The following is a 68,703-nucleotide window of genomic DNA, read 5'->3' on the forward strand; positions in this document are numbered from 1 at the left end:
ATTTCATATTTACCATGAAGATATTCTTCTTTAATACACCCCTAGAATCCATTCATGTAAGAAGGGAAATTAATCTTTGGTAGGGATCGGATCAGTTCCATAAGCCTTCAAAATGTTCTTGTTTGTTTCTATAAATTTGAGAACTGAATAGTACTGCTAATCTTATTTAATTTAGTTTTAGGGGAAGTTATGGTAACACATTTGAGGTTTGACAGTTAGGTTTTCTAATCAGAAATAATGATGTGCAAGAATAACTTCATGGTAAAAGGTCATAGTTATTGGATCATAAGCATTTGCATTAGCTATGGTAGACCATTTTATATTACAGGAATATTTTAAAATTATCCCAGGTAATGAGATTTAGAGGCTGGACGGTTTGAAGTAAAGTAGGTGTAAAGTATTTTAAATGTATGGGTTTTAAAAATATTGCTGTTTGATTGAATGAAAAAGGAATGAAATGTAAAATTCTAGTTTTTTTTTTCACTCTTTAGTTCATTTTTGATGAATTGTAAACTTGGTTTGTTTTGACCGAATTCTATTTTTATCGCAAGCAAGCCGCCTTGCTTCCGCTGACCACCGCCCGTCCCCGCCGGCGACCGATCACGTGAGCACCGCCAATCGCTGTAGCCCGCCACCGACCATTGCATTCAACGACTCACTGACCACGACCACCAACTACCACCAGCCATTGTCGGCCGCCTCCACCACCCTCCGCCGCTGGGCACCACTATCTACCACAACTATTTTTGAACTTTACATTGCATTCATTTTACTTCAAGCCAAATAAAAAAAAGTAATCACCTACATTTCTTTTACACTACTTTAAATAACTCTGAAGCATTCCTTCTGCACTGCGTTCCTTCTTCATTGCATTTATTTTTCAAACCACCAAACAAACTTTAGAAATGTTCAGTTGACATCTTTGATTTGTAGTCTTTAAGTTGCACACTCTAATTTTTGCAGTCCCACATCTCCATGTTTATTGTTGATGATGAAACAATATTTAGCTTCTGATCTATCCTGATTAAGATCTATGTTCTTGCTGCTTATTTTGTCAATGGTAGGAAGCCAAGCTTTCTGAATTTGTGTGCCTAGCATGATCCAACACATCATCTCTCTAAAAATTGAAATTGTTTTAATGGATTTTTTACTTTAGGGTAAATCTTTACCATTCCAAAAAAAACATTTTTTGGAAGTTTGTAGTTCATTACAGATACGTATGCATGCACATCTTTTTTTATATTTGTGAGGCCTCTTAAGCTATGCATTATTATTTTTGTTTTATTTTTTGGTGTGGGGATTTGAAAGTCTGGCCTATTCTTTAGAGTATTTAGAGTGTTAGGGTAAACATCATTCGTCTACATGACGGGTGATTAGCCATGCATTATTTGAATGTTCTTTCCCATCAGATATGTTGTTTTAGAGAAGAATCTTATTTCATCTGAAGTCTTACACTAATGGGCTGCTATTTGATCTTTTATTGGATTACGACAACTTTGAAACTTACATCTGTAAATCTTTTCACGGAGAGCTTCCTAGTGTCTGCCAAAGATTGTCTCTCAAGATCCCCCAAGAGATGAAAGCAAAGAGACTTGACAGGTGGTGTGTTATGAATGATGCAGCCAATTCTTCCGGTACAAACAAACATTAAGTAAAGATAAAGCTTTAATTTAAACTTCCCTGATGCTTTCTTTCTAGTCAACTGCTCTATCTCCTTAAAATAGAAAGGTTCTGCTCACTGATAAATAATCCAGTCCTTGGTAATTAATAGATACTTCACTAAGATTTTGTGTTTTGCTTTTCAAATGAAGGTTTTGGTCTTTCTGTCATCTAATTTGTATGGCATTGAAGTTACAACTCTCAAGTATAATATTGACAAGTTTTCCATCGTAATTTTCTTATGGAATTGTGACTACAAATGTTCTTCAATCATCCAAGAATTTTTACAGTATAGTTCTATATCTTAAATTGATCTAAATGTGTATTTTCTGATCTAACTATATCAGGGAAGGCTGAAGAACCAATTTTTGGAACTATGACATTTACTTTCGAAAGATAAGGTATGAGACAGGGCACCGATGGTATAGGATTTTTAGTAAGTTTAAGAAATGGAGATATTGCCTTTGGGTTCCTTAAGGGGCCACACACTTTCTTGGAATTATTTCATCAATTTAACTAATACAATTTTGATCCATTACCAACCATGCATTCATGATATCATTTTTTATTGTGTGATATATTTAGATTGTAATTGGAGATATTATCACTAGTAGGGACAATTATCGATCGACTTGGTCAACTTAAATTTGTATTAACCACCTAAGTTATCTTAGGGACCATATTATATGATGATTCGATCATAGAATGATGTAATCTTTATTTTCAATTTTGATAATGTGGAATGTGAAAATTGGTTTCTCCGAGAACTAAGAGAATATATGCATTCAAAGATTAAGATGAGAAGAGAAAAAGTATTATGTTGATGGTAGTCTATAAGGAGACAGATTGGAAATAGAATATAAGAATATGAGATTGTGATTTATAATGCTTCAGTCCATAAACAGATATCTACTTTCAAGGTAATTAAAAGGAAATATACACAATAAGATTGATTGAGGATAATGATATTGTTGAACCTTTGAGGAGATTTCTTGAGAGCACCTAGAAGAAATGGAAGTAGAGAGTAGGATAGGTTACATTCAATTGGAAAGTGTTGCTTAAAGTAATTATAACAGGTTTGAAGAAGAAAAAATAAAATAAAATATTGACGGCAGTCAAGTGTTTTGACAAATTTTCCCCTCGATGAGGGCTAGTAGCAAATAAAATAAGTGACTTTGAGTGACTAGGTGCGTAACTCGAGCATGCATCCCCCAATCGATCCCATTTGTGCGACATTTGTGCGATATTTCAAAGCCTCGGGCAAGTTGTGTTTGGTGATGATACAATTAGGGGTGTCAATTCGGGTCGACGGGTCGGGTTCGGGTCGAACCCGAGTTGACCCGGATCTAAACAGGTAAACCCGAACCCGACCTGTTTTTGCAAACGGGTCGGACATTTCAACCCGTTCCCAACCCGGCCGGGTTGACCCGACCCGACCCGCGCGGCAGAAAACGGAGCTCAGGTTCGCGACCGCCGGCCACGGGTATGGCCAGCCACGGTAAGCAGGCGAAGGCGAGAGGCGCAGAGCGGGGAGCTCGACGGGTTCAGCGAGCGATAGCTCGACGCACGCTCTGGGGGCATGGCGGCAGCGCGAGCGCTGCCCCAGCGGGCGACGGCGAGCACCGGAACGGTGAACCCGAATTTTTCGGTCAGTATCGGGTTGATTTCGATTCGGGTCAACCCGAACGGACCGTTTTTGAAACGCGTCAAAAATCTGACCCGAACCCGACCCGTTGACTAAACGGGTCAACCCGAACCCGGATTTTTCCGGTCGAGTTTCGGTCGGGTCAAAAAATTGACACCCCTAGAATACAATGGATCATATAGGTAATTGATAGCACAAACGTCTTGAAATAGAGCGGAGAACAAAATTTAATTAAGCTCTAGCTTCTTCACATGTATAGATACTTTAGGAGCAATAAGCGATTTGTAGATGGTGTGTGATCCACACTTGGGCAACTAATGTTGTGGTAGTAGTGCTAATAAACGCGAGTAATCACTATGCGGCATGGTGCGACAGATTTGAAAGGATCTTAAATAAGTGCTTAGTGGAACTTGAATATAGATTTAAAGATTCATGATTTAAAAAGCCTATTGCATGAAATAGAGTTGGTCAAGACTGCTGATAGGATTTCTCAAGAGGCATCCTGAGAAAATTCTCAAGAAGGAGGACTATTTGAGACTTTTTTTTTTTTTGGAAAAGATTCTTGTTGACCGCATGGTCTAGCCATTGACATTTGAGACGTTGGTTGATGTTAAACGCCCATTAAATCTCAAGCAATCTTTTGTATTTACACATTTACCTTTTATTAATTTTATATTAGAGTATTTAACATTTTTAATATTTCTTTGCTTGAAAATTAATTTTAAAAAATAAGTGAATTTTTATTTATAATTTTCCAGAATGATTATTATTTATGAACAAATTTGAAAGTTTTAGCAAATTTGAGTCTACATTTGCCATATTTATTATCTTCCAACATATAAGCTCACATTTCATGTATATTTTTGGTGATTAGATGATAAAATCTTTGATTATTCACGCCACCTAGCCTCATAATTTTTACAAATGCCTAATGTGTATCATACAAGCACTCTTCTCAGGTAGAGATTTTTCTTTAATCTTCAAACAAAGTTATGTTGCTAGGATAAAATCACACAAATGAAATGTTAGGGGGAAACGGCGAAAGGTCAGCTCAATTTGGTACAATTGATCATTTTAAAAAAAAAGCCCAATAATGCAAATCATCAGTGCTTAATTCTTGGGTGTAATTTGAAGGTGTTATAAGTTCAATTTAATATTAATTTTTAATTCATTCAATCAAATGATAAAATCTAAAACTTCAGAACATTTCAAAAAACTGACATTTTTCTAATTCCAGCAAATCAAAATTTTCCCCAAAACAAAATCCACAATGGTCCAAATCATAAGAATACCAACAAATATGAAATCCAGAAAAATTGCATGTATGCAAACCCACAAAATCATAGAATAATGTATAAGGAGAAGAAAAGTGTTTGGACTTAAAAGTAGTGTTTTTTATTTTTAAAGACTTTTAATCAAGAAGTAGAAGAAAAATTACTAGCAACCCAATACCCGTAGCGTTCCACAATGACTGATACTATCTTTCTCATCTTATTAAACAAAAGTGGCAAGCGGTATTAATATATGAAAGAAATATAGCTTGTGCAAAGAAAATAATGGCATTATTGAACAAAATCTACTAGAATTGCAGGCGATTTTAATTACACTGAATTATCTTCCTTTTGGTATAGAAGGATTCTTGTCTCAACCTTTTGGTTTCCTAGCACAACCAACCAATCTATAAATTCATAGTAAGCATTTAGACCATGGCTTTTTTTATAAAAGCTACTAGCAACAATTCCAATAGTCCTACAGCATATCCAGCCAAGACTTAGGTAAACACCACTCATCTACAAATCCTTTTGTTGTTACCCACCATTGTTATTGATGTATGTTGACATCAACATTATTTTCCTTGCACATCACGTAAGCTGGTAGACCACAAAGAAATTTATTGCTAGAAAATGCAGATGAACTGAAAGTTGTTAGCTGACCACCATTTGGTATCACTCCAGAAAAATTGTTGTTTGATAAGTGAGATTGCTTAGAAACATAAGGATGACATAGAAAATGTAGGCAACTTCACCAAAAAAGTGATTGTTTGAAAGATCAAAAGACTCAATTTCTTTCATGCAGTTAATATTTTGTGGGATCTTTCCTGTTAGATTATTATTAGAAAGGTCCAAAAAAATCAAGCCGGAGAGATCTGTCAAAGTTTCTGGGAATTCACCTGACAGTTTGTTTCCTGATAGATCAATACTGGCTATAAGTGAGAGAGTCTTGGTGTATATTTGTTGTCTGTTGTTTACAGCAATTGATATGTTTTCTTCATAGTAAGTTCCTATATAATGGCCATATCGAAGATAAGTGTTTACTTTTGATGGACTATTCAGGGCTTTAAAGGATCCAAAGCTATGAGGAATTGTCCCGAAAAGGTGATTGTTGGCAAGATCAAGCACTTGCAAGGATTTGAGATTAGAAAGTTGAAAGGGTATTTGACCTATGAACTTGTTTGATCTCAATCGAAGAATGCGAAGTGCTGGGAATCTCTCACCTAACCAAGTTGGAATTGAATCATTGAGATTGTTGTTTCCTAGGTCGAGTGTCTCCAGCTTGGTGCAATTCTGTAGGGATTGAGGGATCGGACCTGATAGGTCATTGTCGCTGAGGTGCAGAGTTTGCAGCTGTACAAGTTTCCCAAGAGAATGAGGAATTTGTCTTGAGAGATTGTTGTGTTGAAGAACAAGAGCTTTGAGGTAAGAACAATTCTGCAAACTTGAAGGGATTGGTCCTATTAGAAAATTGTTTGAAAGATTTATGATTTGGAGCTCCTGAAGATATCCAATGGAAGAAGGAATTGTTCCAGTTAAATTGTTATAGGCAAGGGAGAGGTGGATGATGTAAGGTTGCAATTGGCCAAAGTTGGAAGGAATGGTACCAGAAAATTGATTGCAGGAGAAGTCAAGTAGCTCAACTTGAGTTGAGGGCATTGGAATTGACCCACTGAAAAGGTTATTTCTCATATCCACATCAGCAAAGGGAGCAATTTTCATGGGATCTGGTATCCGGCCTTCAAACTTATTAAATGAAATGTTTAAAAGAGAGAGATTTGAAGAAAGATCCTCCCAAAACCAATTTGGTATCTTGCCAGAGATTGAACTATTGGAGATGTCAAAGAATTGAAGTTCCCTCTGGATTTTAATCCAGAAAGGAAACTGAGAACCTAACTGACATGAACTCATTGCTAGATTTCGAATCTGAAATGGAGGAACCCAACTTGAGCTAAACTTAACGGTTAAAGAGTTTGAAGAAATCAATAAGATTTTCAAACGGCTCAACTTCAAGAAGTGCTCGTCATTTACTGTTCCAGTTAATAGGTTTGAAGAAACACCAAAGAATTCAAGTTTGGAAAGATATCCTAGAGTTAATGGAAGAGTACCATTAAGTTGATTTCCATCGAGGCCAAGTTGAGTGAGATGTGACAAATTTCCAAGAGATGGTGGGATGAGACCTGTAATCATGTTATAAGAAAGATCCAGGACATTGAGATTTTGGAGCTCTCCCAGCCATTCTGGTAAAGTTCCTCCAATTCCATTGACACTCATGCTGAAATAATATAAATTTTGTAGAGGTTTATTTGATAAACATCCTTGGACTTCCAGAGTCCTAGGAAGTGCAAGAGACAGCTTATTACCCTCTAAAATCAAACTTTCCAAGTTGCAAATCTTGCCCATGTAGCTTGGGATCCCACCTTCAATGCTATTATCAAAGAGATTAAGCTCTATAAGTGAAGTGAGGTTCCCAATAGAATCAGGAATAAATCCTTGCACTCCATTTGATGCCAATCGAATGTTCTCTATTTGCCTCCAGTTTCCACCAAGAAGCTCAGAAATGTCAGCTGTGAGATTATTGTTCATTGATAGATCAATAAACTTTAAGCTAGAAATTCTGAATATCTCAGGGATTGGACCATAAAAAGCTGCATTGCTCAAATCTAAATGAACTAAGCTACTTAAGTTAGCAAACCATTTGGGGATCAGAGAATTGAAGCTGTTAAGAGAGAGATCCATGACTTGTAGAGAAGTGAAATTAATGAAAGTAATCTTCTGAACAAGTCCTGCCACTCCACAGCTTGACATATCCAATTCTTTCAAGGAAGATAGCTTGTTTAGTTGTTGAAATAATCCTGTGTCAGCCATTGAAAGATCAATAGAGTTCATTGAGAGGAACTTCAAAGAAGAAAGACCGGATACCCAATGAAAATCATGAACAACTAAGGGTGGGAAACTTGAAGAAAGATCAAGATACTGCAACCTTGACAAATTTCCTAACTGAGCGGGTACAGTGCCAGAGAATCCAGCTCTTGATAGGTTTAAGTATCTTAACTTCTTTAGAGAACCAAAGAAATGAGGGATTGGAATTCCTCCAAATGTATTGTAGCTCAAATCTAATTGTTCAAGCGACTTCAACTGGAGCAAAGAAGAATCTATTTTTCCACTCAAGTTCCAAAAATCATGAGATCTAAACTCCGCATAACTAAAAATATTTGGATATGGATTGTGAAGCTTTATGAAAGTAACTGAACCAGTATGGTTATCACATCTTATTCCTCTCCATGAACAGCATTCACTTCCTCGCCATGAAGAAAGCCGACCTTCTGGATCATTGAGACTCTTTCTGAACTGAAGAAGGGCCCTTCGTTCAGCAACTAAACAGCCAAAAACAAGCTCAGAGCATAAGAAATAAGCTGGAATCAAACAACAAAAGAAAGCAAAAAGTTTTGAGGACTTCATGGTAGCAGTTGCAAGTATGGAAGATGTGAAGATGTAAGTGCTTATATAAAAGTTAAAATCACAAAAACGTTCATTTTATATCATTTGTTAGTGAAGTGAGACTTTGCTTTTGGTTTAAAACAGCGTTGAATTTGTCAAAAATGGTGGCTTAAGATCTTAATATACAATCATATCTGCCCATTAGCTCAATGGCCTTCTGCCATCAAAAAGATATGATGTGAAGTAAAGGTAGAATAAATGCAAGAGTAGTTACATTTTAGTATTTCAGTTGACTTTAAGGAGATAGTGGAAGAGCAGTTAATGATGAGGTGGAATGACTTGGAAACATTTAAAAACTAGCAGTTTTAGCATTATTGCGCCTGTTAATTTGTTAATTTTAGTAATTTATTTGAAACATATAATAGATTTATAAATTATAAAGCACTATATTAAACATTATACTGCATCATTTGTTGGATTTAACAAGGTTATTTTCATAATTTTTTGGATTTGCAAATAATTTAATTGTTAACTATGAAAACATAAGAATTGAATAATCCCTAAAAGCATTTTCAAAGTCAACTGCTGCATGGCATAATATGTGTCATCCCACCAGAAATCACACAGTTTAAGACCGCATCTTCAACAATTCTTGCCTATTAATAATTGCCATTGATTAGCAATTATTAGGGTGTTATTGGATGCTCCCTATATTATAATAGTTTTTCTTTTTTTTTTTTCTTTTCAATTACTTCTTGTTCTTTAGCAGGTGGCAGTGCAAGGTTACTCTTAATGATCTAATGCCTCATACACTTTGACAAGATTTTGTATATATAATTTTTTTTCTTATCTCCTTTGATGAAGCAGATCCCTGCATTTGCATCAAGATGCAAACTTGTTTCTTATGAAATCATATTTTATAGCTTTCTGAGGAAAAAAATGGTGAAAGGAAACTGATATATCATCAAAAATTTATCTTGATTCGGCATGAATCTCGAGGCAAATTGAGTTAGAAATTTTTGAAATTAAATTTGGAACCATATGAACTCTGATTTCAGCAAATTTATAGTTGAATTGAACGTCTCGAAAAGATGAACCCAATGACATCAAATTCGGCTCAATCCGAGCCCAAAAAAGACCAATTCGAAGGCCTGAAGTGTATTTAAAAGGTTTGAACTATAAATTGGATGAGTAAATGATTTCCAAACATGACATGCTCATAGTCGAATCGAGTGGTTTGACGAGGCGAATCCAACGAGCCCAAAGATCATTGAATTCTGATATCATTAAGATATTCAAATGTCTAATAAACGGTCCACGATCAAGGAGATCGATATCGGCCGTTCATTCAAACAACTCCCAAAATACCCTTGATCTCCCTCCTACTTACTAGTCATGTCACTCTCATAAAACTATAAATAAATCCTACATTCCTCATGGAAGAGGACCTTAACAAGGAGGAGAAGGAGAAGGAAGAGAGACAAATTAGAGTTCTCTTACCACCAGACTCATCGATCACCGTTGGACCACCGACCGTCGTAAAACTATCGCCGGGCTTCTGCCTTGCCATTGACTGGCGCCGGGCTTTGTCCCGACTACCGATTGAGGAGAGACTTCTACTCGGCCACTGAATGATGCAAAAATTCTACCAGGCCATCAACTAACCCCGGACTTCTACTCGGCCACTGACTATGGTCTTTTCGACCCTCATCGCCCACTATTTATGGCCCTTCTAACCTTTGTCGCCAGCCAACGGTCTTTCTAATCACCGTCATCCCCAACTACAGTCCTTTCGATATCCATTGCCTGCCAACTACTGTCATTCGGAAATAAGTCACCAGACTATGGTCTTTCCGACTTCTGTCACCCGCTGACTATGAGCCTTCTAACCTCTGTCGCCAGATAACGATCTTTTTGACCTTCATCGAATGTCGATTTTGGTCCTTTCAACCTCCATCGTCTAACAACGGTCCTGTCGACCTCTGTTGCCTGCCGACTACGGGGTCCTTCCGACCACCGTCACCTGACTACATACTTTCCAACGTCCGTCGCACGCCGACTATGGTCCTACCGACTTAACAAACTTGTCAATACTGATTCTTCCAATTCCCACCATCTAATGCACTCTCTATGATGTATATTTGCTACATCAAACCAAGGCCTTTCCCCCAAGTAATTGCCTCATTTGTAATTGATTGCAAACACTAGTTGATTCATTTAAACTGGATCAAGCCTCATGATTTTCCCCCCTTTTTCAGGGGTTTCCACATAAAAACTCCAATGTCTCTTATGAATGCAAAATTCAGATTGTGTGTTGGATCTTCGTACAAAACTAAGACGTTAAACTTTACATTTCTCTATCGCCGCAAATATTCCAGGACATAACAGAAAATATTAACAGCAATCTAATATTGTTGTGAACAACGGGAGATGTGTTGAAGATCTTCTACCAGTCCATGGGGTGCTCAACAACATGAAATATCTTTCAATTATTGGAAGAATAGATAAGAACGACCAAGTTGTAGAAACTGCATATTGCATTAGTTGTCACAAAGAACCTGCAACGTTAAATACTATACAAATTTAGGTTTCATTTACAAAACTTTTTTATTGCTTCTTAAAACAGCTTTGTGACACATAATTTAAATTTTTTGCATGATAAAGCTGCTTTCAGAAGCAGTAAAAAACCGTTCCAAATGAAACACCGAAATTTCATCGAAAATAAATTGGCATGATGCTCTTGTCATTGCTTGTCACATCATGAGGAAGAGTAGATGGAATAATAATGAGCTTGGAGCTCACACAAAGGCAGGAGTTTATTGACTATGGCCACTACTTTGCTTATTGATTGCTTGTTGCTGCCCATCATAAGTGCTGCTATAGCAGTAGCAGTCTATTCTGATTTTGGCCTTAGCAGAGCATTGTATATGCTTTGATACCATTCTCAGTGGCCAGTGAGAAAGTTTCTTGATGGTTAATGATGGCTTGTAGTGGCTGCTTTCTTGACTGCTTACCTACTACTTATTCAGCAGATAAAGGAAAATTACTTTAAAGATGAAGACTGGCAGATAAGTGGTTAGTATATACCCCAATACGTGGAATTGCACGTCATGGAGATCAAATTGGTAGGGTTGTCAAAAGCGGGTTTCGGGTCGGGTTCGGGTCGAACCCAAATCTAACCCGACACTTTTTAACCCGACCCGTTTATGCACTTTTTTTAACTCAACCAGAACCTGACCCTTTTTTGCAAACGGGTCGGTTTCTCGGATCCGAACCAATCCGTTTCTTTTATGCTTTATTAAAATATTTTTATTTAAATTTTTTTCTTAAAATTTTCCTAACCCATTCGTCCAAGCACATGTGTTATATATATATATATATATATATATATCATGCCGCCCCAATCCCTTAACTTGGTCCAATGTTTTATTTATATATTGTCAAGAAATGTCTTCGGCTAATTGAATTAAGGTAAGATTACTTTCAATCAATTTAAAATAAATCAAGCTTTATTTAGTTTGGGCAATATGATTTATTATTTTTTAGAAATAACATTTACTTATTTCATAACAACTTTCTAGAATTCTCCAAAATCAATTAAAAATGATCAAACCGGGTTGATTTCAGATTTCCGAGTCAACTCGAACTTGACCCTGTTTTAAAAAATGGGTTGAAATCCCTAACTTGAACCCGAAATTTTCTGGTCAAGTTCGGTTCGGATTTTCGGATCGTGTCAAATATTGACACCTTTACAAACTGGCTTTTTGAGGAACTAAAATAGATCATGCCAACTCACCCTAGACAAACTTGATTGATTGCATTAGATCATACTCCAATTTTAGAGGCTCAAGTTCGACTTGATTGCTCAAGCTTGTTTGGAATACATAACTAATTTAAAAATAATTAAGTATTATATAATGCTAATTTAACTTATAATTTAAAATATATTGTCAGTTAATCAAGCAACTCAACGAATTTAAGAGCCGAGAAAATGATTTTGACTTAATCGAGTGGTTCATGGTTTGATAAATTTGACTCGTGAGTTCATTAACGAGTCGATGTTGAGCTGACTTAGCTCACTTACAACCCTAATATAATCAAAATCTAATAATTTCTTTTTTTTTTCATGCCTAGAAAAGTTGCTTTCAAAAAATGGCCACAATCAAACTTTCCACATGCCTTCACATGTTAGCTTCCTTTCATTTTTGTTTTTTCTTGAGACTTTTCACTGCAATGTGGCTAATGATTTGACTACAAAACAACATCAGTTTTTTTCTGCAAGTTCTCTCTTTTCCTTATCTTATTGATGTTCTTTTTTAATAGATCACAAGCACTTATATGTTGATTCAAGTTTCGTTTGGGACTTTTTTTTATTGTTTTTTAAAGCAGCTTTCTAATACAAAAATTTCGAGTTTAAGAAATTCTTGAACTAGAAAGCTGCTCTGAAAAGCATGAAGAAAATTATCCCAAACAAAACCCAAATAACTTTTATTTCTCATTTTAATTTTCTTTATTTCATCAACTTGTAGCTCATTAATGTGGCATTTAAACATACATATGATGGTAAATATGTTAGATTAGATGTTTTTGGGTAATAACCATACACAACTTCAAAAGGTGTTTGTTTTGTATTTTAAAAATTATGTTATTATAGACAAATATAGGTGTAAGAAAGTGTAGTTCTCAATTTCCAATATGCTTATCCAAGTCGAGATTTAGGCTTCGTTTGTGGCTTTTTTATTGCTTTCTAAAAGGGAGTTTTAGTACAATTTTTTTTATTTTTTACTAAAACTCCGTTTTAAAAAGCAATAAAAAAGCCGTCCCAAATGAAGCATAAGGTTTCGTTTGGGATGGCTTTTTTATTGCTTCTTAAAACAGCTTTCTAGTTTAAAAATTTTTATTTTTAAACTAGAAATCTGCTTTAAGAAGCAGTAAAAAAGCCGTCCCAAACGAACCTTAAGCAAGGTTTTATTTGGGACAGCTTTCTTATTGCTTTTTAAAATGATTTTTTTGTACAAAAAATTTTATATTAAAAAGTTACTTTAGAAAGTAATTAAAAAGCTGTCCCAAGTGAAGTTTGACATTTACCTCTTACCAATTATCTCTTCTATAGTGATCAAATTCCAAAAACCGTTTGGCATGGCTTATTAGTTTTTACATAGCAAAGCTAAATCTTTCAAAGCCATTTATCTTATACAAATCAAACTAATTCATTAATTTTTTTTATAACCAGCTAAGAATATCTTTGGCTCACTTACCACATCAAATGTTGGGACTTCTTATTTATTTTTTCAATGGGTCGCGGTTCATTCTCATTTACTTTTCTCCTAATCTGTTGGAAATTTTTTAGATTCATCTTCCAAAAAAAAAAATTTTGAAATTCTTTTGGATATGAAATTTGATTGATCTTTTATGTTATTTCAATGGCTTTGAATTGTTTAGTCGGCTCTAGTATGTGTCATGATTTGATTGAGATAATTAGGTTTAGGGTTAAATTCTCCCTTTAAATTATGGGGCATGACAAATTCTCTGACCATTGTCTCACTGTTCAAATACGATATCTCAATCACCATTAATTGATCACATCTCGATCACTATTGCCCAACTGTACTCTATCGACCGCCACATTCTGATAACCATCACACAATTATGATATCCTGGTCACTATCGTCTAACTACATCTAAGTTTTCACATGAAAAAAATCAAAAATTCAAAAAAAGAAAAAAAAAAAACATTGGACTAGCCTAGTTAAAATAATCCATTAAATACTTGAAGTATGGATGTTTGCTCTTCTCATAATTGGAGAAGACTTAATTACAAAATTAGGAGTACTTGTTTAGTCTCTTATAATTATAGTTGAAATTGTGAGAAAAATAGTGGAGGGATGGTGCCTACGATTATATTATGTTAGTCAAGCAATGATTATCGAACGATGGCGATCAGATGACAGTGATCAGGTGATGTTGTTCGGATGATGATAGTCAGAAAATGATAATCTAACAATAACAATCAAACGACAATTGTTGAACGATGTGAGATAAACTTTAACATCCGAGCAACAATGATTAGACAATGATGATTGTGACAAATTTTTTAGAGTGCATTTTTGCCAATGTAGCAAAATTTCACAAGGCTTCATCAAATGACCTAATATTGAATCATTTGACTATAAAAAAAATTTATTTAGCACTTAATTCCATAATGACATTGGAATTGAATGATTTTGAATCACATTATCTTTGGTGTCCTTGAGTTTGTCTTATCGAGATATTCAATTCAACTATAAATTTGTTGAAATCAAAGCAGAAAATTCGGCAATTATTTTTTTTTTTTTTTGAAAAAAAATGAAGAATTTTTTTTAAAAAAAAAAATCGGCAATTAATCTTGAAAATATTCAATACAAAATAATAAATCAAGATATAAGCCAATAAAGTGGATTTTTTTTTTTTTTTGAAATATATCAAATATCATATTAGCATTCCATTAAAAAAACAAATAATAGCATTATACTTTCATTAAAATATACTAAGAATAATTTTTTTTAAACAAATATAATTAAAAAAATTCTTTTCTTCGGATTGGGCGGGTCATGGGAATGTGCGATCCAAGCCCATAATTTAGCAAAAAAATTACTATAACCATTGACCGTGGTTTCCCAATGGCAATATCGTAAATTATGCAACCTGGGACATATTCAGACAAGACACTTTTTGGAATTTTCAGCGGCTCCTCTCTCTCAGCCCACGAATATTTTCTGCTCGACCATTCTCTCTCCTCCGTTCACGAAGGCGCTTCTCTCTCTAACCCTAAAAATATCTGACACAAAGGAGAAGGATGCTTAAAGAAGAAAGCTTGGGGGCCAAAGGTCACTCCTTTACATTTGATGTGGTAGACGCGGCGCAGGAAAGAAGGGATTTGCATTCGTGAAGGCTCCCGCCGGCGGGAAATTCTAGACGAATTTGGCGGGAAACTTCCAATGGAGCGGATCGAACCGGTGAGTGATTCATTTTCTATGTTTTGATCGAATTCTGGGTTTAGCTGGTTGGGATATTTGGGAGAGGTGGGTGATGAAGTGATTTCGAGTGGGTTTTGGCTCTATCTACCTTGTTATTTGGGTGGATGATTAATCGGGTAAGTGTTTGTGGCATGTGAGTTTTGATTTTGTTTATTTTAGTTTAAGGCTCTGGTTCTAAAGCTTGCGCATTGCTTCGTGGCCTCTTGACTGTCCCAAGCCTCAAGCTTTGATCGCGAAGCTCTCCGTTTCGGAAGTTGAGTACTGGTACTTCTGTTCCTGAAATGACTTCGGCTCATCAAGTCTTTTTCTTCTTCCTCCTCTCCAATTCCATCTCTCTCGTATTGTTGCAACTCAGAAAGTCTCTCTAGCTCTCTATTATGAGGCCATTTATCCCTTTCGCTCCAGGAATAATTGATAAATTTATCTTTTGTAAGAAAGCGCTATGGCTGTTGGCTACAGTTAAGTGGCCAGGATTGTGTGGTACTGGTTGTTCAACTGGAATTTTCTATCTCAGGGCTTTATAATTTTTTAAGTTCCTTAAGAGCACATGAACCAAGTAATTAGTTTTCTTTGATCCTCATTTGGTTTACTGGATTCAATTTTGGGGTGGTCTCGATAGCAGCGTTATCTAGATAAGAATATCATTCAAATAGCACTGATGTTTATCAAATACAATAAATTTGGTCAGTGCTATCTTACTCAAATAATACAATCCTATTGAAAATGATTAGTGATGACTATAATCTTTCTTTCTTTTTGTCATTTGATTTGCCATCAAATAACTTAGGCCTCGTTTGTTTCGGCATTTTTTTCCTTTTCCGTTTGGAAACAGCGAAATTATTTTTTGGTCGTTGTTTGGATGGGACACTTCTATAGAAATGCTTTTCAGGGAACTTTATTTTTCTACTGTTTTGAGAAGCTTTTTTATATTTGCTTCTCCATTAAAAAACCCCATTCCCTTGACCATTGTTTCTAAAACTATTTTTTACAAAATGAGAGGAAGAACCAAACGAAGTCTTAATGTTTAGATGTCAATATATTTGGCTAGCATCTAAATGTCATTAAAAATGGAGTTAATTGTCATTTGCAATCTTAGTTTAAGATATTAACCCAAACAAATTCATGTGTTACTAACATAATATTATATCATAGATATCAATGAATCAGACAACCTTGCATATTGCTGTTTTCTTTGCTGATTGATTTTTAGCTGAAAAACTTTTTACTAATACTGCAGGAGCTGGTGTGGAATAAGCACTCCCTCTTGGATGAGGAGGTTGGTTCTGCAGCTGAAGAGAACATAATGGATGGCATCTATTTTAATGAGGCAGATACTATTGGAAATGAATCAGCACATTATGAGAAGTTTCTCCTTGATGATTTTGACAATTATGTGGATGAGATTAACGATCGTCTTACAGTTTCAAGATTGGTGACTGACTCAGTCATTAAGGGGATTGTGAATGCTGTAGTTGAGGAAACTGCAGAGAAAGTTGCTTCAAAGGAAGCAGAGATAGCTATCTTGAAGGAGAAGTTGCAGACATCTACTCACATTGCTGCTGCTGTTGATCGTTTAGAGCCTTCAATGGTGGTATCAGACCCTTTGAAGTTGATTCTTGATAATTTACAGATCAAATCATTGCCAGGCATGGACTACCCAGAACATTTGGGTAGAATAAAGATTTCTGTTGACAATCAGATTCAGAGGCTTAAGGAGGACTTCGAGTGTGCAAGAAATTCGAATTCTCTTGGTTCAATTGATGGTTTCTCTACAAATAACATGGTGTGCAAACTTCTTCCTCAAGTAAGGACAGATGAGAAATTGCATTTGCTTGGTGAAAGAATTGATGATTTGAGATTAATGTTAGTTGGCATTTTTGATGAAATCAGTAATGTGTTCAGCTCTATGAAAGTTTCAACTATGGAACAGAATTGGGAGCATGAGTTGCATGAAGAAATTAGTACTATTCTTGTTCAGAATTTTGTCAGAGATATTCAGAAAGAGTGTGAAACTAAGATTTTGGAACAAAGAAAATTGATTAATGCTCTAAGTACAAATTATCAGCTGAAGGTCAGTGAACTTTCTTCGGTACGAGAAGATCTTGATTCTATTTCTAAGTCTTTATTGAACTCAGATCAAAGTCTTCTGCTCTCTCATAGCAGTAGTGAAAGCTTAGAAGAACTGAATAATATAAGGTGGAAAGATCAATTTCATCTTAAGGCTTTGGGAAATAATCATTCATCTTTTGTAGCACATACCGGGGAAAATGGCGCTAGTATCATGCCGGAACCTCCAGAATTTGGAGAACCCATGTTGGAAATTGCTGACTTTCCTCACCTAAAACACTTGTCAAAGGAGGATCTCGCCGCTTTTTATAAAATTGAAATGACTAAATTGCGGAGGCAACATGACAAAGCTATGGAAGAGAAAACAGATGAGTTGTTCAGGCTGAAGAGGGAATTCCTCAAGGAAAAGGACTCGTTTCTTTCTAAGAAAGATAAGGAGTTTGAGCATTTAAAGAAAAATGTCCGCAGAATTATCTTAAATTTGGATGATATACTAGTGGAGAAGGAGATGCCTTCTGTTGTTAAAGATGATTGTGATGAGGTCTGTAGTTTGAAGAATAAAATTAATTCCATGTTCTTTGAAAATCAAAGGCTACATGGTTTACTTATGGGAAGAAGGAAGGAGGTCGAGCATCTATCAGTACAGGTCACAGATGCTGCAAGCCAAATGTTGCTTAATACATCAGTAAACCAAAACTTATTGGAACAGATAATGAATCTGAAAGGGGGCCTTGAAGATTTGAATGCAGAAGTTACTGTAAAAGAAGAATTAGATGCTATCATTTTGAAGGAGGTAATCAGTAAGCATTGTCTTCAAATGGAGGTTGCTGAGATGGAGAGCAACCTTATCCATGATCTCTACTCAGTTTTTGTTAAAGAATCTACCAGAAATGAAATGTTTATGAGAAATACTATTGCACTCAAACAATCAGCAGAAAAGGCTTCCCTTGAACCAATCCTTTCAGAAAAGGAATTGGCATTACGCTCTGCAATTGAAGCAAACAACAATCTTAAGCAGGAAATAACCTCCTTATCCGCATTGATTAGTGAAAAGGAGAAAGTTGTGTTTGAAGCGGGGTCCACTATAAAGCAGCAAAAGGAGGAAGTTGACCTGGTTAACCGGGAACTCGATCTACTGAGAGAACAACTAAGCAAGCAAAACCTCATCATTTCTGGAAACAAAATTCATTCAGATTTCATGAGGAGTCAGTTTGATGATGCTCTAGAACAACTTCATGTCTATGAGATGGAGATAGATAATCTGAATCAAAAGTTAGCTATTGCTTCCAGTTCTTTGGAGGAATTAGAAAGGGAGAAGACCATCCTCAATGATATAATTAAAGAAAAGGAAAATAAATTACCATATTCAATTATAGATGGAAATAATCAAGAAGTAAAACAGGTGGAATTGATGGCGAGCTCATGGAGAACATTATCAGAAGTATCTTTAGACTTTGAAAGCAAGTTGGCTGAGACTGTTAAAAGAAATGAATCTAGGTTTGTTTATGACCTTCTTGGAGCACTTATATAACATAGGATTTTTATGCGTTATTTAATTGAATATATGAGTTGCTGTTATTGGAAGTTGGGACAGGTTTTCATCTCCATTTGCAGCTGTGAACATGTTTAATCATGCACTAATCTGATTAAAACTCAATGCAGTGACAGATGGCTTGTCATTTTAAGTTTGCAAGTAGTTATCTATGATAATCTATCAAATAATAGGTTTTTTAGAGATATTTGAATACATGCTGAACTTGGAAGACTCAATGCAAACTGCCTTCAGAGTTGTTGTTTAGGATTTCCATTTGCTTCAACCCAGTCGTCACATCGTTGTTGTCGGCCACGCATGTTAAAGCCATCTCGATTTGCGTGCACAATATTTTTAAGTTTTGTCGATCGACAACCCTAGCCAATATGGGTATCGATCTTAGTTGTTACCATTTCTTCGGATGTGCTGACATAGTACGTTTTGCAAATTGAGGACATTTCGGCGATTTAAGTTTTCAGTCGACACGCGTCGGGTGAGTTATGCGCGACGTCGTGCTCTTTCGCTTTTAAAATTCACCGTGCACAGTCGACCCTACCCCGACACTAGTGTTGAAGTCAACAACCAACTTAACATCTACTTTTGTCATCTCAAATGCTTACTCCGTTACATTTATGCCACAATTGTCTACGGTCTCCAAATTCATTGTGGAAATCTTCAACTAAGAGCTTATTCCGACTCAAAGTTGGCTAGAGTTGCTAGTTTTCGGAAGTCGACCTTTGGTTATTGTACATTTCGTGGTGACGCACTTGTAACCTAAGTTGTCAGGAAATAAACAATAACTGCTTGCTCCTCCACAAAAGCAGAATATTTCGCATTGGCTATCTCCAACATAGATATCATCTTGTTGCAATGATGACTACAAGAATTTGGGATCTCTACCTCAACGGGCTACAGGCTATTATAGAAGAATATCTCAGATCTTGCAACATCCTGGAACCCCATTTTTTTATGCTCTTACAAAGTATATCGAAGCTGACTAGCACTTCATTAGAAATCGCATTAAATTAAATGATGTCTAGTTCAGTACATTGCCGCCCCAGATCAAATTACACACACTGATGGTAGTTTAAGGTTCATTTTGTGTATATAGCTTGTGGAATGTGTCATCTTATTTGAATGGTTTCATTGTGTTCTTTTCTTTTCTTTTTTTAAGAAATTCCTATTGTTATATGTCCAGGTTAAGGGTCTTGAGCAACCACTGCAGTTCACTAAAGCAACAAGTAAATCTACTGCTGAAGAAGGGTTTTTGGTACAAAAGGATGTTTGAAATAAGAAATTCGAACCTGCAGACAGCTGAGGCTGAGGTAAATCTCAATTGCGTTTCTTTACTCCATTCACTCTACTATTGTAGGTTTCAGTACTTTCATTTTAATTTATAACTTTTATCATTGCCTATTTTCTTTGAATTTGCCACATAGTCAGGACCTGTAATATCTTGGAGCTAAATTATGGTTTTTCATTATAAATATAAATTTGTTGTGAGCAAAATGCCTTATTGTTGCATCATAGCTGGTTTTAGTGGGTTCTGGTCGAGGTTTGTTCATGCACGTACATCGCTGCCCACCCCCATCCAATAAAAGATCTTTGAATTATGGTTTTCCAGCCTTCACATTGTCCTTTATGACATGGGTTTAGGCTTCTATTTAATATTTTGATAGGAAGCACTTGTAGATCTCAAGTATTTCCTATCAATCTTAGGAAAACAGCGAGATTTCTCCACAAAAATCCACATAAAACCACAAAAACAGTAGATAATTTGTATTATTTGATGAAAAGAAAGCGGAAATTACCAAGATACAATTGATCATCTATTCGAGAGGAGGATCAATCTCTCCCAATCTCTAGACGCCGCTAGAGCCCAAAGGAAAACCAAAATCTAAGATATCTTAAATTTCAGCCAAATTCAAGATGCCCTAATCATAGGAAAACAAAGTACTTAATGCATACAAATCAAAAGGGAATCCCTAAACAATCCCTACATTCAAATTTCCCTCCCAAAACCCTCAAAAATCCTTCATAAAATACTCATTTGGCTCATGCGGACCGAACGCACACGGAAAGAGGCGGAGATCGTCCACCTCGGTTGCACTGGGTCGGTCCCGCGTGGATCAGCTAGACCGGTCCAATGGACCTGTCTAACATATTTCAATTCTAAATCCATTCAAATTTGTGAAATCATGTCATATTTTCTTTAAATGTTTATTACTTTTCTTTGTGTTCGTTTGACCTTTGAAGTCTTGTATGCTTCTTCATTGTGACTACTACTAGAGGAAGTATTTTTTCACAATTATTTTAAGCTAATAATGCAAGGAACTGACTTTCCTTTTAATTCTCCCAGAATATTTATGCTTGGCTTTTATTGATTTCAGGTCGATCTACTTGGTGATGAGGTAGATGCACTTTTGTCTGTTCTTGGAAAGGTATATGTAGCACTTGATCATTACTCACCAGTGTTGCAACACTATCCCGGGGTAAAGTTCGTTTCAGCTTTTCTTGTTGTTTTTGCTGTTTTCTTCTGTAGTATATTATTTTGCGGGAATTTCCATGTAGTTGCTAATCTTTTACTTTCTTTGCTACTATGTCATCAATTTTTTTCGCAAGGGTAGCAATTAGTTTGATATTTTCCAGTCTTATCTCTTAAATTGATAATTTAAGGATGAAAAGGCTCGTGCTTTACTGTCAAATATATGCTGCCTTCTTTTGCTATGTAAGATTCCAGATTCTGGCTGCTACACGACAGATTTTGGCCTAGTTTGGGATGGCTTTCTTATTGCTTCTAGAAAGTTGTTTTAAGAAGCAGCAAGAAAGCCGCCCCGAACGAAACCTTAGTCTCTATTTACAGGGTGTGAGATCACTTGTGTTGATTGAGGCCATTTCTGGATTCACTCGAGGATTCCAAATGTGTTGCATTGGATGGCTTTTTATTGACAAATTGATTATCAAGTAGATGAATTGAGTTTGTCATGATGAACTATGGCATCTAAATAAATATTGTCATACTCGTGGATCTCTGGACTTTTAAAGATCACATTTGCAATATATGAACAGGAAAGTCATTAAAATTTAGGTCCTGTTTTTTTCTCCATATAAAAAACTTAGGTTTTTATATGGTCTTTGCTTCTTGAATTTGTTAGAAAATGGATAGTCAGCTTGTGGCCATGAATTTATTAGATGAGTTCCTCGAGTATATTTGAATTAAACATTAGAGAAGTTTTATTAAATATTTCTTCGTTAAAAGTAGATTTTTTTTTTAAGCATTGACATCAAATAAAAATTTTCAGATAAAAATTGCAACACTATTAGATTCTTCTGCATTTATATCATTCTAGGTGAGTTCTACGAATTTAGCCAATGTTTTTGGTTGCTGCAATCTGAGATCATACTGTAAGATCCTTCTTGAAGACCTTGAGTAAGTGTAGCTTGGGTGACTACAAACTTTCTATCATTGACATTTATCATTTCACGTTGAAAATGAGTTACAAATCGCTTAAGGGATTCATTAGGTTCCTACCTAATATTCAATAGGGCTTGAGAGCTTTTCAAAGGTCATTGAGCACTTACAAATTGTGTAATACAAGTCACTTGAGTTCTACAAAATTTGCTATGCCTTTGTATGGAGCTTTCGAAAACCATCGTAATATGGTGCCTTCTTAAATGTTGTAAAGAGTAATCTGCACTTCACTTCATCCCTTGCAATGAGCAATGATATTGTTGACTCAAACCGAGCAATAATATTTGTGGGGTATGAATTCCCTTTGTAAGCTTCCAAAGTGGTATTTTGAATTTTAGGGAAGATTGGGCCATTACTATCTAGATTAAGGCTTCACGACTTTTTTGTTGCTTTTTAAAGCAACTTTTAGTACAAAAATTAAAATTTTTATACTAGAAAGCTGTTTTAAGAAGCAACAAGAAAGTCGTTCCAAATGAAGCCTAAGATTGTGTTTGTTGGCTTGATGGAGATTTTCGTGGGTTGGCAGGTTGAAAAAGTTTAGCTTCATTTTCTCATTTGCGTAATTAAGATCTTTTAGTAGAGCTTGATGAGGGAAAGTGAAGCCAGCAAGGAGGCTGTGCTCTTATAGTGAGAACAAGCAAGAGAAACATTTTGTTGAAAATGTTGAGATCCCTTAAATCTTTTTTGTTATGGTCTTTCATTAGGTTGAGTTGCTGGAAAGCGATGAAGATTTGTTGCTTCTTCTGCACTATTCTTCCTTCCACCCTTCCATTTGAGTGATCTATTGCTGATATGATCCTTCATACATAAATTTTTCCATAGCTATCCGTATACAACTTATGCTGCATTATCTGTTCTCAGCCATCAATTTCTTTCAATATCAGGTTATGGAAATTCTAAAACTGGTTCAAAGAGAACTCCAAGGTGAAACAGCTACATCAAGGTGATTCAGAATCTGGTTGAATGTCTAAGATGATTGCTTGCTGGTAGATTTATAAGCCTCTCTGATCCACCATTTACGCTCTCATTCTGGTAATTTGTCAGAATTACCTCTGAAGTTGGTCGTCTATTTTGAGTTTATGTTCAGTTGCTGCAACTAAGAACATTCAGGCTCTTTCTTATTGTTTCTTAAAGCAGTTTTTTCGTAAAAAATTAAAAAATTTGTACTAAAAAGCTGCTTTAAGAAGCAGAAAGAAAGTCGTCCCAAACGAATCCTCAGTCTCATGCCCATTCTTTCATTCAACTTCTACAATAAAGCTCAGATGTTATCAGTTCTTCAGAGCAATGCAAAGCAGCAATGAATCCTTTTTCTCCATTGGTTCATATTAAGGAGAAATTATTTTGTGTGGACACCGGATCGTCCGAAGGCGAATCAGGGCGTGCCACGTCATCCGATACATAGTGGGTACACAGCTGTAATACACAACAAAAGAGTGTCATGGTGCGGTCTGATTCGCCTTCAGAACAACGTTTGTATGCACACAAAATAAGTTCACTACGAGCCAAATTCTTATATTAATATAATAAATAAATGTTTTTTTTAATATTTTTTAATCAAGTCTTTTTAGGTCTATCTCTATCTTTCTTAAATATAAGTTAAATCTAATACATTTACTCTCCTAACTATATCATCAAAAAGTCTATCATATGATATGACCAAATTATCTAAGGTGACTCTCTCTAATCGTTATCTGCCATTGGAGCTACTCTAATATTTTCAGGTATATGCTCGTTTCACATTATATTTCTAAGAATAAAGTCATTATATTTCGAGAAATTTTTGTACTAAGAAGTTGTTTTAGAAAACAGTAAGAAAAATTATCTTTGAGGTTTTAGGAAGCATTATTAATTCATGATTTTCGTCATTATCAAACTAATTTGGAGAACTGCCCTATCAACTGTAGTTTTTTTTTTTGCATGTGTGAGATAATTTAGCCTTCATGAGGTGTGATATATTGATGCAATCCCAAAAATTTTAAGGGCATTTAAAGTATTTTTTTAATATTTAATATTTAAATATTAAATTTTCAATTATGAAAAATAGGAAATCACCCCAATAATTTTAAGAAAAAATTTAATATTTTTAGAACATTGAACCTCACCAATGAGATTTATGCCATGACCTTTGGTTTGCTCGGGGATAGTTTGGTAATTTTAAGTAGGGTGGATTTTCATTTGAAAAAAATATTGTGCATGCAAATATGATTAAGGAAAATTCCAAGAAAATTTAGGGATGTGAATTTCAAATTAAAAATCTCTCTCAAATTTATTAAAAAAATTTTAAAATTATTTTAATAGGTTTACTGGTTTACATTTTAAAAACAGTAAAATAAATAGTTTTTATTTAAGGGTTTGTTTGGAAAAGAATTTATTTAATTTTTAGATAGCAATTACAATTTCATTCGGTTATTATTATTCTTTTTTGTTTTCTCACTTTTTTTTTAATTGTGTAAAGTTGCTTGTTTCAACTATAGTAATTAAGTTATTTTTCACATTATAATTTCATAATCAACTTCATAAAACACTATAATCATCTCTAACAAACATTAAGGGGCTTTCATTTAATGTAAAAGGGATGTAAAGTATTCTAAATGTAGTTAGTGTTTTGGAGAATATTGGTATTTGGTTTGAAGTCAAACAATGCAATTTAAAATATTAATGTATTTAAATTTCATTGTTTAATTCATTTTTTGTGTATTTAGAATTCATACGATTTGAATAATTTTCAAATACACTATAACTTCATTTTCTGTCGTTAGCCACTACCATTGTTAGTGGCCACTACCATTGTTGGCGGCCACAACTGTCGATTGCTGCCATCAATTACCACCACAACCAGTTGCCACCACCGCCAGCTTCCACCACCTATGTCGTAGCCATCGGCCGCCATCACAATCTGCTTCCACTATGTGGTCATTTTCACTAGTCATATCTACTACATTGTACCAACCTATTATTCAAAGAAAATAATGAAATATACAATTGATATTATTTGTAATATAATTCGAAACCATTTTATGATATCATTAGAATAACTCTTACTATTATAATTGTTGTAGCATGTGATAATTAGCAAAGTATATATCTTTATTGAATAAAATATTATAATGATTTAATTTAAATTGATTTTACTTAAATTAAATACTTTATTGCTTACATTTTGGAAAATTTACATACATACCACTATATACCTGTTGCGGGCTAGAATATAAGCGGCGATAGAGTTGTAATTTTACATCTTATAGTGTTGCACGGATATCCAGCTCACACACAGAGAACATAAGATTTTTTACATGGAAAACTTTGGAAAGGGGAAAATCCACGGGGACTAGTCAAGTTGAAAAGATTTCACTAGAATTTGTGTTGAGTACAGTGGGCTGACTCGTCCCAGATGGCGATCAGATTACAAATGTCAACCGTATGGTTGAAGTCTAGTATTAAATCTGGCATCACTTTGAAGTTTGGGGCATTAGTCAGTAGCCCGACAGTGACTTTGCATAATTTAGGCGTCAGTTGATGGCCTGGCGTTGTATTCCTGCCGAAACTCCCTCTTCTTCGCGTATATAGCCTCGTGTGTTGTCTCGGACTTATTCCTTCCCACAAAAATCCCCCATTGCTGGCACTTCTCACGATTTCCCTTCCTCGGATTATGCTCTTAGGTATTGTCTTCCGCTACAGCTTGTTGTGCTCGCATTTTCCTTCCTATGGCGCTACAGCTCATTGTGTTTGATTTATGTTTTTGCTAGCATACTTCCTATCAAACTTCTTGTACAATCTTTTTTTTTTTTTTTGGAAGAGAAAGTCGAAACATGCAAGTTTCTGCATAAGCGACAGACGGGTGGAAGAGAAAGTTGAAACAAGCTTTTATCATCTACACCTGAAATCGAAACAAAAATTTCATTCTTTTACCTTAGATTGTGAAGAGGTCCGATCTCAATGGCATTATCCCCTTCTTCTTAACTTCATCAGTTCATACCCTAAAGAACGAAAAATCGAGAAAAAAGACGTGGTCAGCGTGCTTGGAGATGGAGTTGTATAAATGATGTGAAATAGAGATTTGTGTGTTATAAGTGTAATATAAAAAAAGAGATATTAGATATATAAAATGATAAATATATAGTGGTATGTAGATCAATTTTCTTTATATTTTTAGATGCTCTAATTAGTAATTATATTTATAATTTTATATTTATTTGATGAACTAACATCATCGCTGTAATAGCCCGGCATCTACCTAATTGGCCCCCTCTTTTGGTCATCTGCGGTCCCGTTTGTACCTTGCGAACCAAAAAATCTGAAGGCAGACCCGTTTTCCACTACCGGAATTCCTTGGCGTAGCTTCGGCTCAGCGGTCCCCGGCAAGCTCACTTCCCAAAACCATTCCTTTCCAAGTTTTAGGGTTTCGGAATCGTACACGAAGCAGGACTGGGTGACTTGGTAGGAAATTAGGGTTCTCCACTGCTATGTTGTCAATCTTTTTGGAAATTAATATAATACTAGTTGAATTTATGTTTTTTTTTTTGGCAGATTCTGAAGAAAGTTTCCATCTTGCCGTCGTTGCCCTTTTTTTAAATCTTTCTTTCTTTCTTTTTTATTTGTTCCTTCGATCTATTTGGAAAGGCTATCTGAGGAGTGTTTTGACGAATTTTCGTGATTTTCTTGTGGTTCTTTTAAGGAGGATTTGCTAGTCCGGTTAGGGCTGGCTTCAGTAATTTAACCACGGCTCTAAACAGAGAATCTCGTATTATTATCAAAAGGGGAAGAGAATGCCTGCAGGCTTTCCCTAAGTTCTTGATTGCTTCCCCTGCTTTCCACGGTGGTCGCGGCGCCCTGCCTTCTGCCGGCGGACATCCGTCGGACCTCACCTGTCTTGCTGGTGGTGGTGCAGAGGCTTGAAGGCGCTTGGAATTATTCTATAGTTTGTTTTAGCGGGTATCTGGTGTGTTGTAAGTATTATTAGATATGGTGTCGTTCACTTTGTTCGAAGGTGATTATCCTGTTGTGAAGCAAACTGCCAGCCAGGAGCAGTCGAAGTCCCATGAAGCTCCTCTCAGAGGTGCTTCTCTTTCTTAACTTTTCAATACTGTATTTTGAGTTACGTTACTTCAGTTGCATATTTTTTTCTAATTTAGATATGATTTTCCATGGTTAAAACTGAGCCTTTTCTCTATGCGTTTGCCTCAACATGTTCTTAACTTCCAATACAATTTAATTTGAAGTCTTTGTAATATGGGACCAGTGGAACTTTTGAAGACTATCTAAATTTTGTGCTTGGTTTTTAGTTTATTTTATGTAGTAATGCTGTTTTGATTTTCTATTTTTACTTTGATATATGAATAACTGCCATTATGTGCTTGCTTGTGGTGTAAACTAAGAAGAAAGATGATTTTGATGCTGGTTGAATTTTCTATCTCTGAGACATCAATGACTGCCAAAATGTGTGTTTTTTTTGTGGTGAAACCTTGAGGAAGAATGATTTTTGTGTTTGGAAAGGTATCAGGTGAAATCAAGGATTGTGGGATTGGGAGGGAGAAATATCTGGTGAACTCAGGATAAATAAGATTATCAAAATTGGAGCAAGACATATATGTGGAACTTAAGGAGAAAATCTTTGATTTTTGGCATATAATGTATTAAGCCTCATTTGTTATTGCAATACTCTTGTTGTGTTATTTAGTTATCTCTTCTCTCAGCGATGAACAGGCTACTTCGCAAAGTGTTATTTATGATTGCACACATTGGAGGTATGTGTATAGTACAAGATTTCTGTTGCATGTTCTTGCACCAATTAGATTTTTCTGTCAGAATTGTGAGAAGCAAACTAACCAAAAAGCATTAAAAGAAAAACTTTTTGTCAATGCAACTTCAAATCTTCATCGTCTTATGCATTGCATTGCTATACTCTCTGAAATAGTAAGCTTAGTGTTCATCATTAGATGGTTAAGTTGGGCTTAAGGTTAGTGCATATGAACATTTAAATTTGTATATCTTGAATTTTAAATTTGGAATACAAATTGGGTTGTGGCATCCTGTTCCTGAATTGGTCGAAGAAGGCCTCTTTTTTAAATAAAAATATTTGATATTCATTTTTTAATATTGATAGCTCGCTAGCAAATGATTAAATATTGTTGTGCCAATATTCCCTACTTTTTCTGCATTAGCCTAACAGAAGTGGTAATATTTTTCCAATACCTTGAAATATCTAAGGTTTTGAGACGCTAGTTTATCTCGCATGTGCTACGAAACAAAATGGGGCCTGTGATGGGTTTTCATGCACTTCTGATGATGGGCAAAGCTTATTAGACACCCTCATCTTGTCTCAGGTACTGTATAATTAGAATGGTATTTGTATTTTGTTTTGATTTTGTTTTTATTTAATCCTGACAAAATTACAGTGGGAAGAGCGTGCATGGATGGGTCGGCTTAGTTATGACGTAACTTCATGCGAGACGAAGGTACATTTTTGGTTGTAAGATGGAGCTTTAGAGGAGGGCTTTTCAGCTTAGTTTCTTTTTAACTCGTTTGGTTGATGCTTCAGCAGATTGTTGGTGGGATGAAGTTAACTGCACAATTGAATGAAGAATGGAACTCAAATTTCCTTAAAGAGTTTGAGAAAAAGGCATTCCAGTCATCAGGGGGCATAATTAAACCTAGCTATATTAAAAATAATCAGGAAGAGATTCTTTTCTGTGTTTCAAGTGGAGAAAGGGAGAGATCTGTGCTTGTTCCTTTTGTTGCAACACCTCAAGAGGGAACCTTGATTATTGTTAATGTAAGCTCTAGTTGACTGAGCTTTATTTTCTAAAACTTGATCTGCTTTATATTTCTGATTCTATATTTCCTTTGCTTTTCAAGGCAAATCCTATTGAATATGGGCACATTTTCTTGGTTCCGTATTGCCATCATAAGAGGACACAATCTATTGGGGGAGCACTTCAGTTGATCACCCAGATTGCTGATGAAGTTGATAATTTATCCTTCAGAATGTTTTATGATTACTTGGCTACAAATACCGATCGAACATACTTCCAGGTAGCTTTATTATTCATGATCTTTAGTATTTCATTTGACTTGCACATTCATTGCATCCTTTGGAAATATTTCTGTATCTTTTCATGAGTGGCATTTGCATTTTGATGAGAAGTTCTTTTGTGGAGCACAGGTGAATCTTTTTTTACTGACATTAGAATGCATCACTAGATAGCTTGTCCTATACTGTTTGTATTAATATATCTGTATAAGCATTAATCCTTGCGGTGTTTGTTCATCTATGAAAAAAAATATTTGATTCCTTATTTAGTTGCTTTTCAACCACATCCAATTAAAATGTTCGTGTTTTGAGTCACGGTTACCTTATGAACTTTATACAGTTTTATGTATTTAGATTTTATTTTTAGGCTAATCATCTTTTGTTAGACATGTGTGAAATTAGTATTAGAGGATTAGGAAGGAAAATGGGTAAATCTAAGATAAATTAATAGAATTTCAAAAGAGTTTGTGAAGAATAGTTTAAATAGTTGGATAAGGTTAACAATCATGATGCAAATCCTCTTCTTTTGGATTGTGTTAGAGAAGCTCTTTAGAATGTTATTATATAAGGGAAGTTCTATAGGGTCATATTATGTAAGGTCCACTAATAGCAAATCTAGTTTTAAATTAAGGAAAATTAGGTTGGATCTTTTATATCCTCTGTATCGTTCACTTTCTTTTGCTAATAGATCTCAATATTTATGGGGGATTTATATACATAGCACTAAAAACTATGATCTTTACATATCTAACACCTATACTTAACTATTTACATAATATGGCACTTCATTAACATTTCTTAACCCCTTGTGAAACTTTCATTGATAAAGAGGAAATCGTGATGGGTTCCCACTGGACAAAGAAGAAGATATGAGTAAGTTGCGGCAGGATCTTGTTGAGGAGGGTTGCGATGGGATCTCATTGGGAAAGGGCATTCATGGCACTAGCTAAAGCAACAGGGCCGGCGCTTATGAAAGACGAGGAATTTGGTTGTTGGAAAAGGGTGATGAGATCTCCCTTGCAAAGGAAAATAGAATCGGGTGTGTGATTCAGTGACAGAATTTTTACGGTGAGAGTGAGCAGGATGTTTTTTTACAATAAATAGTGAAGTTTAGATTTTAAATATGTAAATCCTATAATTTTAAGTGTTATGTATGTAAATCCTCCTAATTTTAATATTTGTGCGAAGCACCATCATTCATCTTTTGATTGTGTAAGATGGAGATTCATGTTAATATAAATTGCTTATTCTTTTACTTTATTTGATGGGCAGGCTAGTTACTTTGCCAAATGTATGTAAATCCTCCTAATTTTAAAATTTGTGCAAAGCACCATCATTCATCTTTTGATTGTGTAAGATGGAGATTCTTGTTAATATAAATTGCTTATTCTTTTACTTTATTTGATGGACAGGCCAGTTACTTTGCCAATCCTCTCCCAGTGGAGCTTCTTCCAATTATACCCATCTATGGTAGTTTAATTGATGGGATACAGATTCTGGAGGTTGCAGATTATCCTCTAAATGCACTGGTTTTTGCAAGCAATAATCTGAGAAAGCTTGCTGATGTAGTAGGAGAAATATGTTCTACATTGCAGCACCGCAATACTGTCTTTAATCTGCTGATCTCAGATTGTGGAACAAAGATGTTCTTGTTTCCTCAGGTAGATACTATATTCCAGGCGTGCTTCTCATGATTATTGATATTCTTTACTCATTCATTTACATGAATTCTTAAGTAGCCATCAATTTTTTTACATAATCATCTTAGGCTTCATTTGGGATGGCTTTCTTACTGCTTTTTAAAGCAGTTTTTTAGTACAAATTTTTTTAATTTTTGTACTAAAAAGTTGCTTTATGAAATAGTAAGAAAGACATTCCAAACGAAGCCTTAGTCTTTAAATAAAGAGTTCTGAGCAGTTTAGTGAGAAATGACATATGTGACGGCTGGGAATGTTGTTAGAAAGATATGCACAAAGTTTTACAAGGGATGTGATATTCTATCTTCTATATAACTTGAGGATGACCAACTGACTTTTTAGTGATCCAGAACTAGAAATTGGCAGCCTTTGTTCTTTATGGTGGTCTCCATACCTTTTCTAGGTTCATCAAAAGTTCCCCCTCATGATTTATCTTATGAAACTTTTTGTTAAATCAATCCTATCTGTTACATGGGAGAAATTTTAGGTGCGGAGTCCGGATACGTCCGGATTCCAATAAAAACGTGACACGCGTCCTTGTACATAGTGCGTACAGGTGTACAACTGTACACACTATGCACAAATTACAAAATTATATACATAGTGTGTACAAACTTATATACATAATATACACATTGTGTATACACTGTGTACAAGGACACGTGTTATATTTTTATTGGAGTCCGGACGTAACTCTACGTTCGGACTCTGCATGTAATAATTTCTCGTTACATGGGCCATTTGGTCATTGCCTTTGATCTCCAATAGGGAGATCACGGGTTTGAAGCCTAAAGAGTCCAGTGCCAAATATTTGCTGTTACTGTCAGTGTTCAAAGCTATACCTTATTGAGATTCTTTAATTGGCCTTTTCCCTATTTACTTTTCTCTTAACCCAATGACAAGTATCTTGAAATTTGATATCGGGTCTGCGGCCGAGTGGTCGATGGAAGAAATTCCTCCTATGTCATTCGGGCTCGAATCCCCTAATTGTCCAAAAAAAAAAAAAAGTATCTTGAAATATGGGTGGCTTGGCTTTTGTGTTATTATGTGATTTCTTTATTGCAATGAGATGGTTGGCTGTAACAGGTCCATTTGCCGGTGACCGGGCATCATCTTCATGCGTGGGAATGTGGTGGCTACTTCATCTACCGCAAAAGTTTAGATTTTGACAATGCCTCTGAGAAGGAGATCTCCAAGTGTTTGGCTTCCGTCTCTATTGATGCTGAGGGCTTTCAATCCCTGAAGCAGCTTTGTTGTGGTATTACAGCCAAGTTATCTTGAGCATTCAATATTGGTTTGATTCCGTTGGAATAATTAAATGGGCATTTGTGTGACTTGCTTCTGCAGTGCTTATTTTATAAATTTTATAAGCAATTATCTCTGTAAGTATTTGCTTCTGATCCTTTGAAAACTAGTTTATCACAAGAACTTTATGTTGTGCAGAATTTTACTTTTTGTTTGAATATTAAGTGAAATCTATATATTTTCTGTGATGTGTTGGCTTGGAAGTTATCCAAATTGCGCTTGGTTTATTTGATTTCACCTTCACATTTTTGATAAATTGGTACATGTTGGTAGAAAATCTTTCTTGATGATTACAGCTATGTCATTTCCTCTTTATGTGTTGTGTTTGTTGTGGAGAATATTTTTTTTTAGATACCTGCAGCTATATCATGGTGCCTACTTATGTGTTGTGTTTGTCGTAGAGAATATTTTCTGCCTTAGGCTTCGTTTGGGACGGTTTTTTTATTGTTTCTTGAAACAGCTTTTTAGTAAAAAATTAAAATTTTTGTACTAAAAAGCTGCTTCAAGAAGCAGCGAAAAAGCCGTCCCAAATGAAGCCTTAGTGTAAATATGTGATGTGTAACTGCTACGACTGCTAATTGACAATGTTTTTCTTTTTTTCCTCTGTTTAAATGTTTTTGACTCATTGAGGTGTAGTGAAATGAGGCAATGTGCTGGCCTGCATTGCTTGCCTATGGAGTGCAAACTCATAACAAAGGACACGTCACATCTCTTCATCTCTTTATGCTATGGCGTTGCCTGCTTGACTTCTGCTCTACATTTTCTTTCGTGTGAGCTAGTTATGTTTTGGTGGTTCTTCTACACTCGCGCCTACTAATTTTCTTATAGGCTTTTCACTACTTGGTGCTAATATTCTCTAGCTCACGAGAAATTATTCTGTGCAGAGACCAGGCGCAGAATACTATCCAGAGATCAACCAGAATGCGTCATGTTAGCAGTACCGAGCCGCGGTATCGAGCAGTATCGAGCCGTAGTACCGAACAAGGGATGACATGACGCATTCTGGTTGGTCTCCGGACGGCGTTCGGCATCCACACAAAATAATTTATCCTTGCTCACAAGCTTCTTTTTCCCTTATCGCCTCATCTTCACAAACAATCTCTTTCTCGTTTTGTCTAGATTCTTAAGTTTTGTTTGGGATAGCTTTCTTATTGTTCCATTTGATGTATTTACAAGTCAAATTCGTTGGTTGGCCCATTGTAGTGCATGCATTTTGATAAATGTCATTGAGTTTATCAACATAAGAGTCCATGGATCTGCAACATTTCATGTCTACTACAATGGAGAAGATAATTGATAGCGAAACAGCTACCAGTCAGATAGGAAAACTAAACAGTCAACTGTCGCAAGTCTCCCAGCTTAAGTACAAATTCTGATTGCAGCAGGACATATTCTTCTGCAATGGTGGTGTTGAGGCAGCTGTGTACTCCTTTTTGGCAGGTTTTTACTAATAAATTCACACACTTCACTGGAATTTGTCTATTTTATCAGTGTTTCTCAAGTATTTTACAGTTATTTTGAAGATTTAAAATTAAGGCTTTGTTTGGAACTGTTTTTACTGTTTCCAAAGTGGTTTTTATAATGCAATAAAAAAACCATTCTAAAGGAAACCTTAGTTGCCAATATATAGATTTTGTTCTTTTTTTTGTGCTTAGTCCAAACCTCCTCTCTCAAAATGTGTTGCAGGTTCGAAGCGAAGCCCTGACTCGAGCCTCATTGGTTGGCGAAACTATTATGTGCTGTCTTTGAACACCGTCCATAGGCGAATCAACATGTCATATTACTTTTTGTTGTGTATCGGTGCTGTGTAGCTCTGTGTATCAGGATGACATAACGTATATTGATTCGCCTCTGGACCGTCCGATGACCGCACATAATAATTTCTCCATTGGTAGGGTTATATGTGTGCTTTTAGTCAGTTATAAATTTTGATAACGTGAATTTCCTAAGAAATTATAAGCGTCTATTACATTATTATTGGAAATATGATATATACATATATCATGCATTTACTCCACATTTAACATAACTAAGGCGTGTAAGGCTATATTTTAACTCATAATCATTCTTCATATAAAAAAAAATCAATGTACAAAAATTTTGATACTCATAATTATTCTTCATCAGTTTATATCTTAGGTATGCAACATTTAGGCTTTGTTTGGGGTAGTGTTGCTCATTGATAAATTCAGTACAACTCGTTTGATTAGCTAACAAGCTGAGCTTAAACCAAGCTCAAACAGTTATAATTATAAGCAGACTGAGCTTGAACACAACAAATTCTCGAATTGAGTCTGAATTTGGTTTTGGCAAAGAAACTTAGGCTCAAGCAACCCCCTGCTAGATTCGACTTGATTCATTTACAGCCTTAGCCAAGACCATTTGCTTACATTAATATAAAGTGCAAAACGAGATGCCTAAATGATTGCATAGTTATATTACTAAGAAAATATTCTCAACAATTCTTGTAATGAGTTAATTTCATTTAATTATAAGAATATTAAAGCTCAATGATCCCATTAAAATATTGAGATCATTTATAGCCCATCTTATAATTTCCATTTTTTTTTTCAGTATATATTATATAATCTTTACTTTTTTTGCTTCTATAGCTTAGCTTCTTCAACACCATTGCAAATAAAATAAATAAATAAGTAATCTCTTACAAAACAACATCAAACATGATATCCAAACTATATAGAAAATTCAAAAATGTATATATACCACATTTTAAAATGCCTTCATAATTTTGTCATTTTAACATCTCTTAGTTTATCAACTTTCAATTAAAGTTTCATTTTAGATAATTTTTTTGTTGCTTTTTAAAACAGTTTTTTAGTACAAAAATTTATAATTCAAGAAATTTTTACACAAGAAAGTTATTTTAAAAAGCAGCAAAAAAACGTTGACAAACAAAATCTAACATTTGACATTGATATTTATAAGAAGAACAAACAAATTTTTTGTAAGATTCACATAACTAAATAATTGACATGCTTGAATAATATTTTTCGATGCTGCTACTAATATTAACTCTGAATATGTGCTACTAATATTAACTATGATTTAGGTCCAAGGGGGCAGCTTCCCCTAGCGGGGGTTGGCGCCCCTGCGGGTGTTTTCGGGGGCAACTCCACTGGAACAAAGTTTGATTTACTATATCTCTTTATATTTGGTTAATCATATGTAGATCAAAGGAAAAGGAGAAGAAAGGAAAGAAGATGAGAGATACAAACAGCGACAGAGGTAAGTGTTCTTGTTGATCCAAAGCAGATGTGCACGATGAACAGCACGAAAGGATGAAACCACGGACCAAGAATATTCCAGAGAAGGAGAAAAGAGGAAACCAGAGACAGATCGAGGAGATCTGTAGAGAAGAGGACTTCGGAAACCCTAGACGAAGCAGCGAAGAAGAGGAGAGGCTGGAGAGATACGACGCGTGAAATGAAAAATGATCGCGTAAAACCCTAACGCGACTTATTTACTCATCCCGTTAGCGTTATCCGCGTGAAATTAATTCCCGTGTCAAACGGGTCGTTAACGGGTTACCGGGTTAACCCGGACCCGACCCGAAATTTAATTCGTGTCATTTTTATGAACCCGAAACCGACCCGTTTTCCAAACGGGTCGGGTCCAACCCGAAAACTCCGTGTCGTGTTCGAGTCGGGTTTTCGGGTCGTGTCAATTATTGACAGCCCTAACAATAATACATATACAATGTGTTTAATTATGTTGGGGGCAATTGCTTAAAGATCATAGTATTTTCAAACTTTTAGGGGGATAATTGCCTAAAAAACTCTTATAATAATGACTAAAAAATAGATAAAGGGGGACAAATACAAGAACTTGGGACAAAGGGTTTAGGGTTCTTTATTTTTTACTTTTAATAAATTTTAAATTATTATAATTGATTTTAAATTAATTAAAATAATTATAAAATTACGTCAAATGAAAAAAAAAAGATAAATATAATTTAGTTTTAAGAAAAATAATGACATTGATAATTAATCTTAAAATATGATTGATACTAAATTATAATGATACATTTAACTTAGAGATGATGAAATTTTAAACAAATATATAATATTAAAATATTTATTTTAAATCTACAATAGTCCTCGCGGCAGAACTTAAACTCACCTACGGTTACCTAACCCCACGAGATTAGTTTAATACACTTTAATTAACTAAAACAAAAAATCAGGATTAACCTCCTCGCTGGAGAAATCTAGCAGCAGCTGAACTGCAGCTGAACAGTCGAACCCTTCGCCGTCCTCTACCTTACTCTCCTTCCTCCATCCTTCTTCTTCTTCTCTCTTCGTCTTCTTGGTCGTCCTCCCTTCGCCCAGGCTAAGAAGCCGTGAGATTGAGAGGTAAGGTGAGGTAGAAATCGTCAATTCGCTCGCAGTTAGCTTGATTTCTGCTCGTTACCTGTTCAAGTTTGAGGAGGTGGTCGATTCGATGCTATTTTTCTCAATTTTTGTTGTGTTCTAGGTCATCCATAGTTTAGGGATAAGGGATTGGGATTTTTTTAATTTAATTCTTTACTTTATGGTTGGTAATGGGGGTTACTTGCAGATTCGCACATGAAAACGACGGATTATTGGCTGCGTTCGGCAAATTTTTTTTTCCTTTTAATTTATTCCATGTGTAATTGTTGCCGGATTGGCTACGCATGAAAGGAGCTTCTTTTATGAATTTGATTAGATATATGGAGTGATTAGAATCGACAAAAGCTCCATGGTGAAATCAGCTGACTCATATCTTATCTATTCTATTTTATGTTTATTTGAGAACTTTTGGTCTTTTTCTTGTGTGAGCCTGAATGAATTTTCTTCAACGCTTCATGTGGGATGGTTTTATTATCTGAATGAATTTTCTTTAGAAGTAATGTGTTCTAAACTTAAGCCTGGTTGAATGAAAACTAATTTCACGGAATTGTTTTTATCCCTTGAAAATAAAAGTCCTTTGCTGCATTTCCATTGTTCACTTTCTCACTTTCTGATGATTGCTAAACAGGCAATGCAGAGCCAACTTATATGCAGTGGATGTAGGATCCCTCTCCTTTATCCAAGAGGGGCGGCCAATGTTTGTTGTGCAATATGTAACATGGTGACAGCCGTGCCCTCTGCAGGTTTGGTTCATTTGTCTGTATAAATTTTGCTCTACATTTTGATGTTTGCATATCCCATGGATGGAGTAATATTTTCCTGCAAAGTTTGATACAACTATGATATATAACATACATTAGATTGCTATGCAGATGTGCGAATATTCTAGTATATATATATGTGACCATTATTTGCTTTTTACTAATTACTTATGTTGGAATGCTAAAAGCAGCTAAGATGTTATTAGGCTTGTTGCTCTTGCCTGTATTTTTCTTCTGATCAATATTCAATGTCCAATCTCAAATTTGACATTGTAAAGGCATGTTGAGGGGTGCACTTAAAAATATCAAAATTGAAGTGTTTCCTGCAAATATGTAATGTCGAGACCTCTCACTACAGGAAATTCACCCATTACAGGCGGCTTGTTCCGGCGGTTTCGAAAAACACCGGCGGCTTTTCGGCGGTTAAAAAAATGCCGGAAAAAACGGCACCATAAACCATTACCGGCGGTGTTTTTCCGGCGGTTTCCTTAACTGGCGGGTTTCCGGTGGTTTGTACCGCCAGTTATCTTCCAGCGGTCAAAGAGTCGGTGACCGCCGGTTGTTTTATTGGCGGCCGGTATATACGCCGTCGTTATTATAGAGTAACCCGCCGGTAAATATTACCGCCGAACGCCGCCGGCAAACCGCCAGTACATACCGGCAGTTTTAGTAGAGTTCCGACGACGTCAATTACCATGGGTAATTCCCTTCATACTGGGGGTTCTATTCCACAAACCCCTCACTAGGTCTATTACTATTAAAATTACACTTCATATATTTAGTTTTAGATCTAATCAAGCGAAAACCTTCAGACTCTATGGTTGACCTCCATAATTCAAGTTTACCATCAACTCCCTCTCTAGTCTTATCAACAATAATAAAATCATCAACAAAAAGCATACAACAAGGTACATCATCTCGCAAATGTCTAGTGAGAACACTCATGACTAAAGCACAAAGAACATCCATGCTCATTCAAGGTTTAAAATTGTGTAATTAAGCCTTGAGGCGGTTTTCGTTCGTGAGGCGAGGCGTAAGCCTTGAGGCGGTGTGAGGCGTAAGCCTCACGGACGCAGAATTGCGTAAATAAGAATTTAAGGGTTTTAGCAGGTAAATAGTAGCTAGATTTTATCATACAATAAAAACATCTAAATTATATATGAAAATAGTGGAAAGTAAGAAAATAGATGCAATAAAATCATGTCCCAAAGTACAAATCACAAAATATTAGTTTAACAAAATTCTCAAAGTACAAAGAATATATAAAATGGAATCATTGAAAAATAGGGTTACTCCGCCCTTCACCACTTTCTCACAAAAATTGCATTTTAAATACACATGCGTCTTCTCCCCGCCTCCTAAGTCAACTTGCACACTATATTTCCAAGAAGGGTCACGCCGCAATGACGTATTCGCCTTTTATTTGCATCTAACCATGTTTCCTAAAGCAAAAATTCAAAAACACACAAAAAAAATAAAAAATCATAGATTTTCTTTCACTTGAAAAATCTAGCCCTAAACTAAAAAAAATACCTAAAATCGATTGTGGACTACTCCTAGAGGGCGGCCGGACACTTCAAGTTCGCCGGAGAGAGGCGGCGCCGGAGGTAGAGGCGGCGGGAAGGGAAGCCGACCGTGCGGGAACCCCTCTGTTTCGTGAACACAGGCTGTAGGAAGGAAAATTTCGGGATAACCTGGAAGCCGTGCGGGATTAAGGGGAGAAAAGGCTTCATTTTAAGTGGATGGGGCCGGTTCTATGAGGCGTACGCCTCACCCAGAATTGCGCAATTGCCCCTCTGAGGCGCGCCTCAGACCAGGTGAGGCGTACGCCTCTGCCAGGAGAGAAATTGCGTAAGCCTCGAGGCGTTTTTGGGTCAAATTGCGCAGAGGCGCGCCTCAAGGCGCGCCTCTTATTGCGCAATTTTAAACAGAGTGCTCATTTCATATCCTACCTCTAGGGGTAAAGCCACTCATCCACCTGAGCACCCTCATCTCTACAACACTTAACTTAGTATTATGCTTCTCTTTTAATGATTAAGATTTGACACCATAAAGCATTGCAGATCTCACCACCATCTTATAGAATTTTACCTTAAGATTGAGGGAGACTTTTCTAGCACACAATAAGCCCGATTCATTCCTCCATTTCAACAATCCAACTTGAATTATGCTGATAATATCCCCTACTATTTCACCATCACTCTGAACAATAGATCCAAAATATCTAAAACGTGTACTTTTATTAATGACTTGATCGCCCAAAGTCACAAACCCCTCACTAGGTCTATTACTAATAAAATTACACTTCATATATTTAGTTTTAGATCTACTCAAGCGAAACCCTTTAGACTGTATGATTGACCTCCATAATTCAAGTTTACCCTAAACTCCATCTCTAATCTTATCAACAAGAAGGATATCATAAACCAAAAGCATACAACAAGGTAAATCCTCTCTCGAATGTCTAGTGAGAACATGCATGACTAAAGCAAAGAGATATTGGCTTAAGGCTTACCCTAAACTCCCTCTCTAATCTTATCAACAAGAAGAATATCATCAACAAAAAGCATACAACGAGGTAAATCTTCTCTCAAATGTCTAGTGAGAACATGCATGACTAAAGCAAAAAGATATTGGCTTAAGGCTTACCCTAAACTCCCTCTCTAATCTTATCAACAAGAAGAATATAACCAACAAAAAACATACAACAAGGTAAATCCTCTCTTGAATGTCTAGTGAAAACATGCATGACTAAAGCAAAAAGATATTGGCTTAAGGCTGATCCTTGATGTAATATATCCGAAATAACAAAATGCATAAAAAAAAATTTAAAACCGCAAACCTCGGAGGCAGGCGTTGCGCACGGGAGCGGGGAAATCCTTCGGCGTTGCAGTGGGGGCGAGATCTTCCTTTGGAGGAATATTTCGACGGCTGGAGGGAGCTTGTTGGCGGCCGGAGCACTAGTCTCGATCACGAGAGGGCGGAGGAGCGGAGGCGAGCACCGCGCAGGAGAGAGAGAGCAGGGAGGGAAATGAAATGGAAGGCTCGGGACGAAATATTTTAGGGCATTTTCCGGTGGCTATCTGGCAGTCCAAACCGCCGGAGAGAAGTTCACTTAACACCGGCGGTTCTAGCCGCAAGTAAAGTGCCGGTAAGATTTAATGCCGGCCGTTTAGCCGTCGGTTTCTGGACCGGCGCTTTTGTCGGCGGCATTAACTTACATAATCGCAGGTTAGACCGCCGGTAAACACTGGCGGCCAAACCGCCGGTTAAACAGACGTTATTATCGGCGGCGTGTTAACTGCCTGTAATCGTTGAATTTCCTGTAGTGTCTGGCTTGACCCATTAAAATACAAAATAAAATAAAATAAAATTTAGAAATACTCTAGCCAATTGCTTTGTGCTTTGAATTGCCAACCTTATGCTTTACACTTTAAACTTTGCTTGGGTACTAAAGTCAAAGTCCATTGAAGCAAACGAAGAAGCTAATATCATGTCAATACCATTAAAACGATTATGCCCAAAATTCTTGCACATGGAACATGTAGAACCAGGCTTTAAGGGCCAAAACAATGTGCTTTGGTCCCGTTGTATATGCTTCAAGGGCCAAAAACAATGTGCTATGAAATTTAAAATGAGTTTTATTTATGCTTTTTACAATGGCTGACCCAATTATGTATTAAATATTAATTTATGCTTATTAAATATTGATTCTCCTATTTTCATTTTTTATTCTTAAACATATATATATATATATATATATACATACATACATACATACATACATATACATACATACATATACATATACATATATTGGTTTCTAAAGATGAGAAAAAACTAGAGCACCAAAACTTATTTTTATTTAGACTGGAAACAAAAACCAATATGAAAATGAAACAAAATAAAATAGGCACAAAGCATGTCTTGTATGGCTTTATTATTTTGGTTGAACCACCCTTTTTGTGTTTAGTCACTATTATGCACTGCACTTCCATATGTGATATCTATTATCTATTTTATTTTTAGGCTTAATCAATCTCTTCCTATTTAATATGATAATTTAGCGCACTCTGTTTCTATTAATGGTTCCTGTGTATCTAGTCAAAATTACCTTCGCGGGATTCACGGGATTGTAGTTAGTCGCTTCTTTGCAATTTTGAAGGGAAGAGGACTTCTCGGGACTATAATGAGCTTCTTCTGTTGTGGTTCCTAATGAAGTGGTTTTCTTGTAGCATGTTTGGTGGTGTGTTAGCGCCTTAGCGGATTATGCATCTTCTGACTTCTCCTTGCAACTTTGATTCTGATTCTAGTACACGGCGGTTTTTTCTAGAGTAAATGTTGTGGCTATCAATAAGGGTTCAAGGTGTGTACATAAACAATGTGGTTAAAAGAAGTCAAGCTCTTGTTTAGGCCCTCTGCCAAGACAAGAATGGCTATAGTGCTTTAAACACCTTGTCTGTGAGTGCTATCATCAAAACATGCCCAAGCAAGCATCTCTACTTGGAGAAATTATTTTGTGCGGAATCCGGTTATAGAGCTGTGTTCGGATGCTTACGTGGAAAGTTAAAAGTCCACTATATTTATTTGACTTGCGTATTGATTGAGTATTTATTGCGTATTCGTTGCGTAAAATGTGCGTATTGATTGCGTATTTTGTTACGTATTTGTTGCGTATTTATTGAGTATTTATTGCGTATATGTTGCGCATTTTCTGCTTAATTACTGCTTATTTGTTGCGGATTTCTCTTCGTCTGCAGTAAGTCCGAAAAGACAAACGGGTCGGGTAATAAGTCAAATGAATATCCTAACTTTCCACATAAGCAAGCCACGCGTAATAATTTTACTGTTATCCGAACACAGCTCTATAACCGGATTCCGCACAGAATAATTTACTTGAGGGTATCAGTCATGAAGGTGAACATCTTAGCTTGATTGAATAGATTGGTGACAATACTTCAAACTCAGAAGATGAATAGTTTTTTCATGATTATAATTTGACATTAGGTGATGTGAAAAGTGTGTTAAGTGTTGGATAAACATGGGTGCACACACATTCACATGAATATCAAACGATGAACATTTATTTACATTTGGTTCGAATGAGACTAGCATAATTTCTCTACCAAATTCTACATATATCCTTTTTTGTTGTAGAAAAATTGTTGTAAGAAACACATCTCAAGTTAGGATTTTTAAAAAAAAAAATACAGAATGAGAGACGCTTCTCATATTAAAAAAAAAAAAAAAGGCACCACCAAAATTATTATCATTGACAAACCAAAGAATATGCATTCAAACATTTCTCAGCCTAAATATACCAAACAAATCCAATTTGGTTTGTTGAGATATCAAAGTGTATACCATAGCAATATTAAAATCAAAATAACAATTCGTACCAGTAAGTCAAAGACCACTTAAACTTTTCTCTCAAGTTAAGACCATGTTGTATATAATAATCTCATATGGTTTCATATAATACGACAAGAAATTGACAATATAAACAAACTTCACATGGGGAGTAACAGAAGAGGTTTTTTACATCTTTACCTTTCAATTTCAATGTCAATATAGATCTCTAGACACTTAGCAGATCTTCCTCTCTCTGAGAAGAGGAACGGCACCAAATATGAATGAATAGAGCAGGCCGACCATTATTCTGAGGTTTGGACGGATGCTAGGAGATCGGATCGGAGAAAGTGAAGGTAAATGTCGATACAAGTGCTTCAACTTCTATTATGCAAATCATAAGGATGAAAAAGATAAGATGGGGATGTAAAAAGATGGACTGCTACAAATATAGTGATGGAAAACGTGAATGATGATGAATATGAAATATATAAATGTGAAGGCAAGATTATTTAGGCTATACATGTGAAAAACTTCAGTTTACTGTATTTGCTTAAGATAATCTATTTATTAAAATTTTGAATGTGGTTTAGTGCTACTTAAAATTTCATAATTATTGTCAGTTTTTTATAATGATTATCACTCCACGCTCCTGAAAGCATTCATCATATTTAAAATTAATTTATAAGGTATATAAATATTTTTTCTATAACAGTGTAATTCACTTTAGCAAACGTCTAGCACCTCAGACATTGAGTAGTTATATTGCATTGAGAGCGCCTACTCTCTTTACAACACTTGCTGATATCATTGGATATTGATTAAAAGTTTATTTCAATGCACATATCCTTCTCCTTTTTCGGATTCAATTCCTTCTGAAGTGCTAGATTTGAAATTTTTAGGAGAGGTTATCTCTCGTACAATCATCAATCTTACTTTTTAGTATTTTTTTTTCTTTTCTTCTCTTCATTCTTCTTCTTCTACTTAATTTTGATTGGTTGGAATTTAGATTATGTTTAGTTAGATTTACTCGAATCTAGATTTCTTTTGATTGTATGCAGTTTCAATCACATATTGCTAATAAGAATTAGAGAGAACAGGTTTAATATTTCATTCAAACATTTGTGTAGTATTTATATAATTCTATGAGAGCTTCTAATAAGAAACATACTAAGTTAAGGAATTATAATAAAAATAGTCCACGAATTGATGAGTGGAATAATAATTACTGAATAATTAATAGTCCATAAGTTGATGAGGTGGTAGCAATAATCCCACATATTACTGAGGTGGCATGAAGTGAATAAGGAGTGCGAAAGATTGCTATGCTTGATGAATTATAGGAGTGGGGGTTGATAGAGACAAAATTGGTTGAGATTGATTTTTCCACTCTCGCAAAAGTGAATGAATGGATATTGTTCATTCCAAGCTTGTACGTCCATTTTTGAAATATTGTTCATGAATCATGATAATCCTTTAGGAAAAATACTGCAAGTTGCCCATTTGTGGTGACGAAAGGAGTAGAAAGTAGACCATTGTCTCGCTACTCTTTTATAAAATATCTGTGATCTTTAATATTGTTTGTTCATGTTGTATGAGATTATGAGCAATTTTGATGACTGAAGTATTATTACAATAAGGCCTCATATGAATTTTTCATTCAATTTTTAAATTTTCAAGGATAATTTTTCAGTTATAATACTTCGCAGTTTTTAGTGCCATAATCTACATTTGGCTTCTGTGCTAGATCTTGCCCTGATATTTCATTTTTTCCTTTTCCAAATCATGAGGTTGCCTTTTAAAATGTACAGTATACCTAAGTTGGCCTTTTATTAATTGTAGATCATATATAATCAACATTTGCAAATGCTTTAAGTGTCATACCCTCATGCCTTTTAAATAAAATTCTCTTACTTGAAGTTATTATATAATTGTATAACTCTTAAGGTGCAATTCTCTGTGATTGTGCATGATTTAATCTACCATTCTAATAACATATGAAATGACAGGTTTAGTATGTGATAAATATGCAAGTCTTCTCACAGACATTTGATCGGAGTTTTCTTTTATAGATGTGTCTTCTGGAGCATCTCTAAGTTTATGACTTAATTTCTTGGGGCTCTCGATAGGCTTACATCCCAACTTGCCTGCTTCTTTTAGTAGTATTGTTATGTATTTCATTTGTGATATAAAGATTTCATGTAGAGGGTGTGTAATCTCAATGAGTATTTTAGTTTTTCTGATTCTTTGACTTCAAATTCTTGGAGCAAGCTCTCTTTAAGGTCTCCATACCTTCCAAGTTATTATTTATTATGATAATATAATTGAAATAAATTTATAATGCAAAATTCCTGAAGTTTTGTTTCACAAATGATGTATGTATGCCTTGAAACTATTTGTAAACCATGTCGAGAATTATCTTGACAAATCTCCTAATCCATGCTTTTGGAGATTGCTTCAATCCATATAATGTCTCTTTTAGTTTGCATACATCTTGTTTTATATTTGAGCCAAACCCAAGTGGGACCTCTATATATACCTTACCTCCTACTCTAGATCACCATGTAAGAAGGCATTCTGCTCATCGAATTATTATATTTTTCAATCCTTATTAGTTGCTAATGATAAAAGAACTCAAACAATATTCATTTTAGTAATAGGAGCGAAAGTTTCATTGGATCAATTCCCTATGTTTGAATATGGTCTTTTGCCACTAGTCCAGCTTTATACTATTTTAATAATCCATCAGATTTCTTCTTCATACTAAAGACCTATTTATGCCTCACTAGTTCTTCTTCTTTTGATAGTGTTATCAATTCTGATGTTTTGTTTTTTTGAGAGCCTTTCAATTCTTTCATAGCATTATTCTACTTATTATTTAAAGTCTCAGAGATAAATTTAGGGATATAGATAGTATAAAGACCAGTAAGGATACGTGAAGGGATGTTTAGTTGAACTACCTTTATTTGTAGGCTCAGTGATTCCTTAGTGATTTTCATGCTAGGAATTGATTCGATTGGTTGAGATGGCTTCCTCTTAGAGCAAACTTATAATGGTTAAGTAGAAGGTAATTTTGGTATAAGTTTGTTCTTTAGAGGAATGGTTGGTTTTGAAGTAGAGTTGTTTGCTGGGTTGAGGAGTAAGAAAGGGAAATTTTGGAGAAAAAAAATTATTTGTGAATAGTAGTATTGAAAGTGACATTAGTAGACACATCGAAGTAGAAATTATCTTTATTGAAAGTGACATCAACAAACACATACATCTCTTGGGGGGGGGGTGGATATATCCTTTTTGAGGGGAAGAGTAGCTAATAAAAATTCATTTAATTGCTCCTGGATTAAGTTTTTATCTATTTTGAAGATGTGTATAGATAAAAGCAACACTTCTAAATATTTAGGGAATAAGGTTATTTAAGGTGTTGAAGTGGAAAATTATATTACTAGGACTTGAGTAGGACTTATGAGCTAAAGGACCCTAGTAGGTAATCATTTTATGATTTTAATGACTATTTAGAAAACTTTTCCCCAATATTGTTTTGAAAATGAGCTCGTGGTAGCAGGTATGTGATCTTTTGTTTAGCACCCATTTTATTGAAATGTGTATACAGAAGACTTATGTATTTTTTCTTTTTATTGGAAATATGAGAAGAGGGAAGGATTTAAAAAGCCTTTTGTATTGTGTTCTGATTCTCTTAAATTCAACTGAATTAATTTTGATCATGTTAAAAAAGGTGGAGAAAATGATACTGACATAATTTTGTCTTTTAGTAGAAACATTCATGTCACATGAGTGCACTCATCAATAAAAGGCACAAAGCACTGAGCTTATATTATAGGTGTAGAGGATGTTCCGTAGGTTTCACCATGAGTAAGAGAAAAGGGATTTTGGATTATTATGGTACTTTGGAAAATTAGCATGCTTGTGTTTTTTAACTCAAAAGTATCATAAGAAAATTCTTTAATATTAATATTGCTGAATAATAAGGAAAATCTAGTTTTGAGAATAATAGAAAATGTAGCTAAGATGTAGGTGTTGGAGCCCTATCCTTTATTTATTAGATTTCAACATTTTAGAAAGGATGATATAACTTGAAATTTTGAGCTTCCTTGGCCATTAGATTTCACATGGCCGGATAGATCGTGCAATTTTTCTAAAATACATAATGTGAAGTGTTAAATATAACATGACATTTAGAAATTGAATAGATATAACATGCTGGTGAATAATTTATGTATATGGAGGACATTTCAAATATTAGAAATTTGTTTATAAGAATGGTTCCTTGCTAGCAACAATCATCAAAGACCTGCCAGTATTAATGGTCATTTTCTTTAAAGTCTCTTCAACTTCAATTTTACTAATATGACGATAAAAATAAAAATCTTTATTTTTATGTAGGGTGCTAAGATAAAGTTAATCGTATTCTCACAAGCTTCATTGAAAAACTTATGAAAATATCTCATTCACCTATGTTGAGTATTCTCTTCTAAGAAAAATACTTTTTGATCTTCATCCTTAATGCACTTTACTTTAACCGGGTCCTTTTATTTTTTTGCTTGACGAACTTATATATACATTTGTCTCCCTCTTTAGTATCTAATATATTATATAAATCACTAAAAGTTAAATTCTTTGCATCACAAATTTCTTTTTTAGACTCCATGTGGGTGCTTTTATATATTTTCCTATTTTCTAAGCTTTTACATTTAAACTAAATAATAAAACTTCAATTATTGATCTTTTTTTACACATTTTGATTTCATTATAAATATTTTTACTATTAAGAGCTTTTATTTTTAATACTCCAAACACATACTTTGCAATATTTTAAATATCACTAGTTATTTTTTCTCATATAACATTAGCTTCCTCATACACAACTGAACACTTGAGATCTTGAACATTAATTTCAAAATATTTTTATTTGCATTTTTTAGATTCCCCCATCTAATCATTAGGATAATATTTTATTTTATTTTTCATATTTCATCGCTTCATCTTAAAATCTAAAAAACTATAAGCGATGTTGGGTAAATAAGCTTTCATTTAGTTTGACTTTATATTCTTTACAATATAAACGATTTATGTTTTTATAAGAAAATATTCAATTTGAGTTTTATTATGTCCATTCTTATAAGTGATGAGATGCTCATTTTTTTTCTTAAATAAGGTATTAGAAATTACAAAATCAGAAGCAAGAGAAAATTCTATTATGACCCTATCACTTTCCTTAGTCGCTCTAAACTTATAGCCACTATGAACATTTTTAAAATCTTTTATCACTCTACCAATATGTCCATTTAAATCTGCTCAAATAAAAACTTTCTTCAAGAGGTATCCTTTGTATTTATTCTCTAAGTCATTCTAAAATTTTATTTTTGAAAATATATCCAAACCTACTTTACGAATATAAAGATTTATAATTCTGAGCTTTCTTAAAGTCTGATTCAGTGAAAAAAAAAAGTAAAAAGTGTAATGATTGCATGACTCTTTCTTTGATACAAGATCTACCTGGGGTTGATATTGTTATTCTTTTCCCCACAATTATGAGAGGTTTGAGTGTAGAATTTAGACATAGCCTTAACAATACAAGGTAAGTGCTTCCACTCTTGTAACGTGCACACACACTTACAGCAATATTTAGATCCTAGTTTCATTAGAATCATCAGTTTTTCCTTGAATATTTTCAAATTGGAATGCTTCTTGAGAAAAATGGAGGTTTGCTTTCCTGCTGCACTTAGTTTATTGTCCCTTATATTTGTCTCTGTTCTTTATTTATATGCACCAGTAGCCTTATCCCAACTATTTGGAGTTTGCTTTATGATGGATTAAAGCTATTACTTTTATTCTATCAAATTAAGCTCTGTTGACATACTGCAATGTTTATTCACAATGATAACACTGAATGGCTGACGAAAATAAACAATTTCTCGATGCAGCATTTTGATGCACACTACCACTACCTATTCTTATGTTTGTTTAGGTCAAATCTTTCTTTGTAGACGTGAATCAAATATTTTCTACATGCAAGGAATACTCTTTCCCAGGGTCTGTTTTACATGAATGCTAAGCATATGGCTTTGTAGATTCTGTATTCCTATCAATTTGAGCCTGTTAGGGCTTCAGTTTCTATCAATTTTAACTATTTTATGTTTTATGTTTGCTTTACTTTATAAGGAACAAGAACAATATTCTCCTCCTTTCAGCAAATTTTTAAATGGATAAGGAGTTTAACTACTTATATGCTTCCTCAAAAATTTTGAATGGACAGATATGGCTCAGATAATATGTGGTGGGTGTCAAATTTTGTTGATGTATGCTCGTGGTGCATCTACTGTGAGGTGTTCCTGCTGCAACACAATAAATGTCGCAAGAGCAGGTATTTTTATTTATTTTAATAATCAAACGGTGCAATAGCTGTTGGATTGGTATTCGATGCTAGATATTTGTATGAAAATAAGTGCGGCGTTGACAGTTCTTTGGCAATTTCTAGTTCGAGGAAGTTTGCATGAAAGTGTTTCTTGGTATTCGCCTGATAATGTGTTCATTTTGAGGCCATTTTTTTCCTGTGTTCTCCAAGAAAAACTAGGGGAAAGTGCTTAAATTTTATTTATAATTTTCACAATGAAATCATTAATCTTCCATTTGTTGTCCATGTGACAATTAAGCGTTGTTTGGCTCAAGATTATCCAGGTAACACTGCTATCTAGATATCAATGTTTTTCAATTAATGATGTTATCAATCAAATCAAATATGTTTTGCTAAATGTTGCAATAATAATGTAATGTTATCTTGAATGATCAATGGCAATTTTGATCTTTTGTTTTTTTCCTATTTGTAGGTATATTAAGAAGTATAATTAGAAAAAGTCTATATTTTAGAGAATATCTTATTGTGGTGACATACTTTTATAATTGCATAAATATGTTGATTCTACAATTTTCTTTTTTGGTATTATTCATTTATGCTTTTTTTTATAAGTGCTGATATTTAGTCAATATGACACAATAAATTATTCCTCCTTAACTTGATATTAGAGCACAACTAAGCCCTAGCCGGCATCCCTCCACCTCTTTCTCATGTCATTTTCCTTTTCTAGCAGGTTAATGGTCCAGCATGTATGCCTTTTCCTATCTCGCTCCATCCACCAGCCTGCTCGTTGTTCCCATGCTCCTACCCGTTTGTCGTGCTCAACTACCTAGCATGCTTGTCTGTTGGCGTTCATTCGCCTTTTTACTTTCTCGCTCTCCCAGGCCTTCTTTCCATTGCTTGCTGTCGGATCCTCATCTAACTTGTGCCCTAGCCAATGCCTACACCTAATCTTATAGCTCGCCTTTGTTGCATGAATAGGTCCCCTCTTTCTTGGGGCTTGAACTTCCAGATTTCATTCATCTCTATGATTTGATTTTCTTTCAGGTTTTTTATGCCTCTTCTCATAGTGTAATGGGCTTTTCTTTCCTCTTACTTAGATGAAACCCTCTAACTAGTACAACCTTTGTCCCACTATGTGGGGTCGGCTACATGAATCCTTTTTCGCCATTGTGTTCGGTTAAAATTCAAATTCTCATTTAAATCTAATAAAGAAAATCTTTTCTAATATTTTATAACCAAGTTTTTTTAGGTCTACCTCTACCTTAATTAACATAAGCCGAATCTAATACCTCAACTTTTCTAACCGGGTCATCGGAAGGCCTCCGTTTAATGTGAAAACCCTCTAACTAGTAACTCCATCAAAATTTGTTATGCCAAGTGCCAACAATATATTATGGTTGAGGCCTTCTTTTTCTTGTCAGTTTTAACAATAACTCCATATTGATACATCTCATTATATAGTAATGATACCATTAAGATTTTATTTTACTTCGTTACTTAATAGTCTTGAGCCTTTAATTGCCTTTTCAGTTATATTTCAAGATTCATCTAAGATGTGGAACTTTTTTTAATTCCACCTAGTGGGACTTTGTTAATTCTACCTACTCTGAAGAGGGAAGTTGATGAGGACATCGTCAGCGATTTCGACACGTATACCATCAGAGACGCCGGAGATCGACGGCCACGATCAGGAGTCTTATTTTGAGTCATTTTATGTAGTAGTTTATTTTATTTTTCAGTTTTACTATTTTACCCTTATGTGTGGTCATTTGATATTGTAGCCCCGGAGGCATTTATGTCTTTTAGTTTTGTTTCATTTTGGCCTATTTATAGGAGACCTCATGCATTGTATGGGATGATGAATATTGATGTGAAATTTCAACTTTGGTTTGGATCTCTTTGTGAGTTCTAGAGTTCTCTTTGTGAGTTCTCGAGTGAGGATTAGCCTGGGAGAGGCTCAAAGCAATACCCAACAGCCCCTTGGTGGAGCTCTTGGTTCCTATCTTCTTCTTCTTCTAATTCTTCCCTTCTCCCCTAGCCGTCAGAATCCCCACATGCAAGCCGCCAGTTTCAGCTCACCGAGCCCCATCTCTTTTGTCGCCGGCCTCCTTGGGACGCCCAAGCCGCCGGCCTCCTCCAACCCAACCGCCGGCCACCCTTCCCCTCTCTTCCCCCTCCACCGAAATCAGCCTAGCCACTACCCCATGGATCTCCACCCGCAGGCCCTCTTGTTCTTCGTTTGAATTTCAAAAGTCAAACTCACCATAATTACTTTCCTAATTTAATGTGCTATTAATATGGAAAGGTTTGTTTTGAATTCAAATAAATATTTGAATTTCAAATACATTCTTTATTAATCAACCCCGATTAGGAAACTCCCTCAATCAATGAAATCTGAAATTAAAAATCATATTTGATCTAAATCCTTACTTGAATCCGTGGGCCCCCATACGTTGAACCTAGACACCTAATCATTTCCCCCATATGGCCGGCCCCTCTTCCCCTCTTTTGCTTAATTATTTGCTTCCAAATCAAACCCAATCTTCCCCCCAAATCAGCTACCTCTTTATTGTCCTTAATTACTAGGTATTTGAAATTCAAATCCCTTCCAAATTCCCAACTCAAAATTCCGAAACATATTTCATGTTTTCCCTCCTTGGTATCCTACCCACTGAATCCCAAAATCTGGCCCAAAGTTGTGCCGCCCCTCCCTACTCTAGCCGATCATTCCATCCCCCTCCTTCACTGGTTACTCTTCCAAACCCTTCCCGTGACTGTTGAAAGTAGAAGCCCTGCTGGAGTTATTTTTCTGTCCAGAGAATTCTAAAAGCTGTTACAGAGTTTTCTTGCATTTCCACCTGCTGTCCAATGTTTGGGAAAGTTCCAGATTGCTGTCCTCTGTCCAAGAGTGCTCAAATCAGCAACAAAGCTATCCCGGGAGACCTCCTAGCTGCTGTCCAGTTGATTGGAGAATCACTGGCTGCTGCCACCAGTCCAGGAACGTCAAAATCAGCAAGGAAGTGGTCCAAGAAGGCCTCCCAACTGCTGTCCAATTGGGATTAACTCCTTCCCCACTTAGCGGAATTCATCGACGAACAAAAGTCTCTTGAAGAGTGGAAGATCACCCGATGACTACCCGTTCCTCGATGTGAACCTAGACGTGGACTCTTCTGTGGAGGATTACTTGAAGCGCATCCTTTTACGTTAGTACCTTCCATCGAGGAGCATATTCGTCTTGGACATTGGATACTCCCTAGCCATCCCGTGGATTCCCCGCCACCGGCTACTTCTCCAACGGACTATACCTTGGGCACCATTTGTCCCCTAGTGGCGTTGCTTGGTTTGCTCTCTATCTTCCTTCGTTAAAGCCCACCGTTAGGAGCGTGAGTGAGTGACCCAAGGTGAAGAGTTCTATTTGTTAACCGTGGATTATTGTTTCTTGCCATAACATTACTCTCTATTTATATGTTGTTAATTTGATATTGTCCCGTTAATCTACTTGTAACTACAAGCCTTGCTTAGTCTCTAATTGATAACTCCGAGAACCTAATTTGGGTAAGCACTAAATTTATAATTAGCAAAGTTTTAATAATCTTATATTAAAATCCCCCAAGCAGTTCTTGTTTCCATGCATATGTTTCACATCAGAAGTATTTTTTATATTCACAATCTTTACTATAAAAATGTGAGACACAGATCCATAAGTATTAGAACACTTTGCTCGGCAAATAGGATGAGTTACTTTAAGATCATTCAGATTGTTTGTCAAAAGTAAAGAGAAGAATTTATTATTGCCAAATCTATCTCCGGACTTCACTCTTTCCTGCAAGGTATGTAATCTTAGTTATTAGCTGCTCCATGTCGATATCTCTTAGGTTCTTTGTGTCACTATGTTGTCACCCCTTAATCCTCACCTCTTAATCAATCTGGTTTAGACAGTTTTCTTTAGAAGAGATAGGGGTAGTCGTGGCAATAGTGTCCATAGTTGGAATATTTTTCTACTTGCCGTCATTGTTACCTTACTAATCATCCTCTTGAATGTAGCTGGGACAAATTTGATCGTCCCTCCACTGCAAAACATTCTTTCACATCCGATTTGACTCTAACTACCTCTCTTGGTGCTTACTCTTTCAGATTGGTTTCTATTTCTTAGGAATATTATAACACACTCTAGAAATCACAAATATCACTCCGCCTCTTATGTTGTCTTTTTAGGTATTGCTATCTTTTAGTACATAATGAGTTTTAGATTTTAATGCATCTTCTCATATGATAGGTAATCATCACATATTTTCATCTCTTCATATGCATTCTCTACTATTTGCCATGATTGGTAGGTGATGCACATGATTGTGCAAATTATAGAGGAATTAAGTTAATGTGTCATACTTTAAAACTATGGAAGCTATACATTTATTGAGAGGTTTGATGGAGAAGCATAGAGAGAATAAGGAGGATCTATGTATGATATTTATTGATTTAGAGAAAGCATACGATAAAGTTGGAAAAAAAGTGCTATGAAAAGTTCTAGAAAAGAAAGGGGTTAATAATGTTTATATTCAAGTCATTAAGTATATGTATGCAGGAGCTGCTACCTGTGTTCAAACACAAGGTGGTTTGATCAAGTTTTTCCTATTTCAGTTGGATTACACCAATGATCAGCCTTAAGCCCATATCTTTTTGCTTTAGTCACGGATGTTCTCATTCGACATTTGCAAGAGGTTGTACCCTAGTGTATGTTTTTTGCTAATGATATTCTTCTTATTGATAAGACTAGAGATAAAGTTGAAGATAAACTTGAATTATGGAGGTCAACCTTAGAGTCTAAAAGCTTTCGTTTGAGTAGATCTAAAACTGAATATATGGCATGTAATTTTAGTAATAATAGTTCTTGTGGGACAATTATAACTTTGGGTGATCAAGTCATTATTAAAAGTACATGTTTTAGATATCTTGGGTATATTGTTCAGAATGATGATGAAATAGATCATGTTAAGAGTGATGGTGAAATAGATCATGGGGATATTATTAGTGGACTTCAAGTTTGATGGTTGAAGTGGAGGAATGCATTGGGCTTGTTATGTGATAGAAAAGCCCCCCTCAAACTTAAGGAAAAATTCTATAAGATTGTGGTTAGATATGCAATACTTATGGTGCAGAATGTTGGCCATTAAAAGAGAGCAGAATGTTGGCCATTAAAAGAGAAGTATAATATTAAGTTAAGTGTTGCAGAGATAAGGATGCTCAGGTAGATGAGTGGCTTTACTCTTAGAGATAGGATATGAAATGAGCATATACGTGAAAAGGTTGGAGTAGCTCCAGTGGAAGATAAGATTAGAGAGAGTTGCCTTAGATGGTTTGGTCACATTGGCCTTCGGATGACCCAGTTAAGAACACACACACCCACGCACGCACGTACGCACGCACGTACGCACGCACGCACGCGTAATATAGTATAAAAAAGAAAAAAAAAAAGAGAGGAAAAGAAAAAAAAAATTTCGTGTCTCGATTTTTTTGCATGTTTTCCTCGACATCATTGTCGCCTCAACACTATCTCTATCGCTCACAAAGGTATAAATGTCTCCTAACACAAAAAGCTCCAATATTCCCATTTTCGGCATTCCCGACGCACTGAAAAATCACATATACATGTTTTTCTTAGCGTGGTGGAAGGGAATCCGGTGCGAAGCTTGCGGCAAGGCAGGTAGATCCTGTACAAACTTTTTTTAGTGTGGTGGGGACAATCTTAAGCACTCGTATATGTGTCATCATGCATGCGGGGAAATACTGTGCATTTTAAATAGATACCTCGAAGACCCATTGACAAGAATAATTATAAAATAAGAGAAAAAAAAGGAGGCAAAGGGAATTTAAAATGTTAAGTTTGGTATTTCTCTAGATTGTTAGAAGTATAAAACTTTGATATTTTTGACTCGTTTCTTAGACCTATTCATATTCTTGGGTTGAGGCACAATGTACCAAGAAGGCTATATTTAAGCAATACAAGAAAAGTTGTCTAGTTAACTAATAATTTGCTGTAAAATGAATGAACTTAGCTTGTTTATAGCTATGATTTACCTAGAGGACGTATGCTGATTTCTAAACAAGAGGTGAATTTACATGGAGTCACCTGTTGTCTTCAGTTAAGCTTTCTGAGTTTTGGTGAGTAGCTCTAAATCCTTTGGCAAATAGCCTTGGTAAATTGGGCAAGTAACTTTGGCGACTTGCGCAGCTTGAACGGTTTTGTGTAGTATTTGGTTTGAGTATGATCAAATAGACAGCTTTGAATTACTTGATCTTGATGACAACTTCATCATGTTTCTTGTGACTTCCATTATTGATTCTTCTCTCTTTATCGACTAGCCTTGAACTGGTCCGTGCTGTTCAGCAAGTTGTACTCGGGCTTGGCGAGTACTCGGCCTTGGCGAAATTTGGGTGCAGATCGCTTTGTATGATATACTACTGATTGGATCCGCTCGAAATCAAATTCTTTCTACTCTAATTACATAAAAGCATTGGCCACGAAGTATTTGATATTATTTCAAATTCTTTATAAAATTGCAAAGGCAATAATAGCCAGGTAATATGACTGATGTTGGCGACATGTTTATTTGAGACGAGGCATCCATGAATCAAGCTTATAAATCAGATTTATATCTAATATTCTTTATTTATTTTTTCAGAACTCTTATCTGATAATTTTTCTCTTATTAAAAAAAAAAATCTCTCAAGAAACACACATAGCTACAAAACCATTTGCTTTTAGTCTTTAAAATCAAATACTAAAATTGGTTTTTACATGTAAATAGCAAACCAGGTTGCACAGTTGAGTTGTGGTCATTGCCGGACAACTCTAATGTATCCTTATGGAGCTCCATCTGTCAAATGTGCAGTATGCCGCTATGTTACTAATGTTGGGGTATGCTGTATATAATTATCTGTATCAAGCTCATTTCAATTACCATCTTTAATTATGTATCCTACTGCTTTATTTATTTATTCATTTAAATGTTTGATTTTTCCAATATTTCCTGCAGATGAGTAACACTAGACCTTCAACTCCCATACCCCCCACAACCGCACCAGTTTCCATTTCTGCTGTCGGTTCATTTCCATTGATTCTTTAATAAAACATCGACAAGTTCATATTATTTCTTTGGGGGATTTACAAACATAAATAATAAATATATTTACATTATTACATATTTAACAACTAAAACTTCTTATTTACTCAACTTCCACCCTTTGTTTACTTCCTGCCCCAAAGTCTTCGAACAGGCTCCACCTCTAGCAGTTGCCACAGTGTGCATTCCTGTACACTCGACCTGCTCTGTTGCGCACCAACAACTGTTGCTTGCGTCCGCTTCATGACCTCCCAACCATGCCCATATTGCTTGCACACGGGGCCTACTTCAATGCGCGCGCTTCATCTCTAGTAGTTACTTGCCTCTTTGTTGCATCCGCCTTTTGCTCTATGATGGGAACTTAACGGGGAGGATAAGAGAGTGGCACTTCTGAAGTCATTTAAAGAATTGCACGATATGTGAGTAAATAAGAAGTTTTAAGTGTTAAATATATAAATAGAATGGAATCAAGTGTTATGTATGTAAATCCCCCTTCTGTGATGATTCTTTTAACCTCTCTACGGCACTTTGCAGACTCGCAAGCCAAGTAATAATGTGACTGTTGTTGTTGAGAACCCAATGTCAGTGAATGAAAATGGCAAATTGGTAATGTTTGAACATGTTCACTGTGATTATATACTTAGCTCCAATTTATTTTGTTCATATAATCTCATCACCATTCTCTCTTTTCACTTTAGGTGAGTAATGTTGTCGTTGGAGTTACCACTGATAAGAAGTGACATTGCAGAATTGCCAATGAATGATCCACAGCTTCTTCTGTTGTAAATTGTAACTTAATTAATATTGGTGAATATAATGCGATGCCTTTGTTGTCCAAACGACTGTGTACAGTGAAGAATATGAGGATTTGTTGATCATTTACAGGAAAAAAAAAATTGTTGAGTTTGGAAGCCTTGCCTTTTGTTAATGTACAAGGTTTGGGTTGAAGTGCCCAGGTGTTTCTTTGCACGAATTTCAAAGTATCAGAGATGAATATTTGTTTTGGGTTCAGGATTTGACTTTATTCAATTATACATGTTGGTTTTATATTTACTGTGCTTTGTACATTGGTGTATTTGAAGATTTAGACAGATTTTTGCCGTTAGATCTTCTATCACTTTACCAGCCAGAGTGTAATTTTCAATCTTTACAGATTTATAAAGAAATTGAGCTTTTGCTTGTTAGTTGGACAACAATTTCTTCATTTCCTATGCTTTTGTGCATCTCTATGGCTTTGTTTGGTTTGAAGGAATTGAAAGGGAAACTGAAATGGTAACAGAGAATTGTATTGAAATTAGTTTTCTTCCAATTGTTTGATTGAGAAGTTTCTTCATGAGGCCATTCATCTGCTACTCTTGCTTCATATCTGTAATAACTTCTGTTATGTGCCTGAATAAGTAGGTTAGAAATGGAGAAATCAGCCATCACAAGAAATTCCTTTAGTTTCTTGGACTTCACCTTGCATGACTGTTCTTATATATTTGCTCCAAATAGTTCATTCATTTATCTCTCCTCTCTCCTCTCTCCTCTCTCCTCTCTCCTCTCTCTCACTTTCTCTCTCTAAAAATGGCCATGGAAGATGGCATGAAAGCAGATACAGTGCTGCTAAGGCCAAAGAAAGATAAGAAATGTAAATGGATGAATGTACTGTTACTCCTACTGAGGATGACAATAGTATTGTTCACCTTAATAGCAGCACTTATGATGGGATGCAACAAGCAATCAATAAGCAAGGCAGTGGCCGTAGTGGGAACCACTACTATTTACCAAACTTACACAACAAAGTTTCAGCAAACTCCTGCTTTTGTGTGAGCTTCCAACCATATGCTCTTCCTCATGTACTACTAATGGAATACAAACCACTTGTGATGGAGAAATTATTACGTGCGGTCACCGGATGTTTCTAGAGGCGAATCGGGACTCACCACATCACCATTTGTTGTGTTCTGGTGTTGTATACCATTGTATGCTGGAGTGATGTAGCGCTTCCTGATTCGTCTCTGGACCGTTTAGCGACCGCATGTAATAATTCCTCGTGATGGGACATATCATCGCAAGTTTGATGAGTGATTGAGTGAGCTAGCGTGTGTGCGCGCGAGTCGAAAATGACTCACAAGACTAGGTGAAAAAGGATGAGAGTGAAAATGTGTGCTAGTAATCATAATTTTAGAAGAAATGATATGCTATAATAGCCTATGTTACATGTGGGCCCATCTGGTTCCACAAGTCTTTTATTTGCCAAAATTTTAGTATTTATTTTGTTTAGTGTTTAATGTTGCAGGTTCTTTGTGATAGCTAATGCAATAGTTGGTTTCTACAACTTGGTGGTGCTTATTCTTAGGCCTTATTTCAATAATTGGAAGGCCTTTCATGTTGCAGTGAACCTCATGGACTTGGTAAGAAATCTCTACCCCCCTTCTTTCTCCACGAGAGAATATTATGTGCAGAGTCCAGACGTAGAGAATCATTCAGTTTTATGATTGTGAATAGTAAAAGCGCAGTTACTTTTCACCGCTGCGCTTTTACTGTGCTTCATTACTCTTTTGCTGTTTACAGTTATAAAACTGAACGATTCTTTACATCCGGATTCCGCCCATCATAATTTCTCCTTCTCCACAACAATTATAGCTTGCTCCCAATGAAATGCTAAAAATACTTACTTATTTAAGAGAGAGAGAGAGAGAGAGATTTAATTGGCACACAAGATGTGAGCTGATAATTTATTTGTCTAGCTCAGTTTGTTAACCTTTGAGATAAAACAAATGAGCTCAATTTATTAATAAACTGAAAAATATTATTTTTGTTCTATTTATTTTTTATCAAGCAAAATTGAAAATACATAGAACAAGCTCAATCAATGATCATTAATTAAATCATTAATTTTTTAATTAATGATCCTAATTGCATGAATTAATAGTTGTGATTTTCTTTTAGTATACTATCCTTTTTAAGATCGATAAAATGTAAAATATTTCATTTCTTAGAGAACCCATCTGAATCAATTGGAACCCGACCGGTTCGAGTATAGATCAATTTCCGACCTTTTGATTTTGATCAAATGACTATATTCACTTCGATTTTTAAAACCTCGATATATCCGGTGAATTTAAGCCGTAAAATATACAAATAAAATGAATTATTTTTATTTATATATATAATCAACTCATTTACTTAGTGGATGAGCTGGATTAAAAAATAAATAATTAGCAAACATCTTTACACAAGTACACAAGATTAGCCAATATTTTATTAATAATTATAAGCATAATAACAAAACCAAAATCCTACTTAATTCTTTCTTAAAGTTAAGTTCTTAGGGCATCTCCAACCGAACGGCAAACACTTGTTTGCCGTTCTGGCTTTGCTCCAACCGATCGTCATTTTTGCCGCCATTTGATCGCGGATGAACAGTGTGACGCCAATATTGGCGTTGCACTGTTCATCTCCGCCATTTTTTTTCTCTCTACCGAACCGGAAGAAAGGCGCCAAAGCGACGGTTAAGCGGCAAAATGGAGTTCGATTGTAGATGAAACACGGCCTTTTTGGTTTCGCTGTATTTTGGAGTGAAAAATGAGATTCTCGGTTGGAGATGCCCTTAGTAACAATGTTATTATTTTTAAATGAAGCAATTGCATTCTTATATCATTAAGCATGAATAATTAATGTCAAACACTTTAATAAATATGCAAGCAAAGCAAATGCAAGAAAATAAGGATTTGTATAGGACGGCTACAACGTTTTATAAAGTTGATTGTAAAGTTATTATCGAGAAAAGAATTTCGCTACTATGGTTGCAGAAATTAGCTTTGCAGTAAAAAAATAGTAGCAAAATGAAATTATAGTTGTTGTCTGAAAAGCATAGCGGTCAAAAAGCTATCCCAAACAAATTCTAAATCCAAGTCAAAGTCCCAAGATATCTGAGCACTGACGGTCGTATTATACAACTTCAATCGTACTGTACGATCAGTTCAAATTTAATAGTATTTCTTTTGTGAGAAATTGTTTAGGGCTATCTTATGGAATAAGAAAGAAAATGGAAGAATGAGAAGATTAATATCTTTTGAACAGGCTATGTTTGCTCTGTTGGCGACTGGCGCAGCTGCTGCTACTTCCATAGCAGAGCTCGGCAAAGATGGCAATTTGAACGCAAGATGGAGTCCAATTTGCAGCCATTTTGGCCAGTTCTGCATCCATGGCGGTCTGGCCATTCTTTCCTCCTTCATTGGCGCTTTGCTGCTTATGATCCTTAATGCTCTTTCAGTTTTCACTTTGTACAGTAAAGTTTCAGATTAGGATCAGTTAGATCCATTTAATCTTTATTAATTGCCTTTATTCTTGTTTCTTATGTCTAAGTTGTGCTATATGTTTGTATCCACTTTAGCTTCATTTGGTACAACTTTCTTCCTGCTTTTTAAAGTAGATTTTTAGTACAAAAAAATTTTAAATTAGAATTTTTTGTACTAAAAAAACTATTTTAGGGAGCGGAAAAAAGCTATCCCAAACAAAGCATGTGTAACATGTTGATCATATCTATCTTCTTCAATTTGATGTGAAAAGGCGGTTGCATTGAAGTATTATTATTATTATTGTTTTTTTAAGTATATATTCATATGCATACCTTAGAGTATTTGCATAATTCTCAGTGCATTTGTTTTTATCATAAAACGTCGAAGTATTTAAATCAGAAACTTTAATAATGATTTCAAGATTATCTAAATTTTATTTTCAACAAATTTATAATCAAAATGAATCTCTCGATGATACAAACCTAATGATATCAAGAGCTCGCAAATACAATTTATTGTTCGCTTGGGACGGCTTTTTTACTGTTTCATAAAGTAGCTTTCTAAAGAGGCTTTAAGAAGCAGTAAGAAAGCCGTCCCAAACAAGCCTTCAGGTTCATCAAAACTTATGTCGGCGGACATACAACATTTCTTAATAGAAAATAATTGGCTATTAGGCTAATTAACCCTAAACATATTAAGTTTTAAAATTACATTGCAAGTTTTTATATGAGTCCTTCATCCCTCTATTTGAAATATAGCTAAAAGATTTGGTTTTGTTGTAAAACAACAAAAATGTTTGGTATAAAGGTGCTTAATAATCTTAAACTAATTCATAAAAAAATTTGAACTTGGCTGAATTATGAAGTAGATTAGTTGAGCTATTTTATTATTACTATGCTAAAATTAAGGTTTTGTTTTGGACAGCTTTCTTACTGCTTTTTAAAGCAAATATCTAGTACAAAAGTTTATTGAACTAGAAGTTTTTATATTAAAAAGTTGCTTTAGGATTCATTTGAGATGACTTTTTTACTGCTTCTTAAATCAATTTATTAGTACAAAAAGTAAAACTTTTGTATTAAAAAGCTGCTTTATGAAACAGTAAGAAAGCCGTCCTGAATGAAGCCTTATAAAGCAGTAAGAAAGTTGTACCAAATGAAGCCTAAGTTCGATATTTTATGTATTTAGCTAACTATGGTGCTTGAATAGGAGGATATATTTGGATAAAATACAAATTAAAGGCAATCAAATGTTATTACAAATATGTAAGCTTTAAAGAAGAGTGAGAATGCAAAATTATTAAAGTAGACACTCCAAAGAAAAGGCTAATGAATTATATATTGTATCTATGTGGTGAAGGCATGTGAGCACATCATCATAGAAAAGAAATAGGCATATTGATTTCTTTTTCTTTTTTTTTTTCTAATAGGGCAGTTGAAATTGTGATTTGTTTTGATAACAAAATGTTATGAATGTCATTGTGACTGTTGTTGTATGAGAAGGAAATGGAAGTTGGTAGAGAGTTGCTTTCCAATCATGGCTTCTTAATTTAAGAGGTAAGTAGGATTTTGAATGCTAACTTATTCAACATTTTAACCTAATAGTGGAGGCCTTTTGTTTGTTTTGATTCATGTAGATTTACATGTTTTGTTGTTAATGATGAAGGGAGTTTATCTAATTGAATGATTTGATTGAATTATTCTGTGCGAACACCATACGCTATCCGGAGGCAAACCAGAAAGCACAACGTCACTTTTTTGCTCGGTATCGGTGTTGGGTACTGCTGGGTACTAGGTGACGTGGTGCGTTCTGACAGACCTCCGGACTGTCCGGTGTCCGCTCAGAAATGCTTTTTGTAAAATAAAAAAGTAGCTAGTTTGTAGTTATCAAAGTACATTTAGAAATTTCCAATAACTCTCCTAGAGTTTTTTGCTACTATAGTTTGAGTGTATATTTAGAAGGATTGCTATTTGAAATCATAAATTAATGTTAAGATATGAGTTAATATCCCATACTCATCCTTTGAATTTTCATTTATAAATTCAGGACAATCTTTAATGTTATATGAATGTCCGCCATAAAATAAATATTTCCGACGAAAAATGCTCATTTGCTATGACTTTTGTCCGCCGAAAATATCAATTTTTCCTATAGTGATTCAAAAAGCACCAACCAACACTTTTCATATCTCTTACACACATCCCAATCTCATAACTCTATATACATCAAACTCCTAAATGCTTAATATCTACTAAAAACAACCTTCAATTTACTACAAAACATACTATACACTCAGACAATGACATATAAGTTCACAATCTCCACTCCATCACAAAGCTCCCTTCCAACGCACATATTTTCATAAAATTACATCAAAAAACTAGCAAATGGATTCCACAATGTGCGAATTTCACTTTCAGAAAAGCAGCTTTCATTAATCTGTTGGTTCTCTTCAATCTTACTGAGTTGGCTCAGCATTGCCTTCAAGTCTTTCGCATCACAAGAAACAGTACTGTTGAAGGATGAAGAAGAGAGAAGACCAGGACTTTCTTGGCTTGTAGAAAAGCTGGAGAAGCAGGGCACCTGCTCAAGTCCCTCAAGGTTATTGAGAGGAACAAGATTACAACTTGTAATATGAGATTCTGTCAGAGGTGGAAGAGAAGAGGAACCAGTCTCTTCTTCCTCGCAAGTCTCAGAGCTTATTCTTGGACAGAGAGGTCTCCTCTTATAAAAGACTCTGCAGAGAACCCAATCCTCCTGAAGAAAAACGAAAGAATGAGTGTACTGACAGCCATTTCTGCTCATAATCTGACCTCAAAACCTTACCTTGAAGGAGAAGTTGGGAGAATCAGAAGCTCTGGACGATACCATTCTGAACTCGTGCATCACCCACTGTGTCTTCTTCCCCTTGGGAGCTCTCCCATGGTAGAACACCAAGGTCTTTCTCAAGCCAACAAGCTCTCCCTTACGTATAACCTGTCGATCCTTCCCCGTTGCCTTCCAGTAGCCTGAAGCTGTTGCTCTATTCGTTCGTTGCCCAGTGGAATACTTCTTGTCCTTGAGACTGAAGAAGTACCACTCCTTCCCCCTTACACAGGCTGTCTCTGATATCCAATGAATAATATTCATATAAATATTAGCTACATAAATACAGAAAAATTTTCTTTTATTCTGGATTAGCATCACTAATTACATGATTATTGATTAAGGATGGGGACGACTAGATTAGCATAGCTAATTAAGGGTGTCAATTTGGGTCAACAGTTTCGACCTCGAACCCGACTTGACCCGATCGTAAATAGGTTGATCCTAACCCGACCTAATTTTGCAAACTGGTCTGGTTTGTCAACCCGGACCCGACCCGTGCGGGTATGACACGACCCGGCCCACAAATAGTTGCGGAGCTGAGCGGATCCACCGAGTCTAGCAGAGCGGAGGCATTGAAAGCAAGCCACCGATAGCAAGTGCGGCGTACGGGATGGACAACAGCAGTGGAATCTCGCCCTCTCGAGGAAGACCCAGACGCGTGTACGGCTGTGAGGGACCGACGGGGGCGCCGCAGCGACATGCTTATGCCTGACGCGAACCGGCGGACGTGACCCGACACGGACGTGATCCGACGTGGCAACCTTTGATGCGACGACACGTGGGAAGATTAATGGGGTCAATCCGGGTTGACTTCCGATTGTCAAGTCAATCCGAACCCAAAACGGGTCAGAAATTTGAACCCTGATCCGACCTGTTTCACAAATGGGTTGACCTGAACCCATATTTTTTTAGGTCGGGTCCAGAACAGGCCAACTTTTGACACCCCTATCGTTAATTATATCATCCAATTAGTCTACATCATCCAAGTTGATTTCAGAGCAAACCAGTCATGAAAATAGGTTGAAAGCTACTACAGATTAGCAGCTTGTCAATCATTTTGTTTTTCTTTGACTTCAGAGATCTTTTTTTACAGATCAACTACTCCATCAATGGCTGTAGCAGAAATTCTTCAATCTTATCAAGGGTTTTTTTGGGATAGAGATTTTTTTTTAATTAAAAGTTTTTTATTAAAAGAATTATTTTAAAAAACAGTAAAAAGAAAACTGTTACAAACGAAATCAAAATATTTGTGCAAAGATCTCAATTAATTTGACAATTTTTTCTGTTCTTTAAAAATTTTTAATTTTTTTATTTATATTTAAATTCATTTATTTGAAATGTAAATACATTTTTATATATTTTAATATAAGATGGAATTCGCATATATTTCATACAAATGTTATCTATTTATATATTTACGATTTAAATTTTTATATTTATTTAAACTTATAATTTTCCTTTAAGAAATTGTGTTATTTAAACTTATAACTTTATAATTTTAAATTATATAAAAAATATCACAGCTAATAAATTATATCATATATATATATATATATATATTTGAAATGATCTAAACATCAAAATATTATATAAATAAATAAAATTTGGATTAAAATGGTAAACAGATAAGAATTTTGTGATAAAATTAAAAAATTAAGTTGTACAAAAGTGAAAATAACTTAATTGTTTTGGACCAAATCAGAACTTTGCTATTAAGAAAAATATATCAACCTTTATGGATCAAAAGAAGAAATTAAGAACTTAGATTATTGCAGAAAAAATCTAGATTCAAATTAGCATATAATTAAGCGAATATAGAAATTTAAATTTCTTTACACCAAATATTAAAGGATGAAGGTAGGTAGAGAGAGAGAGATAAGGTGCACAGAAGGCTCACCAGGCAGGTCCCATGGCTCACACCTGTTGAGGTCGACGTCGACCATAGCCGGAAAGCCATAGAATTCTGCACCGTCGGCGGCCGCGGAGGCTCGCCGGCTCAAGTATTCGCAAATCAGCTCGTCGTCCCTCGGATGAAATCGGAATCCCGGAGGCAGCTTTGCCTCCACCATGCTCAAGATACTCATAGCCTCCTTCACTATAACCACTCTTTCTAGCCTCCTGTCTTAACTGAGAGAGAGAAAAAAAGATAATATGAAGAAAGAGAGAGAAAGATAATATGAAGAGAGAGAGATTAGTTCAATCAAGCAAAAGTGACAAATATAAGGGGTATTAATAGGGGCATGAAATACAAGAAGAGAGAGAGAGATTAGTTCAATCAAGCAACAGTGACAAATAGAAGGGATAGTAATAGGGTCATGAAATAAAGAAGAGAGAAAAAGAGATTAGTTCAATTAAGCAAGAGTGGCAAATAGAAGGGGTATTAATAGGGACATAAAATACGAGGAGAGAGAGAGAGAGAGAGAGAGAGTGACAAATAGAAGGGGTATTAATAGGGGGATGAAATACAAGGAGGGAGGGAGAGAGAGAGAGAGAGAGAGAGAGAGAGAGAGAGAGAGAGAGAGAGAGAGATTAGTTCAATCAAGCAAGAGTGACAAATAGAAAGGGTATTAATAGGGTCATGAAATTAATACAAGAAGAGAGAGAGAGAGAGAGAGAGGGTAGTTCAATCAAGAAAGAGTGATAAATAGAAGTGGTATTAATAGGGGCATGAAATACATGAAGGGAGGGGGGGGAGAGAGAGAGAGAGAGAGAGAGAGAGAGAGAGAGATTAGTACAATTAAGCAAGAGTGACAAATAGAAAGGGTATTAATAGGGTCATGAAATTAATACAAGAAGAGAGAGAGAGAAAGAGAGAGAGAGAAAGAGAGATTAATGTAGTTCAATCAAGCAAGAGTGATAAATATAACGTGTATTAACAGGGGCGGAACCAGCCCAAATTTTTAGAGGGGCAAACTTATAAGATATATATGTCGGGGGTCCAAGGACGCAGCGCCCTCGGAACAAATTTTGGTTCGAATAATATTTTTAGAATTCAATGATGAATTCTCTTTACTATTTGTTGTGGGCAATTACCTAAAGGCCATAGTATTTTAGATTTTTTAGGGGGGAGAGAGGGGGAGAGTGACAAATAGAAGGGGTATTAATAGGGTCATGAAATATAAGAAGAGGAGAGAGAAAGAGAGAGAGAGAGGGTGCAAAGGATCGAGGGTGACCTGGATGACAGATCACACTCTGCCAACTCTCACCACTTGTTGATGATTTGGCATTTGGTCTCTAGTTCCCCTCCACATCACAGCACACGTGGCACAACTAAGCACACTCGTATCTCAATTAGCCACGTAGCTGATCCGCCAGATCATCAAGGATCAAAGGAAAAACCAGTGAGCCTGTGCGGTGTTTCTTTCTTTCTGCAGCTATCAGAACTCTTCATGCTGATATGTGCAATGATTGCAATGCATTATATGAAAGAGAAATTATTATGTTAGGTGGGTGCTGATTAGTTTTGTTCATTAAAGTTTTAAATTTTAGTTTTACAATTAATCCTCTGATTAAGAGAGGGAGAACTTAATTACATAGGAATATTAAAAACCTTTTCCTTTATTCAATGTGAGCTATTACAAGGAGGCTATATATTCTTACATTAACTGCAATGCTATTTATAGGCATTGAGAATCAACTTATTCTAAAATCGGACCATTACACAACACATACTATGATGCATCGATCTTTTTCCTTAAAGATGTATGCAGTGTTCAATATGTATTGAACACGACACATGACGTGTCCAATTAAAAATATATATTAAAAATAAAATTACACGCGTGTCTGCCTTATTTGCTCTTTACAGCCCAAAATCAATCTCTCGTACTCAATATCTCATTCATCGACATTCTCATTTTCATTTCTCTCTTGCGGGTTACTACTAAAGTTTCACAACAATGCATGATATCATTTGTTTGATGTCGTCACAACATCAATATTTTAAAATCATCTCAACATTGAAGTTTGATTTCAGTTTTCTATACACATATAATTATGCCCCAAACTGTCTCAAAATCTCATATTTGTCCAACGTCATCTCAGCATCGACGACCGACATCATCTCATTAGCATCGAGGGCGGACGTTGTCACGTCATGGATGCCCAATGCCCATCCTATAACATTGATGATTGATTTCAACAGCATTGTCGTCTCCTCTCTCATATGCCTAACACAATATTCATGCCCGATTTTAACATCCTAATATTAATTATGTTAAGCATATATTTTAGTTAAATGACTTATAACTTCTCAATTATCTTTATTATTCTACTTATTTAATATATGCACACTATTTTTAAGATGTAAAAATTATAATATTTTATCCAATCCGTTTCCTATATTTTAATTAACTGATTTGTCTGTGTTTGTATCATGATGTATTCGTGTCGTCGTGTCTATGCATCATAAATCACCCACAATGCAATTCATGATCTTTTGATGTAGGTGATGTTGGCAAATCATATAAACAAAGGCACATTAATAGCCCATCAAAACTCTATAAAATTATGTATTCAACAAGAACATATAAAAATATAAAATCTAGGAGACATGTGGATTCAACAATAACATATAAAAATATTTATGTATATGCATTCATGCATGGGTAAAAAAATATTGCTGCTATATTTCATGATATTTAAAATTTTGGAGTAAGTGAGACAAGCTGACTCTCAAGCCGGCTCGAGCATGGCTGGATAAATGGCTTGTGAGCCATGTAAGCTCGACGAGCTAACGAGCAAAACTTGAGCAAGGCCTGACTCGACTCGTAAGCTCGTGAGCCGGCTTATTTAAAATATATTAATATTAATTACACTTAAAATATATTAGTGTTCATAACTTTAAGTACAATATTGTAAAAAAATATTTAAAAAATATATCTTACTTTTTTATATTAAGTGATTCTTTATTATTTTACTTTTAAATTCTCATTTATTTTATCATAATAATGTAATAATTATTTGAATTATAATTATTTTCTTTCTTTCATTATAAACGAGTCGACTTGAACTCTTAGAATAAAGCTCGAGCTCGAGCTCAAACTTGTTTAATTAATCAAGCTCAAGCTCAAATCAGAGCTGACTAGACCTCGACTAGACTTGTTTACACCCCTAGTTGCCCTTCCTATATTAGTTTTTAAGATTATAAAATGATCACTTGACTTAATAGTTTAAAAATATGGGTGGATTAGTTGTAAATATGCATATATTTTTTATTTATTTGGTGGTGTGAATCCAAATCATCTTTAAATTAATAATAATATATAACAAATAAACTATAGTGAATATAAATTTTCTTTTTAATATTCAAAGTTTTTTAAAAAAAAAAATTGAACTTCAAAGCATAATGCTGAAATTTATTCATATTTTATTTTAATGTATGACCTTTAGAATAAAGCTAGGGGTGTCAATATTGGACT

The 68,703-nt window shown here is 35.3% G+C and overlaps 6 protein-coding genes and 1 pseudogene across 9 annotated transcripts; 5 read left to right on the plus strand and 2 right to left on the minus strand.

Annotated features, from left to right (window-relative positions):
* LOC110116612 overlaps window positions 1-1,927 on the plus strand; it is a 13,560-nt pseudogene extending 11,633 nt beyond the window's left edge.
* A 3,323-nt stretch (window positions 1,928-5,250) lies between these two features.
* Window positions 5,251-8,334, minus strand: LOC114578592 (receptor-like protein EIX1). Its single transcript, XM_028691927.1, has one exon. It carries the CDS (start codon window positions 8,035-8,037, stop codon window positions 5,251-5,253), a length of 2,787 nt encoding a protein of 928 aa, XP_028547760.1. The 5' UTR covers window positions 8,038-8,334.
* Window positions 8,335-14,743: 6,409 nt separating this feature from the next.
* LOC110116606 (WPP domain-associated protein) lies at window positions 14,744-23,395 on the plus strand. Its single transcript, XM_020850267.2, has 5 exons — window positions 14,744-15,011; window positions 16,270-18,596; window positions 19,829-19,955; window positions 21,021-21,122; window positions 22,987-23,395. Exons 1-5 carry the CDS (start codon window positions 14,994-14,996, stop codon window positions 23,047-23,049), a joined length of 2,637 nt encoding a protein of 878 aa, XP_020705926.1. The 5' UTR covers window positions 14,744-14,993; the 3' UTR covers window positions 23,050-23,395.
* Window positions 23,396-26,307: 2,912 nt separating this feature from the next.
* On the plus strand, window positions 26,308-32,337 carry LOC110116602 (GDP-L-galactose phosphorylase 1). 3 transcript variants are annotated; one of them, XM_028691924.1, is made up of 8 exons: window positions 26,308-26,539; window positions 26,630-27,158; window positions 28,310-28,425; window positions 28,498-28,557; window positions 28,641-28,874; window positions 28,958-29,134; window positions 30,545-30,793; window positions 31,916-32,337. In XM_028691924.1, exons 2-8 carry the CDS (start codon window positions 27,065-27,067, stop codon window positions 32,108-32,110), a joined length of 1,125 nt encoding a protein of 374 aa, XP_028547757.1. In that variant the 5' UTR covers window positions 26,308-26,539; window positions 26,630-27,064; the 3' UTR covers window positions 32,111-32,337. The 3 variants fall into 3 exon arrangements, with proteins under 3 accessions (XP_028547757.1, XP_028547759.1, XP_028547758.1); XM_028691926.1 differs by having other exon boundaries at window positions 28,644-28,874; XM_028691925.1 differs by having other exon boundaries at window positions 26,778-27,158.
* Window positions 32,338-36,334: 3,997 nt separating this feature from the next.
* LOC110116600 (protein LSD1) lies at window positions 36,335-57,185 on the plus strand. 2 transcript variants are annotated; one of them, XM_020850254.2, is made up of 7 exons: window positions 36,335-36,512; window positions 37,154-37,268; window positions 48,907-49,014; window positions 55,818-55,927; window positions 56,046-56,108; window positions 56,667-56,738; window positions 56,831-57,185. In XM_020850254.2, exons 2-7 carry the CDS (start codon window positions 37,157-37,159, stop codon window positions 56,870-56,872), a joined length of 507 nt encoding a protein of 168 aa, XP_020705913.1. In that variant the 5' UTR covers window positions 36,335-36,512; window positions 37,154-37,156; the 3' UTR covers window positions 56,873-57,185. The 2 variants fall into 2 exon arrangements, with proteins under 2 accessions (XP_020705913.1, XP_020705912.1); XM_020850253.2 differs by having other exon boundaries at window positions 36,335-36,507.
* A 538-nt stretch (window positions 57,186-57,723) lies between these two features.
* Window positions 57,724-60,625, plus strand: LOC110116614 (CASP-like protein 1B1). Its single transcript, XM_020850274.2, has 3 exons — window positions 57,724-57,940; window positions 58,414-58,528; window positions 60,201-60,625. The coding sequence occupies exons 1-3, from the start codon at window positions 57,771-57,773 to the stop codon at window positions 60,423-60,425; spliced, it is 510 nt and encodes a 169-aa protein (XP_020705933.2). The 5' UTR covers window positions 57,724-57,770; the 3' UTR covers window positions 60,426-60,625.
* Window positions 60,626-62,551: 1,926 nt separating this feature from the next.
* Window positions 62,552-65,708, minus strand: LOC110116607 (NAC domain-containing protein 21/22-like). The gene is made up of 3 exons (XM_020850268.2): window positions 65,181-65,708; window positions 63,242-63,519; window positions 62,552-63,172 (listed from the first exon to the last, which is right to left on the minus strand). The coding sequence occupies exons 1-3, from the start codon at window positions 65,365-65,367 to the stop codon at window positions 62,783-62,785; spliced, it is 855 nt and encodes a 284-aa protein (XP_020705927.1). The 5' UTR covers window positions 65,368-65,708; the 3' UTR covers window positions 62,552-62,782.
* Window positions 65,709-68,703: the final 2,995 nt, after the last annotated feature.

Source organism: Dendrobium catenatum, unplaced genomic scaffold, assembly GCF_001605985.2.
Source record: "Dendrobium catenatum unplaced genomic scaffold, ASM160598v2 original_scaffold_86555, whole genome shotgun sequence".
In the NCBI taxonomy this organism is placed as follows: Eukaryota; Viridiplantae; Streptophyta; class Magnoliopsida; order Asparagales; family Orchidaceae; genus Dendrobium; species Dendrobium catenatum.

What these genes read in the sequence shown, in the direction of transcription:
- LOC114578592 (XM_028691927.1), bottom strand. Translation starts at nt 8,037, where the DNA reads ATGAAGTCCTCAAAACTTTTTGCTTTCTTTTGTTGTTTGATTCCAGCT.
- LOC110116606 (XM_020850267.2), top strand. An exon ending in GTTAAAAGAAATGAATCTAG is followed by an intron (nt 18,597 to 19,828) that starts GTTTGTTTATGA and finishes TTATATGTCCAG; the next exon opens with GTTAAGGGTCTTGAGCAACC. An exon ending in TGTTGCAACACTATCCCGGG is followed by an intron (nt 21,123 to 22,986) that starts GTAAAGTTCGTT and finishes TTTCAATATCAG; the next exon opens with GTTATGGAAATTCTAAAACT.
- LOC110116602 (XM_028691924.1), top strand. Translation starts at nt 27,065, where the DNA reads ATGGTGTCGTTCACTTTGTTCGAAGGTGATTATCCTGTTGTGAAGCAA. An exon ending in CCATGAAGCTCCTCTCAGAG is followed by an intron (nt 27,159 to 28,309) that starts GTGCTTCTCTTT and finishes GAAATATCTAAG; the next exon opens with GTTTTGAGACGCTAGTTTAT. An exon ending in ACACCCTCATCTTGTCTCAG is followed by an intron (nt 28,426 to 28,497) that starts GTACTGTATAAT and finishes ACAAAATTACAG; the next exon opens with TGGGAAGAGCGTGCATGGAT.
- LOC110116600 (XM_020850254.2), top strand. Translation starts at nt 37,157, where the DNA reads ATGCAGAGCCAACTTATATGCAGTGGATGTAGGATCCCTCTCCTTTAT. An exon ending in AATAAATGTCGCAAGAGCAG is followed by an intron (nt 49,015 to 55,817) that starts GTATTTTTATTT and finishes ACATGTAAATAG; the next exon opens with CAAACCAGGTTGCACAGTTG. An exon ending in CACCAGTTTCCATTTCTGCT is followed by an intron (nt 56,109 to 56,666) that starts GTCGGTTCATTT and finishes GGCACTTTGCAG; the next exon opens with ACTCGCAAGCCAAGTAATAA.
- LOC110116614 (XM_020850274.2), top strand. Translation starts at nt 57,771, where the DNA reads ATGAATGTACTGTTACTCCTACTGAGGATGACAATAGTATTGTTCACC. An exon ending in CAGCAAACTCCTGCTTTTGT is followed by an intron (nt 57,941 to 58,413) that starts GTGAGCTTCCAA and finishes TTAATGTTGCAG; the next exon opens with GTTCTTTGTGATAGCTAATG. An exon ending in CAGTGAACCTCATGGACTTG is followed by an intron (nt 58,529 to 60,200) that starts GTAAGAAATCTC and finishes TCTTTTGAACAG; the next exon opens with GCTATGTTTGCTCTGTTGGC.
- LOC110116607 (XM_020850268.2), bottom strand. Translation starts at nt 65,367, where the DNA reads ATGAGTATCTTGAGCATGGTGGAGGCAAAGCTGCCTCCGGGATTCCGA. An exon ending in TGAGCCATGGGACCTGCCTG is followed by an intron (nt 63,520 to 65,180) that starts GTGAGCCTTCTG and finishes ATTGGATATCAG; the next exon opens with AGACAGCCTGTGTAAGGGGG. An exon ending in CTCCCAACTTCTCCTTCAAG is followed by an intron (nt 63,173 to 63,241) that starts GTAAGGTTTTGA and finishes GTTTTTCTTCAG; the next exon opens with GAGGATTGGGTTCTCTGCAG.